Consider the following 70202-nt stretch of genomic DNA (forward strand, 5'->3'; position numbering starts at 1 on the left):
TAATACACATAATCATTTTCTAGAATACACAGAACGTTTGCCTAGAATACACAGAATGTTTGCCCATAATACATAAAATATTGACACAATACACAGAACTCATCCTCCTAACATTCGAATGCACAAACACATCACAACCTGTGTTAATAACATGAATACACAGAATATTGACACAAAATACACAGAACTCATCCTCCTAAACATTCGAATGCACAAACACATCACAACATGTGTTACTAACATGAATACGCAGAACGGTTGCCTAGAATACACAAAATAATTGCCTGGAATACACAGAACGATTACCTAGAATACACAGAATATTAACATAAATACACAGACCGACCGAAATGAGAAATCTGATTTCCAAAAAAATGGACGGTTAGTTTACAATGCTCAAAATGACGTTGTTTACGTACGTGGTGCACATTGCTATGTGCACTGTGGTGCACGGTATAATTTGCCGCTCAAATGGAGACCAACCAAAGCCCAGTAATGGTTCGTCAAACTCTAAACGCAGCGGAAGTGAGATTTTGGCATTTTTTTTTTATGTAACATAGTTGACACAGTTGGATGAATTATAAATAAAATGTACATTTTCAATATATTAAAGGTATATTATTATGTATTGAATACACATTATTTGACAGTATACAAAATAATATACTTTCAATACTTAAAAATGAACATTGATTTACTAAATATTAGATTTCTAAGCAAATGGGCGAGTGTGTTGAATAAGTCCAACTATGTTCTACAAATAGTGAACTTCCATTAACAGGAATGGGTCTAGAATTTATATGCCTAAATCATCAACCTTCAATTAGTTTGTACATGCTCAAATAATGAACATTATGCACATAAATAATGAACCTTATGCATATAATAATGAACTCTCAAGTTGTTTTCATACTATTTTGTACATATTCAAATAATGAACATTACGTATAAAAATAATGTACCTTATGCATAGAAAATAATGTATTTTATGCTTAGAAATAATGTATCTTATGCATGATTCACCTAATAAGCATTGGAGCGAAAGTGAAAGACTAGAAAAGACATGGCCTCATGTTAATCGGCAAATTAAACTATGGACCCTGATCCGCATACAATGTGCGCCACACATATAATGTTCATTTTTAGTATGTTGAATGTTCATTTTAATGCATTGAAAGTTTAACACTTGCCACCTCATTATTAAGTGAACTCTACAGTGTTATTACTTTTCATTTCAAAGTTTGAATTATTTACAAAAATGTCACCATACTTTTTAAAAAATTATTTTTTATCCGTATCTTTTTAGATAAAGGGCTCCACCCGTGTGTGTGTGTGTTTAAAGGGTGTTTTTTGGTATTATCTATACTATATATAAAAACATTATCCTCCTTCCAAACTTTCCCGCCCAAAGTTAGTGGCATTTTGGTAAAATCAGTTATTTTATTTATTATTTATTTATTTATTAATTATTGATCAATTTGAGCTTTTATATGAATTTAAAGTTTGTTTGCTGTATCAAATCACACCTACCACAGATCGAATCATTTTAACGATAATAGAGTAAGCATATGGATATGATGAACATAACTTACTTTATATTTGGAGGTGTCATTTTCTATATCCTATTCCTACTTTTCGGTGATTATAAGAATGGGTACGCGATTGTAACATCTTTTGCTCGATGTTTCTTTTTCCTGTTGTCCCATAGAATTAAATGCTCGTCAGTGCTCCTACCTTCTACTCATATCGGTCTGGTCCCATGTTTGGTCTGCTCTGCTCTTTCCCGCCCAAAGTTAGTGGCATTTTGGTAAAATCAATTATTTTATTTATTATTTATTTATTTATTAATTAATTAATTTATTAATTTATTAATTATCCACCCATGCCCCTGCCTATTATGGTTAAATGTTGGTGATTGAATAATTGGATTTATTAATTATCCATATATATATATATTCACCTATAATACTATTATGGTTAGATGTTAAATTAAAATGTTAAATAGGTAATATAATATGGTAATATTAATTGGTGATTGAATAATTGATGATATAATTGGTATGATATAATTGGTGTCATATATTTGATGATATATTTGTAATATATGTAATAGTATAAATAGAATTAATATTATTTTACATTTCTTATAGCCGTATTGAATATTTCCTAATCTTAGCCTGGAGGATTTTGGCTAACAGTAGCCTAGGAAATTATAACATATTAATATATTAATTTTATGGTAATAAATTATAACAGTAGCATAATTATGTTTTTCCTTTTTTTTTTTCCTCCTACTAATCAGCCAAATTTCCTAAACTACTCCCCCATCTCCACCACTCTTAATTTCTTACCTTTTTTTTTACCTTTATCTCTTTCTCTTCCTTATTTTCTATATAAACTAGTGCTTATAATCATAATTCGTATTTCCTGTGATGAATTCTGAGAGTAATTCACGGAGCTAACAAGAGTCCACCGTGAAAGATTCAAGAATTTCCATGGATGTAGGCGCGTGATGAGGAAATCGTTCACCTTTAGTTGCTGGGGCGAGGATGATGCCGCCGATGGAAAATAAGAGACTCCAGCCAAGACAAAGGATGTCGGCTCTGCAATGGCGGACAGTGCTGAATCATCCCGTGCAAATCAAAGTTCAGATACTTCAACAACATAGAAACTTATTGCATACCTTATCTTCATCATAACTGGTTTTTCTATGAACTTTGTTTCTCCGTATTACTATATTTTAATTTGTTTCTTCTTTCTTTGGATTGTACGTGTTGAATTGGTCCATTCCCTCCAATGTAAAAATGTGTGTGTCTTTTTTTTTTTTTCGGATTAACCCCATAAATTACATAGAGTATATCACACGTTTTATTTTTATTTTTTCACCCAATAAAATCTGTACAAGTGACCAAATTCATACTCAATGGATATGAAAGTTCAGTTATCATTTTTCTTGAAATATTCGTATGTGTAAGTATAAATAAATTAAGATAATATAGGAGAGCGGGGTGATATATATAGGAGAAAATAAATACTTTTTATATATATTTTTAATCGAATGAATTTTAATGGGCAACCAATTTCTGCCAATTTAAGACTCCCTAGCTCATTGTGGTTTAGTCAAACAGGTAGTGGAATTTTATTATTGAGTTTATGGACGACTCACTATTTCAATACCAATGAAGTGATGTTAAGCTATAGGTGGAGCTCCTTGAGCATATAATATAAAATTATAAATGTGCTGTTTAATTATCAATTTAAATTTTTAGTTGAGATAAAGCATATATTGTAATTCACACGTCTTATTAATTTTATGGGATGCTCAGTCAAACATGTATAGTAGTCTCAATTTTATTTATTTTTTTAACTTGAATAAGTAAACAAGAGGTTTAATAATAACCTTGAAAATAACGAAAAGTAAATAAATGACTTAATAATAAACTTGAAAATAACGGAAAGTAAATAAATGACGAAATTAGATTACGGTTGTATAGTCAATGATTCACATAATTGATTGACCAAATTAAATTAAAAATTAATTCAAAGTGGTACAATAATTTGAGTGTTAACTGGACCAACGGACCACATGTGTTGTAGCCTCAAATTCATTCTTTTGTCCTAACAAGATAACAATTTATAATAATTTGGGAGAAGAAAAGATAACAAATTATTATTAACATAAGTTATTAGTCCACATTAATGGCACTTAATACCTTTTTTTACTCACCCTTTTATTGGGAGCCATTATAGTCCTGAATACTGATTCCATTTTATCGATGCAAAATCACTCCAATTACGAATATGTTGCCTTAATTATAATTGGCAATATACAATTTCCTATTATTATTCGCACAAATGAGCTGTTAATTAGAAATGAGTTCATTTTAAAAAGGCAATAAAATGCATCCAATATAATCAATAAAATTAGGATATTAAATAATTTTAATATCACGTGGCCATTATTAGAAATTAGATCTAAATATTTACAAAATTATATTTAGATGGTAAATAGTATATTTACAAAATTGTGCATCCAAAATATATATATATATATATATATATATATATATATATATATATATATATATATATATATATATATATATATATATATATATATATATATATATAATGCATCTGAACATAATTTTGTAAATATTTATTCCATATTTTAAGGTTTATTCCATATAATTTTGTAAATATTTATTCCATATTTTAAGAACTTATCCTAAGGTTTATTCCATATTTTAAATTCAAAAGAATGAAATTCTCTGCAAGAAATGAAATTGGCATATTATTAATTATTAATTATTAATTGGCTAAAACAAATGAAATTTTCACAAATCAATGAAATTGAATGAAATTGGCTTTATTCAAATTGGTTGTCAATCAATAATTATAATTATTATTAATCATTTACCATTTATTTTTAAACTTTTCTAAATAAATTTCTTATCTAATAAATTCTCATATCACTATATAAATCATACAATCCTTCAACCAATTCCACATCTTTCATTACATCTTAGCACTTTAGCATCATACAAAGAAAAAATAAATCTACCTATAATGGCCCCTCTTTTTGTTGCACTTAATAAGATAAACGCCTACAATACTGCATGGGCAATAAAAGTACGAAAGATAAACGCCTACAATACTGCATGGGCAATAAAAGTACGATTAATTCGTCTTTATGAAGTCAAGAACAAAATAAAAGTACGATTAATTCGTCTTTATGAAGTCAAGAACAACCGAGGAGCAACCTTAGAATCTGTGCTCGAAGATGTGGAGGTATATGTTATTCACTAATGGAGCCTGTTTTTGTCTTCGATTGATTCGTTGTTATTTGTCCCGGGAATATCAACATTCCGCAGTCAACCAACAGACAGTGGAGTGCCTACTCCATGACTCCCAGGTAATGTTTCCAAACAGTTTGATTTTATAATACCATTCCTGCAAAAGAAAAAGCAGCATAGAATGATAACTATACTTATTAACAATTTTAGTATTAGGTATTACAAATTATTAATATATAATTTACATAATAATTAAATATAGAGTTATATATTCATGTTCACTTAAGTGAGCTTATATTAATAAATTACTTATCAATTTTTTTTCTCTCTAGTGTATCTAGGGTTTTGCTTCTCCTACTAGGGTTTTCCTAGGGTTTTTCTTCCTTGGCTTTCTTCCCAATCATTGTTATCGGATTCTCTCACCGGTTTCTGGTGTATCTCTTGCTGATTCTGCGTACGTGATCTCTGCATGGCGACGAACGCACCGGATAGTACTGTTGGGAGACTAACGACGAGGTGGGCGGACATGGCCCTCGACGATGAGGAAGGTTTTGAGCCGGTCGGGGAGGGCGTCGGCGTCGTTCAGGTAGGCGGTCAGGAGAGTTGGGTTGTTGTTGGCCGTTTCCTCACGGTCAAGTTGATAAAAGTGGAGTTCATGCGGCAAGTATTGGCCTCTGTTTGGCAGCCGGTCAAGGGGGTTCAGGTTACTGAATTACAACCGAATCTCTTCTTGTTTGTCTTTTATCATGAGTTTGATATGGTTCGGGTGTTGGAGGAAGGGCCGTGGTCGTTTGAGAATCATACTCTAGTTTGTAAGCAAGTAATTGACGGTGTTCTCCCGGCGGCCGTGGTGTTGGACTCCATTGACATGTGGGTGCAGATTCATGAATTACCCCTCGGCTACACGTCTGACTTGGTCCTTGAGCAAATCGGAAACTTCATAGGTTCCTTTGTGCGTTGCGACGACCGATTTGCGGGTGTGCCGTGGAGGACGTTTTACCGTGTGCGAGTTTCAATTCCGGTAGGACGGCCGCTTAGGCGAGGTATGAAGTTAATTAAGAGAGATAAATCAACCTGCTGGGTCTCTTTCAAATACGAACGGCTGCACACGTATTGCTTCTTTTGTGGAATGTTAGGGCATTCGTATAAGTTCTGTATTCATGCCCGAGAATCTACCCTTCCGGTTCAGCAATACCAGTTCGGAGCAGAGCTTCGAGCGGGTGGAAGTCGAGGGCCTAGGGCGGTCGGGGAGCCGTGGCTTGTTCCGGCGGAGGGTCCACCGCGTGCAGCCGAAACGGAACCTGCTCCGGTTGTGGCTGTTAGCGAGTCGATAGGGGCGGCAGTGGCTGCTGATGCTCGGGTGTCTGAGGTGGCGGTCACGGCAGTCTCTAAAAGGCGCCGGGAGGGGTCTTGAAGCAGTGGTGGCAGACGTAATGGTAGTTGCGCGAACGATGTTATGATGACCGATGTTCAAAAAAACTTGTCTGTGGTGGGTTCTGGTTCCCAGACCCGCCCGTCATCATGAGTACTATTAGCTGGAACTGTCGTGGCTTGGGCGATCCACGTACAGTTCGAGAGATCGTGGACCTTGTGTCCTGTAAGAAGCCTGAGTTCTTGTATCTTATGGAAACCAAGGTGGGACGGGTGCAGGCGGAGCGGCTCCGTGTCAAACTTGGTTTCGATGGTTTATTTTATGTTGATTCAGTAGGGTTGAGTGGCGGCTTGGCTTTGTTCTGGAGAAGGAATTGTTCGGTGAGGTTGTTGAGTTACTCATGAAACCATATCGATGTTCAAGTAACGCAGGTGGGGTCCATGTGCTGGCGTATGACGTGTTTCTATGGATTCCCTGAGCGTGGGAGGAGGAAGGATTCTTGGGATCTCCTCAGGTCTCTCAGGGGCAGGTCATCACTACCATGGGTGATTTTGGGGGATTTTAATGACCTCTTGTACCAGACAGAAAAGAGATGAGGAAATCCCCATCCCCATAACCTACTACAGGGGTTTGAGGAGGTTGTGGAAGATTGTAGACTAGCCCAGCTGCCAATGCGAGGCTACCAATTTACTTGGGAAAGGGGAAAGGGTACTGCACGTTGGATGGAGGAGAGACTTGATAAGGTGTTAGCCACCGACGAGTGGTCTACTATGCTTGCTTCGGCTTATGTGGAGAATAATCTCACTCGTACTTCTGACCATTCCGCTATTTTCCTATGTGTAAACCCAGCAAGGTCCCGGATTAATGGGGTCTCGAAAAGCTTTAAGTTTGAGATGGCCTCGGTGCATGATGAGGGCTGTAGAGGAGTGGTTGAAAATGCATGGAATGATGGGAGATCGAATGGGCTCATGAACTGTTTACACCTCTGTGGCGAGAGGTTGAGGAGATGGGGTGGGGATCATTATCACAAATTTGGTGAACATATCAAAGTCCTACGCAAGAGTCAACAGTCTTTGCGAGGGCTTAGGGATCCGGCTTCATTGGCTGAGTTCCAACGTATAGAGTGCCAATTGTCCCGCCTTGAAGCAACGAGCCAAGCAGCATTGGTTGCGGGGTGCGGATGCTAACACTCGCTTTTATCACAGGTATGCTTCTGTACGTAGAAAGAAAAATACTTTGTCTAGGCTCAAGAATGATGTTGGGGATTGGGTTGAGGGTGAGGCCATGAAGCCTGTTGTGCATGCATACTTTAATAATATTTTTCAGTCTGGTGGTTCCTCTCCTGCGGATTCCTTTTACGAATCTATTATCCCACGGGTCTCCCAAGCTGATAATGACCAGTTGTTACGCCCCTTTGATTCTGGTGAGGTTAAAGCAGCCCTTTTCTCAATGTTCCCTGACAAGGCCCCTGGCCCCCGATGGGATGAACCTAGGATTCTATCAGCATTATTGGGATGTAGTGGGAGAGGATGTGTCTGCTTTTGTTCTGAATTGCCTTCATACCTGTTCTTTCCCTGCTGACCTAAATGACACGAATGTTGTGTTGATCCCTAAGAAGAATATTCCGGAAAGTGTGGCTGATCTCAAGCCTATAGCACTGTGTAATGTTGTCTATAAGGTTATTGCTAAGATGCTGGCAAATAGGATGAAGCATCTTCTGAGTGGCATAATCTCAGAATCTCAGAGTGCTTTCATTCCGGGAAGGTTGATTACTGATAATATCCTGGTGGCTGCTGAAGTAGGCCATTTTCTGAATAGAAAACAGTGTGGTGTAGTTGGGTGGGGGGCTTTGAAGCTGGACATGGCAAAGGCATATGATCGAATGGAATGGTCTTTTTTAAAGTGTATGCTGGAATGTTTAGGCTTTGCTCCGGGATGGGTCAATCTAATTATGTTATGTGTTACTACTGTCTCGTATAACTTCTTGGTTAATGGGGTCAGTAGTGGACAAGTGGTGCCCACCCGTGGTTTGCGGCAGAGGGCCTTTCACTACTGCTCCAAAAAGCTCAAATAGATAGGTCTATACATGGTTGCAGGGTGGCTAGAGGAGCACCCCCTGTTTCACATCTATTCTTTGCAGATAATAGTCTGCTCTTCTTTAAAGCAAATATTCAGGAAGCTGGGGCGATCAGGCAATGTTTGGACCTTTATGAAGGGATGTCTGGGCAGGTGGTCAATTATCATAAGTCAAGTATTTGTTTCAGCATAAATACACAAGAGGAGACTAGGGGGAGGTGGCTGGGGTGCTGGGTGTTGCACAAGCCCCCAATTTCGGAAAATATTTGGGCCTTCCTGCCTTTATTGGGAGGAATAAACGTGTTGCATTTTCGTATATTGAGGACAAAATTAAACAGAGAATTTGTTCGTGGAACAAGAAGCTTTTATCGCAGGCTGGTAAAGAAATCTTGTTGAAGAGTGTGGCACAGTCAATGCCCACCTTCTCAATGAGTGTTTTTTACTCCCTGACTCAGTTTGTCTGTCTGTGCAGAGATGTATGAACAAGTATTGGTGGGGTTCTGGCACGGAGAGAGGAATTCACTGGAAGGCCTGGGATCCATTATGTGTGCCAAAAAAGTTTGGTGGTTTGGGGTTCAAAGACCTTCGTGCCTTCAACTTGGCAATGCTGGGAAAACATGCCTGGCGTTTCTTAACAATGCCCAATTCTCTGGTGGCTAAGATTTATAAGGCAAGGTACTTTCCTAAATCCTCCTTTATTGATGCCTCATTGGGTAATTGCCCAAGTTTCTGTTGGAGAAGCATTATGGCAGCCCACGGTTTTGTATGTGGAGGTGTAAGGCGCAAAATTGGTAATGGTAAGTCTACTCTGGTTTGGGGCCATCCCTGGTTGCCAGATTCTGAGAACCCATTAATCAACACGCCTATGCCACCCTATTTGAGTGGTGCTCTAGTCTCTGGTTTGATGAATGAAGAGGCTAATGCCTGGGATCACACTATTCTATCTGATATTTTTCTACCTATTGATGTGGACCGCATTAAGAAAATTCCTATCTCCCCCAACTATGAGGACACATGGTACTGGTACGGTGACCCAACGGGTTGTTACTCAGTTAAACATGGCTATAGAGCTATCGTTGGGGATTATGTGACTCCACAAGCCAATTTTGATGGATGGATTTCTCTTTGGAAATTAAAAGTTCCCCCCAAGTGCAAAGTTTTCCTTTGGAGGGCCCTAAATGATATACTCCCGGTCACTACAAACTTGGCTTTAAAGAAAGTGGAGGTAGAACTTGCATGTCCAATGTGTGGCCTTAGTCATGAAGATAGTATGCATGCTTTAATTTTGTGTGATTTTTCACAACTTGTGTGGCATGAATCACATTTAACTATCACCAATGTTGGAGGGATTGATTTTGCTGAGTGGTACACGAATCACATGAGTTCTCTTTCTGATGATGATTTTTGCATGGCAGTGGCTATTTTGTATCACATTTGGCAGGCACGAAACAATGCCGTGTGGAATTCCTTTCTCCCATCCCAGCGAAAAGTGGCGACAGTGGCAGCATCCTCTCTTCACGCTTGGCGTGCTGCCAACGTTGTTTCAAGCCTCTCGCTGCTGTCGACGTCGGAAGGGGGTTTGCCGCCTCATCAGCCCACCGGCCAGAATGTTGTTACGGACCGTAGGAGGTGCTTTTTTGATGCAGGTTTTGATCCAATAAATTTAAAGACAACATTTGGAGCAGTTTTGTTGGAGTTGAATGGAGAGTTTGTAGCGGCCTGTGCTGGTCCTCTGCTTCATTGTTTTTCGCCACTTATGGCCGAGACCGTTGCATGTAAGGAGGTGTTATCCTGGCTTACAGATAGGGGAGTGTTATCTGTGGATGTCTTCACTGATTGTGCCCAGCTGTGCAGTGGATTGAATTCGCCCAGTTCGCCCTATTACTCTTACGTGGGGCTGTTCATGGACGCATGCAGATTGATTACCGCATCTTTCAATTATTGTCAATTTATTTCCATTCCTTGAACACAAAATGTGATTGCTCATACATTAGCTTCAGCGACCTATTCTCAGGCTAGCTCTGTGTATTGAGATTTTTTCCCACCTGACTCTATCGTTTCTCTTCTTTAATATCATAACTCTTCAAGGTTGTTTTCAAAAAAAAAATATAGAGTTATATTATAAACTCAATAATTTTTTAAAAGATGTAGTGTTATTACTTTATTTGATGGTATAATTAGTGCAATGAAAAGGACATGTGATATACCAAACATATGTTGGTACAGGATCATTTGAAAACATCTATACTATATATAAAAGTAATATCCTCCTATTTCATTTTTCCGCTGAAATTTTTGTAGTCAATTAATTAAATATTTTATTGGTCAAATAATTAATAACATCCATTAATTGTTAATATTGTTTCTATATTCACGTATCAAGACTATAAATAAAAGTAAAACCCTCTCATTCAAATTTCCTGCACAAAACAATATTATTAATTAATTGGTAAAAAATTAATAACATTTTATTGGTAACAAAATTTTATTTACCAAATTCTCATAATAATTAAACCATTATAATTGTGAGAATAATGAAAACAAAATCTGCGTAACTTTATAAGAAAAAAATAATTTATTAATTATTATTTACATCAATTATAATAATTCAACTAATTATCTATACTACTATCAATAAAAATAAAATCATTCTCTGTGAAATCCCCGCCCAAACAATAGTAATAGTAAAGATAAAATGGAAAAGAAAATTGATTTTACTAATTGTTTAAAATATAAAAAGATCCTAATAGAAAAGGAAACATAAATTAGACAAATTGAAAAAGGGAAAGGATATTACTAATTGACTGAAAATTATTTAAAAAACATTAAAAAAATTAATTACACTTTTCTTTTGAAAACTTTAAATTGTTTAAACTTTTAAAAAATTAACTAAAAATGGGTTGTTAGATTTTTTATAATAATTAAAATTAGTTCATTCACATAAGGAGGAAGAAAAAACTAAATGCGATATGGTGAAAATGAATATACTTAAGGTATAAAAGTATAATTGCACATATATTAGTATAATATCTGTTCATAATTACTTTCTCAACCTACTGAAGCACAAAAAGTCAACATTGCCTCCACTGAGACTCAAACCCACCCCTTTCACTTTTCATATGGAAGTGCGACTGGGTGCCATTAAACTACAAGGTTTTGACATTATGGTAATTAAGGTAAACATTGATCGCTGAATTTATTTTTATAATAAATATAATTAAATTATTTCTCATTTTCCCATATTTATTTTAGTAATAATATAATTACATAAGTCATTTTACATATCGATCTTTTTAAGATAATTGTTGACAAACAAGTCATATATTATTCAATTAATTGAGTATTACTTTTGCACTAATCTTATAATCAAATAAATGTATACGTTCAATATTAGTATTATTTTATAATTGCATCTTTATTTTTATTTATCTAAATATATAAAAATTTATCCATGCATCGCATTGGGTAATTGGACAATTATTTGTTCTAATTCAAGCAAAAAAAACATAATTGATCCAACCAATTTCATCAATTGCGCTATATAATATTCGATGTTATAATTTATATAATTGTATATCGATCTAAATATTCTTAAAATATTATAACAAATCCAATCCGTGTAACGCACGGGCGAAAATACTAGTAATAATAATAATAATAATAATCTATACTATATATAAAAACAATATCCTCCAACAAAGTTTTTCCGCCCAAATGTAAGGATATTTTAGTAATAAGGTAATTATTAATTATTAATATTTATTAATATAGAATAATAATATTAATGGCAATCATAATCATAATGGTAATAAATCGTAATTATAATAAATTGTTATTGATCATAATGGTAATAAATCGTAATTATAATAAATTGTTATTGATCATAATGGTAATAAATCGTAATTATAATAAATTGTTATTGATCATAATCGTAATAAATCGTAATTATAATAAATTGTTATTGATCATAATCGTAATGGTACGTAATTATAATAAATTGTTATTGATCATAATCGTAATGGTAATTATTAATTATTAATATAGAATAATAATATTAATGGTAATTGTTATTGTTATTAGCAATTGGCTAGAAATAGAAATTAAGATAGAATTATGATTGGTAATTGGTAATCTATATCTATACTATATATAAAAGCATTATTCTCCTCCAAAATTTCCCGCCCAAATGTAAGGGCATTTTAGTAATATGGTAATTATTATTCTAATTATAATTAATTAATATTATTCTATCATAATATTAGTAATTATGGTAATCATAATATATTATATATAGTATAGATTGGTAATTAGTTATTAGTAATTATGGTAATTCCTTATTAGTAATTATGTTAATTATTATGATAGTATATTTGTATTTTATAGATTAATACATATACGTGCATTAATGTAATACCACTGAAAATTGTTTATAGTAATTAATTATTATGATAGTATATTTATATTTTATAGATTAATACATATACGTGCATTAATTTAATACCACTGAAAATTGTTTATAGTAATTAATTATTATGATAGTATATTTATATTTTATAGATTAATACATATACGTGCATCAATGTAATACCACTGAAAATTGTTTATGGGAATTAATTATTATGATAGTATATTTATATTTTATAGATTAATACAGATACGTGCATCAATGTAATACCACTGAAAATTGTTTATGGGAATTAATTATTATGATAGTATATTTATATTTTATAGATTAATACAGATACGTGCATCAATGTAATACCACTGAAAATTGTTTATGGGAATTAATTATTATGATAGTATATTTATATTTTATAGATTAATACAGATACGTGCATCAATGTAATACCACTGAAAATTGTTTATGGGAATTAATTATTATGATAGTATATTTGTAGTTTATAGATTAATACATATACGTGCATCAATGTAATACCACTGAAAATTGTTTATGGTAATTAATTATTATGATAGTATATTTGTATTTTATAGATTAATACATATACGTGCATCAATGTAATACCACTGAAAATTTTTTATGGTAATTAATTATTATGATAGTATATTTGTATTTTATAGATTAATACATATACATGCATTAATGTAATACCACTGAAAATTGTTTATGGTAATTAATTATTATGATAGTATATTTGTATTTTATAGATTAATACATATACATGCATTAATGTAATACCACTGACAAATGTTTATGGTATAGATTTATTTATTTATTTATTATGGTAGAAAATAATAACCTATATCTATATCTATATCTATATAATAATATATAAAAATATATTAGTTATAATTGTATGGAATTCTATTAATTATAATTGAATTCCATATATATTATATTCTAATACCTATTTGTTTACAATTCCATTTATTTATTACCAATTACCAATTATTACCAAAAGATATGTTATTATTACGTTAATGGTGAAAACATATGAATGGCAATCAAATGAATTACCAATTACCAATTACCAATAATAACTCTGCCTCTCTCTCTTTATGGCTATAAATACAAGAAGAAATCCAGTCAACCACCATCACCAATTTTAACCTCTCTTAGTTCTATTGTTTTTCGTTTGTGAAAGCATCAATGTACATAGGAAGAACCACCATTTTCCAAAAAAAAAAAGTGTGACACGTTTTCTNTCTCTTTATGGCTATAAATACAAGAAGAAATCCAGTCAACCACCATCACCAATTTTAACCTCTCTTAGTTCTATTGTTTTTCGTTTGTGAAAGCATCAATGTACATAGGAAGAACCACCATTTTCCAAAAAAAAAAAGTGTGACACGTTTTCTGTTTTTTTTTATTGTTCTTATCTTATCTTTTTTTTTTTTTTGATTAAATTCATTGCAGGTTCTTATATTTTACAATCACAAGCGCGGGAGTTAATTGTTGGTAGCTTCAATTGTCGAAAGGTAAGCTAATTTGTCAAATAACTACAACTTTTATTCTAAATATTAACTATTCTTTTTTAATTGATTTTTTTTTAACTATTCGTTCATATTTGAAATCTTATATTTCCAGCTCTCTTGATTCTTTAATTACAAATGTAGATATTTGGAGCCTAATAAGCAATGTGATGCAAAGGATAATGGATCTGTTAAGAGATGTGAAAGTTGAGAAGCAATTAATAGAATATTTTCCTGTTGAAATCATTGTCATTTTATGTTTTTGGGCATTAAAGATTTCAAATTTTAAATTTGTGTAATTTGTTTAAATATTAACATTTCATGGTTTTACATTACTTTGAATATGTAGTTGTTTTATTCGTTTATTCATACCATGTTCAGAGGTGAAATTATAGTTCAAAAAAAGAATATTAAAAAATAATTAACTGAAAATTAAACGGCACGGAATTTAGGCCATTTGAAAAAGTAAATTAATATTAATATTTGATTGAAAATTGAACAAAAAAGGAATTGAATTTATTTTGACAATTAAATTATTAAAATTATATTAATAATATTAATATTTATGAAGGAAAAAAGAAAATGAATATATTAATATTTCATTGGAAATATAATTGGCAATTATATTTTTATAATTATATTACTTATTAATTATATGGAAATGAATATTAAAATATTTTTATGAATGAAAAATAAAATCTGTTATTAATATTATGTTACTAATTGGCACAGGAATCGGGCCAAATGAAAAAAAAGATTAATAATAAAAATTCGCTATAAATATAACATACCTTTCCCTATGCAAAAATTAGTAACCACCAAATGAAATATTAGTAAAAAAATATGAAGGAAAAAGAAATGGAAATGAATATATGAAGAAAAAATGAAATGAATATATTCATATTTCACTGGAAATATAATCCAAAATTATATTATAATTATAATTATATTAATTATTTAGAATGAGAAAAAAATAAATTTATTAATATTTCACTAAAAATATATTCAAAAATTATATTTTTATAATTATATTACTTTTTAATCATATGGAAATTAAAAATAAATTTTTATGAACGAAAAGAAAATAAATATTACTAATTGGCAAGGAATCTATTATTAATATTTTCTTACTAATTGGCAAGGAATCAGGCCAATGAAAAAGGAATGGATGGAAAGCAATATTAATTCTTTTGATGAAGGAAAAAAGGAAATGAATATACTAAAATGAAAATGGAATATTATGAAAAATAAAATGAATATATTAATATTTCACTGGAAATATAACACAACTTTTCGCTACGAAAAAATTAGTAACCACCAAATGAATGATTAGGAAAAAATTATAAAGGAAAAATGAATGTAAAATAATATTAATTCTTTTTATGAAGGAAAAAGGAAATAAATATATTCAAAAGGAAATGAAATATTAGGAAAAATGAAATCAACATATTAATATTTCATTAGAAATATAACACAGCTTTCTCTACAAACATATTAGTAACCACCAAATAAAATATTAGGAAAATATTATGAAGGAAAAAAGAATGGAAATGAATATTAATTTTTTTTATAAAGGAAAATGGAAATGAATATACTTATAAGGAAATGAAATATTATGAAAAACGAAAGGACTATATTAATATTTCACTGGAAATATAACACAACTTTTCATATGAAAAAATTAGTAACCAACAAATGAAATAATAGGAAAAAATTATGAAGGAAAAAGGAATGAAGATCAATATTAATTCTTTTTATGAAGGAAAAATGAAATGAAATATTAGGAAAAACGAAATGAATATATTGATATTTCACTGGAAATATAGCATAGCTTTCCTACAAAAGAATTAGTAACCAACAAATGAAATATTACGAAAAAATTATGAAGGAAAAATGAATGACAATCAATAATTCTTTTTATAAAGGAAAAAGGAAATGAATATATTCAAAAGGAAATTAAAACATTAAGAAAAATAAAATGAATGTATTAATATTTCAATGGAAATATAATATGCAATTATATTATTATAATTATATAAATTAAATATTAATTAATTATATTATATTATTTATTAATTATATTAATAAATAGTACTCCATAATAATTAATATTTATTAACTAGAAGGTTGAGCAATCCTCTCACCAACTTTAGATGTCATTGATCAAATTAATTAGTACACGTGTGACATGAACACTGTAGAAGGTCAAACATATTTAATATATAATAATAATAATAATAATAATAATAATAATAATAATTTTTGTATATACGAATTGATATTCCTATTAATGAAAAATAATTAATTCACTGTAATTGACTAATAATAATTGCCTAATAATTATTATGGTAATTAAGCTAAATATTGGTCGTTGAATTTATTTTTATACTCCGTAATAATTAAAGTTAAATTATTTCTCATTTTTCCATATTTATTTTTGTAATAATATAATTACTTAAGTTATATTAAATATAGATCTTTTAAGATAATTGTAAGCAAACACGTCATATATTATTCAATTAATTGAGTGATACTTTTGCACTAATCTTATAATCAAATAAATGTACATATTCAATATTATATTTTAAAAAAAATAATTTTATCTTTAATTTTATTATCTAAATAAATAATACAAAAATTTATCCGTGAATCAAATTTTCTCTCATTCAAGCAAAGAAAACATCAGAAAACATAATCAATCCAACTAATTTCATCAATTGCACTGTACTATATAATATTCGATGTTATAATTTATATAATGGTATATCGATCCAAATATTCTTAAAATATTATAACAAATTCATTTCGTGCAACGCACGGGCGAAAATACTAGTTATAATAAAAAAGATTCCCAAAAACTTGAAAATAGCTCATGTCAATGGCTCCTTGGGAATCACTATTCTCCCCTGCAAATAAAACATCAAAACAAATAATGAAACGTGTTGTAACAGAATTAGAATTGAATTGATTCTTGTCATTCAACTTTGATTTTAACTGACGGTAAGAATGTTACCGGAAAGTCATAAAGTGATTATGAAAAGAGTGACAAGTAAATAGATAGAGACAAGTAGTAGTATTGCTTGATGGTTTTTAAGTATAAGTTTTAGTGTACCCCTTGTTGTCATAGGAGCTCAATATTTATACTAGTCTAGTCTAATAGGTGCAACGACTCCCCTTAATAAGTGCAATGCTCCTTAGTAATTGATGTGCTCCCTAATAAGTGCATTGGCTCTGCATTAAGTGCACTACATTAAGTGCACTATTCTACCTGCTCTCTGCTAAACTCTTAATCATTACTATATGAGAGAGTTAATTGCTTTGACTGCTACAAAGAGTGTTCCCGGTCATGTACACATGACAAGGTATGAAGCAACTACGGTGATGATCAGGGTAGATGACGCGATCATGTGCAGGGCATTTCTATCCATTTTGGATGGGATAGTCCAAGATATGTTCAACACAATCCCATATGGATCAATACGAAGTATAATATTCAGCACAAGAAGTAATTTTCTTTTTTGTACATTGTCAAACTAACCAAAGAGACGGTTTAAGGGATTTCATAGTTAAATGGAAGAAAGAAGTGAACAATGTCTATGATTTCAATGAGAAAACAATCGTTTTTAATTTTCACTCAAACATTGAAAATTTGAAATTAGGAGAATTCTACAAACGCTTAAACACCAACCCCTATCTCCTGAGTTAGGAGCATACCAGAGTCATCTAGAGAGTAATAATAGTGATATACTCATCCAATTATCCCGTCATTAACAATCATAAATCAAGTCGAATTGTGACCACCCAAATAGCGTTTGACTAAGCATTACCTATTCGAACTTTGTCTTCAAGGAAAAGGAAGCTACAAATCTTGTAAAACTCTTTCTGGTTTTGTCCGTCAAACACGGCAACTAAATTTTGTATTTATTTGGTTGCTTGGCTTCTATAAAAAAAATTCGCTTTTCATGTCATAGTGAATGCTGAAAACTCTACACTAAATACAAATTAAATGGGATAAACAGCCTTCTTGAAAGCAACGCAAACCGTCTCAACAAGTCAAAAACACGCGATTAGTCCTAATCACTTTCTAACTACAAGAAGCCACTAAATTCTCATCATTTTTACTCTCACTCGTCTTCGAATTAACCCAAAACATTGCTAATAAGCCATCATCAACATGAACAAGCACCATCATTTCATGATCATCTCCCTTCCGGCTCAAGGCCACATCAACCCCACGCTTCAACTAGCAAAGAACCTCGCACGCGCCGGCGCGCGTGTCACCTTTGCCACCACCACCGTAGGCCTTAGCCGCATGCGCAACCGCCCAACCGTCGACCGCTTATTCTTTGAATCCTTTACCGACGGCAACGACGGCGGCGGCGACACGTCATCAAAAACCACCACCCCGGATGACTACATGGCTAAATTTAAGCAAGCCGGGCCCGGAAATCTCGCAAGGCTATTGGACACGTGTTCTAGCCAGGGCCACCCTGTCACCTTCTTGGTTTACACTATTATGCTCCCTTGGGCTGCTGACGTGGCTCACGCGGTCCACGTGCCATCGGCTTTCCTAGTCATTCAGTGCACTGCTGCTTTGGCTATTTATCACCATTTCTTTAACGCCAACAATGGTGTTCATAAAGATGGTGTCATTGACATTAATGACCCCTCATTTTCACTGAAATTACCAGGACTACCCTTGTTATCTCATAAAGAGATTCCAAGCTTTCTCATACCAAGTGATCATCTCAATTCACTCATGACAGGTACCTTGAGGGATCACATGGAGGTCTTGGAAAAGGATCCCAACCCTTTGGTGCTCATCAACACTTTTGAAGCTTTGGAAGAAAAGCAACTGAAAATCTTCCCCAATATGAATATCATCCCCATTGGCCCTTTGGTCCCGTCGGCTTTCTCTGATGGGAATGATGCCACGGACACATCTTTCGGTTGTGATATGTTCGGGAAATCCAAGGACTATCTATCGTGGTTAGACTCAAAGGCAGAGCGTTCTGTGGTTTACGTCTCGTTTGGGAGCTTGGCAGAGATAAGCCGCGAGCAAAAGGAAGAAGTTTTGGAAGCATTGATGGAAAGCTCGCGCCCATTCTTGTGGGTCATCAGGTCATGGGAGAGTGAAAGCGAAGAAGCAAAGGCCATGAAGGATAAGGGGGTAGAGGAACGAGGACTAGTCGTGCCATGGTGTACCCAAACGGAAGTGCTTTTTCACAAGTCCATAGGGTGTTTTCTGACACACTGTGGGTGGAACTCGACACTAGAAAGTCTGGTGGCTAGTATGCCAATCGTGGCATGTCCACATTTCTCCGACCAGTTCACGAATGCTAAGCTAGTGGAGGAAGTATGGGGAACAGGACTGTGGGCACGGGCGAATGAGAAAAAGGTTGTGGAAAGGGAAGAGATTAAAAGATGTTTGGAGATTGTAATGGGAGGAGGAGAGAGAGGGGAGGAGATAAGAAAGAATGCCAATAAGTGGGCGAGTTTAGCTGTTGAAGCTATGAAGGAAGGTGGTTCTTCAAACCGCAATCTAAAAAAGTTTTTGGAAGATATATAATGACAGTTCAAATGTTTTCCATTAGAGAACACAGGTCTATAGCAATATGATATGATGAAATAGCAATGAATCCTAAAATGTTTTGGCCTTTGGTAGGTGTTCATCAATAAGAAATAACGAAATTAAGAATCCAAAATAGTTCTCTTGCATTTTGTATTGGAATCTTAATCTATCAAATGAACTGTGTTGCAAAGAAATCTTACATGCTCAAGCCTGCATATGCCATCAAGACATCAAAATGAAGCATATCCAGTAAAGGAAAAATAATAGTATGATGATGATATATATATACCTTAAGCATGAGAAAATGATTGATAAATGGCCTATGGTGCTAAGGAATTTGGGTAAGAGTCCTAAAATGCATAATCAAAATTGAGGAATTACCAAAAGTCGTTACATGAACATCTCCCATCTTTGAAGTGGTGGAATCTGGTGGCATCTCTCACGACAATCCTACGATTTGTAATGCCTGAAATCAATTTCAGAACAGTGTGGCAATCCCCACAAACACGAAGGTTTTTTACAACCCTTATAACTGCCCCTGGCACGGACTTCAGAAGGCCGTAAGCCACTGCCAATCTCTCGCTATGCCAAAATAGCTGCCTTTCTTTCTCGTTTCGATCCATATCATGCAAAACCCATGTGGTATCCGGTGTATAGCCTCTTCTTCTCATCTCTGAGTCTAACTCCCTTAGAAGTGAAAATATCTCATCCTTCAATGGAAATGATGACTCACCAGCATAGAACACAGGGCTTTCTTTCCCCAAATCAATACAACTATAAGCTGGCTCTTTCTTAACCTCCATAGTTGCCATCAATTTCCTCAATTTAGACACATTCTCCCACATACCAGCACCAGCATAAATATTAGATAGTAAAATACAGGTAGAAGGATCAGTCGGCCCTAAATTTAGAATACGGTTAGCAACTCTTACCCCCATCTCGGTATTTCCATGCCTCTTGCAAGCACTCAATAGTGCAGCCCAAGCAGCTTCATCAGGCTCAAACGGCATCGTGTTAAGGAGGTTTTCAGCCTCATCAAGAAGTCCTGATCGACTCAATAGATCTAACAAGCATGTATAATGCTGTAGGGATGGATTCAAACCATAATCCCCGGTCATCGAATTGAAAAGGCTACGGCCTCTCTCCACCAAGCCAACATGACTACAAGCATAAATTAGTCCCATGAAAGTCACTTCATTTGGCTTCATACCAGCCAAAATCATCTCATCATACAGAGATAAAGCATCATAAGCTTTACCATGCTGTGCCATGCCAACAATTATCGAGGTCCAAGAGACAACATCTCTCTTCACCATGCCATCAAAAATGGTTTTTGCTGCTAATATATCAGTACACTTGGAATACATGTCCACAAGGGCATTACTAACGAACAAGCTACATTCATAACCATAACCTATAACCAAGCCATGAACCTGCTTCCCGAGATCCAACGCTACTAGACTAGCAGAAGCTCCAATCATACTTGAAAAGATATATGGATCCTCAATTTCAACACCCTCTTTTCTCATCTCAATAAAAAGATTAAATGCATCAAACAAATGCCCACTTTGCACCATTCCAGATATTAAAGCTGTCCACATAAATAAAGTCCTGGCCGGAGACTCGCGAAAAAGCTTCATAGCCTCACACTGCCTCCCATGCCGTGCATACCCAGAAATCATTGCAGCTGAAGAAATTGAATTCCTAAACAAACTTGAGTCAAAAACAGCCCGAGCAAGATCAAGCACTCCACATTTGGCGTACATATCAACAAGGGAAGACTTCACAACATCATCACCCGAAAAGTGTGACAAAATAAACTGTGCGTGCACTTGTTTCCCTATTCTCAAATCACTGAGGTTAGCACAGGCCTTAACGAGGCTAGCGAAAACAAAATGGTCCGGATCAAAGCCGTCAAGACGTGACATGTTCGGAAAGATGGAAAGAGTGCAGCGAGGAAGGCTGGCTATGTTGTGGGCGGTGAAAATAGAAGCCCAGGAAGCTAAGTCTCTGTGGGTCATTTCATCGAACACCTGGAGGGCGTCTCCCGGTAAGCGACATTTGCCATACATATCTATGAGACCATTGCTGAGAAAGGGGGCAGCACACTGGTCTAGGCCGGTTTTTAGTATGAGGGCATGGAGTTTCTTGCCTTGCAATGGAGCTTGGCGTCTCGCACATTGCTGAAGTTGGTGAATTAGACAGGAACGAGGCATTCATGACCTGTTGCTTTGCGTATTCGCTACAGATTCTGATGGCTTCAGAGTCTGTTCCAAATATTTTCCGTGAAGCTTGATACGCTAAAACTAATTAAATATATAAATAATATTTTTGGAACGGAAAATGCTCCTCACGTGGCTATTTTATTTTTCAAATAACAATTTATTAAAGAAAATTTGTAATTTATGCCCTTTCTATAATATTTCAATTATTAATGTGATTCCTGAATTATTAGGAAAAAATCTGTTAACTCCTAGCCAAATAATGGTGAACTTGCAAACTATATTGTGAAAATAGAATAGACATGAAAATGATAAAATTGAGAACAGAGAAAATAGAGACATGGCCAAAGACCTTATGGTCTAGTGGCAACCGGTGTCCCGGTTTACATTCCAACATGGATGACGGGAGTAGGTTCGAGCCTCATTGTCTTTGTGCTTCAGTAGGTTTACAAAACATCGCCTTAAATACTCATAATATTAATAACAATGTCCACATTAAAAATCTTTATAAGAGTATATTTTTACTTGTTTTATCTTCTATCAAAATCCATAATTCTTTAATGTATGAATGTTTAATTTGGTGGGAGCAACCAATCGACATTTTGTGAAAGAAAATACTGATAGAAGTACTAAAGAACATGTAGGAAAGTAGTTGGGGGTTACACTAAATTAATATTAATATTATGATAATAATATCATCAAATTATATGATAAATTTTGGATATAATCGCAACAAAACGCAAATATTAGAGGGTTTTTTTTTTCAGCAATAAGCGTTACCCATAGCTTATTAACTTAAACTAAAAATATCAAAGAGTTGAATTTAGAACCTTATAATTACTAAGTTAACCAACCGACCAACTCAACTAAGGATATGTTTGGAAACGAGGAAAATGACTTCTAAAAAATATTTTCTGGAAAATGAGTCATTTTTCAAAAAAATGAATAAAATTGTATAATTAAACATTTTAATCATTTAGAATATAAAAATATTTATTATAATATCAAAAATAATATTATTTATTAAAATAAAATAAAAACAAAAAAAAAACAAACAAACAAACAAACCCTCTAGTTTCCTGCGGAAATCAGACCTTGGTTTCCCGCTATAGTGTTGTCCATGATATTGTGGTGCTATGGAAGTTTCTGTGGGTATTTCCATGGTGTTGTGATGCTGCGGCTTTCGCCAAATTTTGGCAGAAGCCATTTTCCTTCAAATCAAGCATATTTTTCTAAGTCAACAGGAGATTTGTGTTAACTTGATTTTCTAGGAACATTCAAACACTAAAAACTTAGAAAATGATTATAGAAATTATTTTTTGAGTTTTCAAACGCACCCTAGATTGCTACATACATATATTGCACTTTATATTATGTGTATTGGTGGGTTTGGCACGAAACATATTTAAGAACAAAATAAATTGTTTATATTTGTGCAACGGCAAAGAGGGTTAGAGGGGTAAAAAGTTGGAAAATAGCATTTGACATTTCAATTATTGAAATTTTGTTGCTATGCAAAATGGGTCCCACACTCCCACCACATGTTTATACTCCACTAAATATGTTTATTATTTTAATTTTTGGAATGGTTTGTGCTTATGGTAATGATACTTTATGTCTCTATGTAATGAGATGCAATTTTGTCTGTTGAATAGGGCAAAATTGGACTTTCACACACACAGAGAATTCAAAATGATATCTACTATTTGAAACCGTGTGCTAGATAAATTGGATATGACAAACGAAAAAGATTCCACTTTATAATAATCACTATTTTTTTTAGCACTATTGACCATATTATAAAATAGTATTTATTACCTTCAAAAAAATAAAATAGTACTCCCTCTGTCCCATTTTACATGTCCTACAAACCAACTCTTCCTTTTTTGCATATTTTCTTTAGTAATTTTTTATTATTTTTAAATTTAATTTTTTGTGTTGAATAGTACTTTTAATGTAGTTTCTAAATATATAAATTTTATATATGCTAAACTTAATAATATGAAAAATTGGATTAAAAATTACTTCAGTCAAACCTCGTTAAACGAACCAGACATCCATTTTGGGACGGAGGTAGTATTTATTTTTATATTTTCTCTATTTATTACAGCCTAAAAAGTCACTACCTATCAAGGGGTTCGATCCTCAAGAAAAGTCATAGAGGTGCCACATAAGCACAATGTGCTTGGCAATTATTACTTCTTTTTAGAGCATTCACATCTGTGGATATTATTTAGTTTTTACAGATAAAAAAAACTATAAATGTGTTTTTAACTGGTGTGGGAAGGGGTTCTTTTCAAGTTTTTAACTTCTGCAAATAAAGTTTATTTGTGGGCCCTCTTCTGATGCTTAGAAGATAAAGAAATAAGAAATTAAAGTCACAGGTGTGCGTTTCGTGCACCTAGCTGGCGCGTGAATCATTCATGTTCATTGATTTTCTTTCTCTCTCCTCCCCCACTCTCTTTCCTACATGGCCTGATAAAAACTACATAAAAACCAATACTGATAAGGATGCTCTTAGTTACACTCGGATTTTAAAAAAATATTTATTTGCATATATATATATATATATAATAAAGTTCAAATGACAACTAAGCTTCTAGTGAGGACTACAAACTAAGCTCATCCATCCACTTAGGATGATAAAGAGCTAAAAAAAATTAAGGAAAAATGATTTGACATTTTCGTAATTATTACAATGCATTAAAAAAAAAAAAAAAAAAACCTTGATAGCACATCCACGAATGATTAAGTGTGCACTCAAGATCTATAATAGTTCACTTGAATGTGTGCACTATTAGTTATTTGCAATGCACTATAAAGTGTTTTTTAGTGTACTGTAATAATTACGAAACTATCACCACATTTTTTCTTAATTTCCAACTATTGATGATCATTCTAGATGGATGAATGTGGTTAGTACCCTGATTCTCAAGGAAAGTCTAGTTCTCATGAGAGTTATATACACACACCCACACTCACATTAGAATGAACAATCTAACAAATCTGGTGCAATTTAATAAAAAGAATATTTTGATAATTTGGTAACTTTTTTCAATTTTAAAAGTACAATTTTTGACACTATAGAATACAATTATTAACAATATAATGTGCATTTTTTGATAAATCCTAAACCTAAAAAAAATGAAGCTAATTAAGTAAAATTCATGCTAGAATGCATTGTGATTTTATTAATAAAAGAGAAATAGGGCAACAAAAATTATAGTACTAATTTTTCGTAATGAACAAATAGTTAAATTACATTGAAAAAAGTGTCAACTAGGTTATTGAGCTTATACATTTTGCGCCATCAAATATGTAAAATATGTGTAGTTGAGATTTATTTTTTTTAGTTCTTTTAAATACAATCTAGTCACATTGCTTAATTATATGTATTACGGGTTTTCCTTTCTTTTGTCGTGCTAGTTGGAAGGAAATAGTGATATATTGAAATGTTATCACTTCAAATTATTCCGTAATACATTGAAAGAAATAAAAAAAATTATCCTAATCACACATATTTTACTTATTAAATAATTTTTTTTGTTAGACCACAAAGTGTCGTGAGTAGACCCTAACTATAGAAAATACCTTTAAACACGTATCATACTCAAACTAATCCCCGTTCACCCTACGCCGATCCAATTAATAAGGGATAGAGTGCTGACCCCATTAATTTTTCCATTCGAAAGATGCTTTGAACTCCCGACTTCATTTAAAAGATGATTGTGCACAACCACTTACATCAATCAAACTAGTTACTTATTAAATAATTTGATTATAAATATTTTAAATTCAATAACTTATTTAACACTTTGTTTTTTTCAATGAAACTAAAGTTAGTCTTCTCCAAACCCACCTTTTCTTCGGCGTGACAATGCTCAATCATATGGTGGGTGAAGTGCGGTCCCTATGCTCCTACTCTGACTTCCACTACCATCATACAAAAACATTCAACCCCATATGCGCGCTGTCTATATAATTTTTCTCACACACAAACCCTACACAAAAACATTGAAGAAAAATGAGATCCACCGCTAGAAACCTCCTCCTCCTCCTAATCCATTCTCTCTTACTCCTCCCGGCCACGGCGGTCTCGCCCGGCGAAGGATCGCGATGCAACGGCTCGATCGCGGAGTGCAGCGCCGACGAGATAGAGATGCTGATGGAGTCGGAAGTGAGCCGGAGGTTTCTGGAAGAGAGGAAGCACATCTCGACCGGAGCCTTGAAGCGGGACGAGCCGGTGTGCAACAGCGGCGGCCCCGGTAAGCCGTATACTCGGAGCTGTGTTCCGGAGCCTTCTAACCCTCATGATAGAGGGTGTTCAAGTTACTACCGCTGTAGAGATGATCAATGAAAATCCTTAAATATTTTTTTTTCTTTTACTTTTACCTTTATGAAATTATTGCTAATAACTATGTGAGATATATAGGCATGTTTGCTAATATAATTAGTTTTATCAGTTAATTTTGGTTTGTTTGATCACTGATAATTGTTTGATTTGGTTAAACAATCAGAGTGTTTAGTAATAGACTTTTTGTAACGGCTTACTATTCCAAAAAATTACAATTCAAAAGTTGATGATCAAAATAGCTTTTTCGATCAACTTTTTGAGAAAATAAATTATACTTTTAAAAGTCATTTTGCATTTAATTAGTTATCAACTAATTTAGCAAATATATTTTTACAACCACTAATATTATCAATTAGTTAACTCATTAACTCAATTCGTTAATAACTATCAGCTAAAATCATTTGCCAAACACTACTGTTTATTTGTTGTGGTGGACTAATCTTAAAGGGGTTTTCTTCAAAAAAAAAAAAATCTTAATGGGTTTAACCATCTTATTTTATTTATTTTTATATAATAGAATTATTTTTTGAGTACTACCTATTGACTCTATTACAATATATCCAAACATACTTTATCAATTTATTGAAGCACAAAGAATTAATGTTTCGATTGAATTCGAACGACCTCTTATTTTAGAGAGTCACATAAATGTTATTGAGTTACAAGCAACTTGGCATATAATAGAATTGTTTAATTATTTACTTTATATGGTAATTGAAGAAAAAATATAAAGATTTTAGATAGTTTAAATAGCCTAATCTGTCGGACTGCATGAACGCGTGCAATAACTTAAACTGCCAGTTGGATGATCGTTCTTATGCAGGTATTATCGCAAAAGAATGTAAGTCTATCATGGCATCGCTTAACCATGTGTCCATAAGATACATAACAAGGACTATGAACACTCAGGTCTCAGGCCCATGATTTGGCCAAATCCACTTTGATGTATAGAGACTCTAGGTATTGACGTTTTGAGCCTCTCATTTGTACCTTTGAGTTCCCTATTACGTAATGAAAGAAAGTTTTTGCCTTCAAAAAAAAAAAAAAAAAAAAAGCCTAATCTATTTATAATAGAATAAAATAAAGTAGAATTCATTTTTTTTCTTTGAAAACTACCGACTCGATTGCCTCGACTGAGGCTCAAACCTACTCCCATCATCCATGTGGGAGTGTTAATCGGGACACCGAGTGCCACTAGACCACAAGGTTTTTAGTTATATATATATATATATATATATAACGGTTTTAGTTTATTAGTTATGTAAAAATAGTTAACTCAATCTCTCATGCTTTAGTAATTTTCTCTTCATATATGCTAATCCCACTACAAAATGTGAAAACTTTATAATTGAAGAGTTTAGTTTAGTGTACTCTTATAATTTAAATATCAAAATTAGTTTGATATTTTCTAATTTTATTACTCAAACAATATATGAATTTCTATTGATATAAAAATATAAGATACAAAGATAAATAGCCATGTTTTTCCCATTCAACAGAAAATATTTTGTTTTGACTAGATTTTTCAGGCACTTCTAAACATTGGAAACTAAAAAAGACATTTTTCAAGTTTCCAAACACACCCTAAATTGCGCCATCCTAATTTTAATTCCCATTAATTAAACTATACAATTGATTCCTATAATTATTATATAATGGGAAAATGACACTTTTTCTCATGAATTATTATGCTTATAGAACGTTTTCTCCTTGAGTTATTTATGCATCTACATTAGCCCCTCAATTATTTTTAAAGTGGTAGTTTTTCCTCTTTTGATGTTAAATGGACATTATTACCCTTATAAAAATTATTTAATTTATTTTTTTTCTTACAAATTATTACTTATATATAGGGATGACTACGGTTCAATTTGAACCGAAACTATAACAACCAAACTGAAACAATTGGGAAGGTTCTTATTACGATTCAGAATTGGGAAGAAATAAATAAAAGAAAATAATTGTTAAATTTAAAATATTTTAAAAAATAGAAAATAGAATTTACAAAAATAAATAAATAAATTTTGAACTAGTGGTTCAAATCGAAACTGAAATCATAATAAATGCGAAGTGGAACTGAACAGATTTGTAAACACCCTTTGTAAATGATACACAAATTGAAGGAACATCACATGGTAATTACAGATACAAACTGTTAATATATAAGACTATCATTTAACCCCGCAGATTTCTCTCACTTTCTAAAATAGATCGCGCTTCCATATCATTAAATTTACAAATTGTCTACTATTTATTTTATATCCCTGCAAAATTGTCTTACATTCAAAAATGGGTTCCACTTCATTTTATATTATATCACTGTTGCAAAAATCTCCGCCTAGGCACCTGCCTAGGTGCTAGGCGCTCCTGGACCGAGGCGAATAGCTCCCTAAGCGTTCGCCTAGGAGGCCGCCTAGCGCCTAACTCGGCCAACTGGGCCGAGTTGGCGGCCAACTAGGCCGAATTTGGCCGAGTTAACTCGGCAGAGTTAGTCGAGTTAACTCGAACGAGTCGGCCTTGTTAATTTTATTATTACATTTATATATTTTTAAATTTATTTATTTATATAAGTAAGAGAAGTAAGATATATATATATATATATATATATATATATATATATATATATATATATATATATATATATATATATATATTATATTGTTAATATAATATATGACATACACCCACGCACATGAATTAATTTTTTTGATTTTTATAAGTTGCCGCCTAGGTACCGCTTAAGCGCCGCCTAGACCACTTAGGCGCTAGGCACTAGTCTACCGACTAGCGCCTACTGCAACCATGATTATATAATAATAATAAAATAATAAAAAAGAAAAAAAAAGATTTTACCTACCAGTTAAGTACACAAAGACTATCGAATGACAGTCTTTTATGTACTTAGCAAGTTTGCTAGAATAGAAAGTTTGCTAGAATAGAAAGTTTGCTAAATATATAGAATAATAAAAAAAAAAAAAGAAATTCACGTGGCATTTCAAATCAACTTGCAAATGAGTACAATTGTTAGGATAATGTTAACCTAATATGTTAACTATAGATACAATATGTAACAACCTAATGTGATAATTAAGTGGCAAGTGAGCAGATTCGATTCCCATGGGCTAGCCAGAGCAACAGCTCTTGACGATCAATTGTATTTTCACGCATAGCTCGGCAAATTATTGTGTGGACCATAATAAAATGTGTATTTTTAATGTACTAAATGTACATTATTTTTGTACTGAATGTACATTATTTTTATAATATAAAAATAATGTACATCCTCTAAATATAATATACATTATTTTTATATTGAATATGCATTATTTGATAGTAGCTGTGTGGACCAACACAGTAATGATTTGGCATAGCTCATAGGCTAAATTTGAAGCGTGGTCAGGCCAGCCAGCGCAACAGCTTTTGTATTGGCCTCCCTGTTCTGTAGCCAAACTGTTTGCTGAACGCCTGAACTCCATAAGCTCCAATGGATACGAACCCTTCAGCTTCTCCTGCGGGCACGTTTTTCCTCTTTGATGAAAAACCTCAATCGGGTTTAGGCTTAGGATTTCTTGATTCCCCTGAAAACCCTACCCTTCCTCCACCTCCATGCCTAGAAGTCCTTCCCTCACAGGTATTGCTTTCATTTTTCGGTCTATACACTTACTCCTTGCCATATTATCTCTTGTTTTCGTTTTGGACTGTGGATAAAATCAATGTTTTGTATGTAAATCAGGCTTCATCAAATGCGGACCTTACCGTTGAGCCAGTGAATGTGGATGGACATACTTTGCTCAAGGTAAATAAACTTTGTGCTCTTGGTTTTACTCGAAATTTTGTATAGTCTTTACTGGAATTGAAAGAAGCATAAAATTCTAGAGCTGAGAAATGAACTCTTACTTTTGGATTTTAAAATTGTTTGTGTTATGTACTTCATTGGAAGAGGTTTAACCAATGCTTGCTTCTTTTTTTCTAGGGAAGAGTTAGTACAAAGGAGGTTTTCGGGTTGTCCAATTCGGATTTAGTCCCGGGGAAATACGAAGGTCTGTGAGAGTTGCATTGACTTTGTACATATTAGAAATAATATCATTACATTTTCATTTCAATGAGCATGCTGCTTTGTAGATAAAATTTGGAATTATAATTGTTTGTAAATCATTATTGTTTACATTAGTGTTAATCAAATCTCTTGAAGGATCTGGTTATTTTTTCTGTTTTTGTGTGGCTTATTCATGGCAAAAATGTGCCAGTTAACATAGCAATCCTATCGGAAGTGTGTGCACATTCTCTTTTGTTTTTTGATAACTGTCTCAGTGAAATCTGATTAAGTTGAGATGTGGGATGGGAACCACTGAACTACTTGCTGGTAAACATTTTTTAAAGTGGGTACTGGATCTCAAACTTATTATCAATTGTTTTTGATGGATTGGAATTGCATTTTCTTAGATGGTGGTTACTGAATAAAAAAAAGTCTATATAAATATCATGTGTTAAAACCCAGTTAGACATTATTGATTGAAAAAGAGATAACAGGAAAATTAGTATAGTGGCTTACTTTTATTATGACATAATTTTTATGCATTACACAATGTTTTATATCAGGAGGGCTCAAACTCTGGGAAGGTTCACTAGATCTAATTAAAACTCTCAACTCCGAAATGAAAGAGAAAAAGCTGTCATTCACTGGAAAGAGAGTTTTAGAGGTGGGCTCCTAATTCTGAGGTGATTTTCCATCTTCTCCTCTGAGGCCAAAACTGAACTTGCAAGTCATAACTTAAATTTTGTATGTGTGTCTGTGTTTAAAAACAAATGAAGGATCGTGAATGCTGAAATCTTGCTCCCTTTGACTTCTTCTCAAGCTATTAAAAAAAGTTGTGTAACATATAGTCTATGCATTTCTTGTCTTTATTCTTTCTATTCCGGGATGTAGGCAATGAGGAAATTTTTAACAGTCTGGTGTGTACTAATAGTGCTCTCATTTTGTCAACAGTCTAAATTGGCTTGTGTTAGAACTGTTGTTATCTTTCTAGACGGAAGCAGCTATAGACACTGTCACTGCTATAAAGTTGGATGATGCCATGATGGAATTGGGATTTACTGTATTGTAGCTTTTTATTCTCTTCAATAATCAATGCTAATGATGCTTTTCTTTTTAAAATAAATATTTCAGCTTGGCTGTGGTCATGGACTTCCTGGGATATTTGCATTCTCTCAGGTGTACTTAAACGTGATTTCTTTAATTACAAGCTTGCCTGTTTCTCTGGTGTTTAACACATCTCTCTATTTGGTGCATTAGGGTGCTGCTGCTGTGCACTTTCAGGATTTTAATGCTGAAGTCCTGCAGTGCCTCACCATTCCAAATGTAAATGCCAATACTCAGCAGATATCAGTATCCTCCACAGAAAAATGCAATTCTGAGGCCGAACTGCGTTACTTTGCAGGGGACTGGAGTGAAGTTCATCGCATTCTTCCCCAAATACTTTCTGATGAAAATGGTATAAACGAATGTCAAACTGTGAACACTGCTGGTTATGATATAGTTCTCATGGCTGAAACAGTGTATTCAATTTCTGCACTCCCCAGTCTCTATAAACTTATTAAAAAGGTGCTCTATATTTAGCTTTAGATTTGTCTTTTTTGAAGGATTTCTTTATTCTTGATCCTTCTGCTTCTTTTCATATTTACAGTGCATATGTAGTCCTCATGGAGTTGTCTATGTAGCTGCTAAAAAGCATTACTTTGGAGTTGGTGGAGGATCAAGACGATTTATTTCCATGGTGGAGAAAGATGGTAAGCATTGCTTTAGCATAGTTATAAGTTCGTATATGCAGACATGCAAAGTTTAATGCATGGGCTGATGGGCATACTTTCTTAAGTTATTTGACCATTATATTGTATTTTGTAGATAGAAAGGTAAATGAGTTTGACTCTACTACTATTTTTGTTTTCAATCAGGCACTGCATTATAGGTTGAGATAATTATAAAAGATTCTTCCTTAGCTCACTAGCTTGAGATTTTCTTAAGGTGCCGTATATTTTTATTTGGGTGCACTATTTATGTAAGAAGAATGGAGCTAACTTTTGATGGAAATTCTCTAATTTTAAACGATCAATATTGCAACCATCCCACCTGTAAGGCTCTAGTGCTGATTCATGTATTTACATCTTGTCAAATGTATACACACTTTGTCTTTCAAACAATAGACACATGGCAACACAGTACATGTACAATTTGCCAGTTTGCACACATTTTTGGATTATGGGTCAAGATTAGATTATGATATTCCTAACTGAATGGAAAGTAATTCTTGGCTTTCTGCAGTGAAACTCGAGTGTTAAAACTAGTGAAACTTTAGGGAGGGGTTAGTCTTCCATCTTTGGAAACAAGAGAGGGTTTGCATGGTTTCTGAACACTGCGTACAACTGATAGGTTCAATGGATTTCTTGCCTGCATTCTGTTCTTTTCTGAATACAACGTCAGTTGCTATCCCAACATGCTGGAAACTCGTATAAAGTTGAGTTGTGGCAAGGACAAGTTCTTCTAGCCTTATTCCCTGGTTATTTTGAAGTCACCACCATTTTGCACCTGTGCTTTCCTTGTAAAAGAAAAGATACAATAAAATAAAATACGGAGTATAAAGTATAGATGAGCTTGGCTAGATTAATCTACAAAAACTTGATTGTTCAGTGAGCACAAGGACAAGCCTGTGAATGTGCCCTTTTTAGTATTGTTGACACTTTCGACAACTGATATTTGAACTCCTACTTCATCAGGTGTTTTTGCAGCTGTTCTCGTGGCTGAGTTTGCAGATGGTTCCTCTAATGTCCGAGAGGTGTGGAAACTTCATTTCAGGTAGAAGGTGACCGTGAATTTTAGTTGTTAGTCGAATGTTGAAGAGAAATATACCTAATTTGGCATTTTATTCCAGAGATGGAAGAATGAAGTCAGTGTTTTTCCTTTTCTCAAATTATCACATCATTTCTATTACTAGTATGTGCACTAATATTCACTTCATATTTTCAGACCTAAAATGTCTTATTTTGCTGTTTTGTTCCGTAGAGCTATTCACAGGGATAAAGCTCTTATAAAATTATCTTTTTGCTCATGTAAAACCAATGTAGTAGAATACTGTATTTTAACTAGGGATGCCAACAGGGGATTAGGGATTCTTCATTTGCCACTCGACCCACCTCTTCCTTCACCTTTGGCATGAAAGACAAAGACAGTTCTTAGGTAGATTGTGGGCAAGAACACAAGATCGAACCATGACAACCGCAGTGTGGAGTTTTACCCTCTTTTAGGAGTGACTCTTTGTAAGCACGAGACACTGGTCCTCTTACCAAATGGGTTGACCGAGTCACTGTGATTTACCCTTTTACAATCTTGTAAGGCCAAGGTGTGGGGGCCTTGAGGCGGGAGATTTTGTCTTTTGTGGGCATTCTAATGACAAACACATTAATACAAGGAAAATGATACATGTACTCCTGTGGAGTAAAACTTCTGTCATGTGTCATGATTTGATTTATAGAAGAGAAAGTAAATAACAAAAATGTGGCCCATCAATTTTTCTAGATGAATTAGAATATGACACGTAAGCTGGGAGTAAAAATGAGAATGTGTAGTATTACTCTTAATACAATTCATCGATAGTGAATTAGCTAGTTACACTAGTGTCCACACTTCCATCAGCCAGGTGTGGACTGAGGAGGTTGTCTTGCATGTTGTAGGCGTGAACTATGAATTGTGTAATCAATGATGATGCATTAATACAGTGGTACCTAAACTAATGAGGCAATGAACTTTTACAAAATCTTTAAGAATTGGCCTTAAAACTTAATTTAATATGGATATTTTTTCCTCAGTAGGAAAACTTGACTTTAAAAACTAACAAATTAGTCCTTTAACTATGATTTTTTAAAACAAATTTGGTCCTGGCCAAATTTGGCCGGAAAATTGTAATGGACAAAATCTTGAGGGCAATTTGCTCTCTTTTCTTTTTCTCTTTTCTTCTCATGTGCGGTGGAAGCCATGGAAGAGTGCTTCAAATTAGAACATACTGGATAATATCCTCAGTGCTCCTCCTCGCAACCAAATCCAAGGTCGTGGTCGTCCAATCAACACCTTCTCCATCCACCGGAGCCGAAACATCCACCGTCTCGAAAGACGATTTCTGCGTCCTACCACGAAAACTATTCCACAACCTCCGGCCAACCGAGAACGCAAACAGAGCAATGAATGCGAACTAGAGGTGGCGAGTCCACAAGTGTTACTAATATTAATAGTATTAATATTTTTTTTTGATAATTAGTATTAATATTATTATTAGTTTATTGTTATATTAATATCTGATTTTTGTTTTTTATATTACATATTTTCTTATTAGTCATTTTCTTATAATTATTAGCATCATATTTGGTTTTGTTTAATTTCTTTGCAATTTAATTTATTTGTGTTACTCAAATTGTCGTTTTTATTTTTATTACAATAAAAGTGTTTAATATCCATGTTATTGTAAAATATAAAATACAATGTTATATATTACGGAGTATATAATTTCAGAACATATTTAATAAATGTTTTATCTTTGATAGAAAATGATACTTCAACATTGGCAGGGAACAGTAGAGCTCCTAATAGGAAAAATAAACGCTTTGATGCAACGTAGGAAAGGAAATAGAGAAATAAGAGAGCCTTAAGGGTCGTTTACTTCATTTCTCTATAACACGGAAGGTGTGAGTCCTACTAAAACTAGTTCAAAATCTCTTTTTTACTAATAATAATGTTGAGAGCTTTTGCCATTACAATGTTTTGAAACCTCCCAAATACGGAGTATCAATTTTGGTTGATTGACCAATTTGGTCAAATAAGCTATACCCAAACACCCCCTCCCTCTTAAGCAAATTTGAGTAGACAAATTGGGCATGGGTAAATCTTTGAAACCAAAAGTTTCATAAATGATCTTTAACCATGAAATCTAAGAATAACATTAGAAATGGATAATCCAAAATTTTGAAAATTGCAACTTTGTTTATAAAGTTAGAAAAACATGTTTGTTTTCATCATATATATAAAACATGAAAACAGAACATACTAAACAAGCCAGTCCCTAATGTCCTAATCCAACTGCAATAATTTTGTATGATAAACATTAGCCAAACAGGCGTTGCATAAAAAATTTGGTTCAAATGAAGGTATTTTGATCACTGATAAACAAAGAAGCAATGAAGTACAAGGTCATTGGGTGATTTTCATCAGATGAAGAAGAAAGACGATACCACAGCAAACATGAATTATAATAAGAAACCAAGAAGATTTCAAGCACATTTATCTATGACCTGAGGCAGGCAACTTACTGATGCATTTCAAAATGGGGTAAAGCATGAACGAACAGGTGACGACCTCACGATTCTTCTTCAGTAGACAATGAACTAATAATGTAAAAAAAAAGACTGCAATTCTCACCTAATCTCTGCCTCATTTGCAATAGCTAGCTCCCATCTTGTCCTTCTCTCAAGTAGCACACAATAGGTTTCTTGCTTGATCACTGAAAGTGTATAAACAGATAACCCATACCCGTAATCCTAGCATGCATCTCTCCATCAAAATGTTCAGTGGGAATTCCAAGGTTACAAATTTGGAGTTGCCAATTCTCCAAAACACTTCTTTGCAACACTTTTGGTCCATCAAGATTATAATTTAATTGCTACTAATGCCACCAAAAGCTATGAAGGGTAGCAAATGACAGCAGTACATGACATATCACTATCCACAATCCAAAGACCTAATTGTACAAGCTGTTGCTGAATCAAATTTGTGCTCGTCTCTGAAGACCAAAGTACAAATTTTCCTCTATCCAGTATAAACGGCGTTTGGCTAGCATCTAAGGAACTGATATTTAAACTAGATTTGTTTTCATCAAAGGTATTGAATTTAACACCCTTCTGCTCAAATAACTTTTTAACCACATACACGAAATTCTTTCCTGTTGGATCTGAATCGCTTGATGCGGCTGTGATCAATTCAGCACGTAATTGGGTCAAGATACTGTCACCCCAAGTCTTCGCAGCAGAATATGAGCTCCTGGCAAAAACTAGTTCTAAGTTCTTCCCCACAAAGAAGTCATTAACTGCATCAGTATCAATGAAATCGAGAAAGGATTCACTGTTCAGAGGAACCCTGTTGCAATCAGCCACCATAATACCATATCCAAGTTCCAAGGTTTTCTTAACCACATAGGCCTTGACAAAAATATCCTTAGTCAGTTCCACAGTAGATTCATTGAAGTTAGATTTGTCATAGACTCTTATATTATCATAAAGTCTGTCAGTATCAATCACAGGGTGCCCTCTTATTGCAAGATCAAGTAGGAGATCCGATTTTGGGCCCATTAAGATGTAATTCCGAATATACAACCTCTCAAAATGGCAGAGCAAGTTCCTAACAACTGACTCTGACTCCTGATGTAGGGCCACAAGTATAACATTACTCATTTTCTGCACAGAATGGATAACAGTCCCAAGTTCATTGAAATTCTGTACAATTCTATCTGGAAAAACTTCTTTGAAGCAGAAATCATACCACTTCATGCTATGCAAAGGGTGAAATTCCAAGTGGTTGATATCAATAGAATTCTCACTAACTAAATTTGAATCTGGTCCAACTGACTTCCCATAGTTAACGCCAACATCACGATGTGAGATACTAAGCGCTCTTTCATACAGAAGGTTGGTATAGATATTGAAGTAACCACGAGCATGAATAAATTTAATAAACCAAGGAGTCCAAATTCTTTCGCCCATTTTTTTGTACCATCCTGTTGTAACCTGCAAAAGTACAGAGTTGTGATGCCAAAGTGCATTGACGTCCACTTAAGACCAGAGAAAGAAGGAAGAGGGTGCAGCATACATTACCATCCCGTCAAGAACAGGCTTCATGCCCTTAGACTTGTGTGTGTCATACCACAAACGGAATTCTTTCCAAGGTCTTGGAAACAGAAGTTGACCCCAAGTGCCAACTAACTGGTACAAAAAGACTCGAGTTCTACTATCTATTTCCATTTTGTTTCCATGCTTACCTGTTGGTCACATCCAATTCAGACCACTAAATATAAGCAAAAAATCAAATGCAGTGGCAACTGCTAGAAGTGTCGTTTAAAAAAAGTCCCAATAGCCAAGCATAAAATGCAAAAGAAGTTTATTTTCCGACTAAGCGACTCATGCACAGCCTGGTATCATCTTAATATGCACATAAATAAAACCCCCAAAATACTACCATGAATTTTGTTTATGTGATTAAGGTTGTAAAAAATGTCACATTTTTTTCACCAGGCAATGGCATACAGAAAAAAAAAGATAGAACTATGTAACAGCCAAGAATCAGTAAATGAAGGTAGACAGTAGATACCATACTAAAGTCACATGAACTTGTTTGCACATACACTAATTTTAAGGTGAAGTCCATATTCAAAGGTGTTAATACACTAATGTTCACATGAAGATCATTGATAAGGTGCAACCCATGCAAGCAACTATGTGTCCCAAAGTGCATGCAAGTCCAGTTGCATTAAAGTTATATACTGAATCACATCTTTAATTTCACTTTCATAATACAAGTTCCATTATATCAAATATTACCCGTGCTAGTCTATATTTCTACAACATGCCCCTCAGAAGTCTATACTTCCTCCTTTTTATGATGATTTTCAAGTTGTTATCACACATAAAGATTGCAACAAGTGTTAAACTTAAAACACAACAATGTTGATCAATAATGGCCCAGCTCATAATTTCATGACAATAAATGAATTCATCAGTACATATCATTATATGATAAATTATTGCACTTGTTTATTTTATTATCCTTAATCTATCGAAATCCTAGATCAACAGATGAAAAACACAAGCCAGGATTCAAAGAAAAAACAAAACCCCCCAAATTGGCATGTTTCTGATCTTTACAAATAGCTGGTTATACGGCACTCAAGACAATCTGAGAAAAGCATAGTACCTGGCACAAACCTTGGACGCTGGAGGGATGCCCCGTAGATCATCGGACTGAAATTGGAAGCATTGTAGTAATAATGCACAATCAGATTCTTGAGAAACCGAAAGTACAAAGGCGAAACCTCGAGATCATCCTCGACGACGAATGCGAACTCGTCGTCGGAGCTAGGCCACCAGGCCTCCAGCCACTGCGCCTGCAGGCCAGCGTTGGAAGTGCGGTAGTGCACGACCTTAGCGCCGAATTTCCAGCCAAAGCCATCAACGAAATCGAGAATGTGCCTGGACGAATTGAGGTTCCGATCGACATCGAGGGAGGCTTTGGCAGGGACGGGGAAGTGGTCGATGAAGATGTGGAGGTGGACGGCGTGGTCATCGTAGTGGGCGGCGGCGAGAGAGTTGAGGCAGCGGGAGAGGGAGGAGAGGCGGTTGTAGGCGAGGACTTTGATGATGAAGGTGAAGCTCTTGTTGTCGGCAGCGGTGGTGATTGGGGTTTGGAGATGCGAGGGCTGGGGCTGGGAGGTGGGGTGAGTGGGAACGGTGGCGGGGATTGGGGTGGCGGGGGAGAAGGAGAACAGGAAGAGGGCGGAGAGAGAGAGGAGGATGAAGAGTGGGATCAAATTCTTGAGGTTCTTCTTAGGTTGCGCCATGCCATAGATCTTGAAGTTTGAATGTTGTTATGGACATACCTATGCACCATACATATCTTTCAGATGAACCTTTACAATCTGCATTTCCATAAAATAGAAAAACCAAAAAATAATGTCAATAAAAGACAAACTGGAAGATCAATTTAAGTAAATTTAAGACAAACAAAATTGGATCATACTCCATATATTCTAAGTCAAATTATTAAAAAATCAATATAGAAGGGACATACCTAAGTACCACATTTATGTTAAACTAGAGCCACAAACAAAATTGGATTATACTCCATATAATTATAGCACACTGTATCATCCCGGAAGATGCATTATTCAATGATACTTCTGTTATAAAAATATGGGAATTAATTTACAGTTTTGTGTTTTAAAAAAATTTCAAAATCTCAAAGTTTTGTATGCAGTATTACTTAAAATTACATTATAAACTTACAACTATACACTCTTATATATAAAATTTTCAGAAAATAATCACTACTAAGCACCATAAAGCAAAGTTTTTAAAAATGATGGAGTGGTTTGAATACATCAAATACATAATTAGAGCATAACTTCAATCAGTTTTGGATGATTTGTTAATTGAAAGGCATGCTTGTGTGAAGGATGTAGAAACACCATTCTACTTCCAGTAGAATAAAGAATTTAGAGAAGTCTATTACTATAGGTGCCAAGAGAAAACAAAAAGTTGAAGATAAAGGTATTTTTCCAGTTTATGTCTTCAGAGATAAATACCTTTATCTTGGCATTAGTAAACAAAGTTCTATACAGTTTACTTTATATCTGTGTTTTACACAGTTGTAATGCCAAAGCTTTACACAGTTTTGGCATTACAACTGTGTTCTTCATCACAGTTTATGAGCAAAAAACAAGAGAAAAATACCTTTATCTTGGCTCATAATCAAAGAACACAGTTGTAATGCCAAAGTTTTACACAGTTTTATTTCTTCAGAGAAAGCTTATTTCTTCAGAAAAATACCTTTATTTGAAAACAAAAAGAGAAAACAGTTTAATATGTTCTCTGTTCATACATGGCATTAGTAAACTAAATTGTATCTATCACAAATGTTATTACAAATGTGTTCTTCATCACAGTTTATGAGCAAAAAAAAAGTTATGTAATCACTGTCAAAATTACATAAAAAAATCTAGCAAATATATAACAGATACTAATTAAAAATTGTACTACACTTCCGTTTAGGGGTGAGCAAACAACCGACCGTGATTTTTTACTCTCGTAACCGACCGAAAGTGGTTCTATGACCGACTGAAACGGTTTAGGTCGGTTATCAAAAAACAGACCAAAAGTCAACATTCCAAAGTCAAATAAAAAAAAATTAGATATACATGCATCCTATTTAAATGTTTAGTCCAAAATAAACGTTACTGTCAAATGCTAGTCACTGCCCAAAGTACAAAGAGCAAATTCACAACTCACAAACATTACAAAAAGTCCTCAGTGCTCAGTCCATGTCCAACACCAACAATCAACACATATTAATTTATATTAAACCAAAGTGACAAACAAACTACAAAAACAATCCCTGAAAAATTGAAGAGCATTCTGCCAAAGTGCCAAGCTTCAAAAAATACATTCTGCCAAAGTAACATATTTACTATTAAAAATAAAATGATTTATTCATAAAAAATACACTTAATAAAATATTGCCAATTAAAAAAATTAAAAACAATAATTAAAAAATTTACCTGAGGGGAGAGGTCCGGAGGTGGAACGACTCAGCGTCGTAAACTGGGCGGAGAGGGGCCACCGGCGTCTTGGCCGACTGGGCGGAAAGGTGTAGGCGTTGGCGACTCGGCGTGATGGCGTCTGAGGACGACGCGAGGGGCTGAGGCAGTGAGGCCTTGAGGACTGAAGCTGAGGGCGTAGACTTAGGAGTGGGCTAGAGAAGACTCGTAGAGCAACAATGGAGGTCGGAGAAGACGGGTGGGGGGAGAGCGTCGAGCCCGACGAGCCGTCGACGGAGTGGGGAAGTCTGACGATTTGGGAATTGCGAATTTGCGATTAGAATTTTCCTTTACGATTTAGGTTATCGGTCACCGATTTTGGTTAGACTTAGGCACTTAGCATTCTTGGCAAATTATTGTGTGGACCATAATCTACATCATGAATACAGATACTAAAAGTACATTATCTTTATACTAATGATACATTATTTCATAATATATATAAATTAATGTACTTTCAGTACTTAAATAATGTACTTTAAAACAATGTACTTTATGTATAAAAATAATATATTTTTAATATATTAAAAATATACTTTTTATTTATGATCCACACAACTGTGTGGACCATAGTCCATACAATAATGATTGAACCGTCTTAGCGTGGGCTAGTGGAGTAATGGGTATGGGGCTCTGGGCTATCAAGTATGGGTTGAATGGCTTACTTAATTGTAATATACTAAAATATATATATATATATATATATATATATATATATATATATATATCTAATATTATATATCGGACCCTAATAATTGTGAAATAACTGAAAAATCGAAATTTTTTTAAGATTAAAAATCGAAATCGACCGATAACCGATTTTTTCGGTCGGTTCGATTATCGATTAACAGGCGGTTAACGGCAAATTTTGCTCACCCCTAGATACAGCCTAACTGAATTTTGGGCGGATAGAGAGTGTACAGAGAGATGGGATGACAGTTTGAGGGAGGGAGAAACTTAACTGGATTATCACAGGGAAGTGAGTTCGTGGTCTTCCATGGCTTTCGGCGCACAGGAGAAGAAAAGAGAGCAAATGACTAAATTGCCCTCAAGATTTTGTCCATTACAATTTTCGGTCAAATTTGGCTGGGATGACCAAATCTGTTAAAAAATCATAGTCAAGAGACTAATTTGTTAGTTTTTAAAGTCAAGTATTGCAATTAACAAAGTCCTATAGTCATAGGACTAAATGTGCAATTTTCTCTAAATAAAATTATCTTTAAAAACTTTTTCAAAAAAAAAAAAAGAAAATTATCTTAAGAACATATAAACACTGAAATTAAAATTTTTAACTCTTGAGATCGCCGGTCTAGCCTTCTCAATGTAAAATATAAAACAACATTGATAGGAAATATAACATAGGGAGTAATTAAATTAATACTCCGTACCTTTTTTTTTTATGCATGATCTGTGAAGATTGTAATCATAAAGTGTGAAATTATTTTATAGAAATAATAATAATAAAGTTTTCAAAAAGAAAATTAATAATAATAATAATAAGAAATGTATAATAATAATAAGAAATGGTGTTGGTTGAGCCTTGCTGGCCTCCACCAATTAATTAAACAAGAAAAACACTGAACCCATTAAGCTAAGTAGACAACAATCAAACACTTTCACATGAACAAGCATGATTTCAGAGTGCATTGATTTTGATTGTCCAACCACTACATTTTTTATTTTATTTTTTATTTTTTGCGAAACCGACCACTACATTTATAAAATGCTCCCTCAACTATATGGTTGTTACCATTTTGGTCCTTAATTTTTAGTTTTACGTAATAAAGGTCATGTTTAGCAGCATAGTTAGCTTATCAGTCAATTTTGATATATTTGACTATTATTAGTTGTTTGACTTAATAAACAATCAATATAAGTGTTTGATTAATTAGCTTTTTGTAACAATTTATTGTTCCATAATGTTAAAATTCAAAAAACTGCTTAAAGCAGCTTTTTCGATCAATTTTTTTAGAAAGTCATTATGTAATCAACTAATAGCTAAAAACTAATTTACCAAACATCTTTCTACAATCAGCTAATGTTATCAACAATTCAAACTCACTAACACAATTAGCTAACAACTATTTACCAAACATCCCAAAATCTTTATTTATTTATTGCCAATAACTCCATTAAGGGGTGTGTTTAGTAACCCGGAAAATGATTTTCGGAAATCATTTTCCTGACTGTTGGTGTTTGGCAACGTCCGGAAAATGTGGTCAATGGAAAATGATTTATGTTGACCACGGAAATAACTCAAGTCTTCCCTCTCCAGTCCGACGGACTGGTCGACTGGTTTCCGCCAGAAACCAGTATGCCAACTCTGGTTTCTGCCGGAAATCAGAGCAACAAGGTTGTTTTTTTTTTTTAAATTTATTTATAATAAATATTATTAGCTTATATATTTTTATATTTTAAATAAAAAAATAAAAATATATAATTATACATTTATACTTGATATAGTAAAATACGGATGTACGATTAGAATACTCTGTATTGATACTGAAGCAGATACAAGTAGGAATACCCTATACGAAACCGGTCTACGTGATAGTGGGTCAGAGGTTCCCGGTCTCTTTGACTATTCAAGAGATCAAACAGCCAAAAGTCCTTCTGCCTGCAATAAATGCGCATTTTATAGGTGGTATCGGGAGGGGCTCCAGCCTAGTGGCATGTGCTACGCGTGTCGAACATGCACTAGTCCGTGTGACGGCCCAATCGCTCGGTAGCCAGGTGTTAGCCTCGGATAAGCTAAGGTTCCAACCCAAAATAGGGAACTAACTTAGGTCGGGACGATAGTCCGACCGATCTTTAGAGACCGGGATAACGATGGGTTCTAGAGAACCGAAAATACACCCCCGGGCGGAATGTAGACCAGGATGTCGGTACAAATAGAACGGGAGTTTATCCCTATCAATACTCATTTTTCGGAAAATGAACCAAACACGCAAAGACAGTTTTCCAGAATACATGCAAACACCAAAAATGAAATCATTTTTTGAAAAATAACTCATTTTCTGAAAAATAATTCATTTTATATAAGTTATTTTCCTGCTCTTCAAACACACCCTAAATGGTAATTGAATTTGATGGTAATTAGGTAATTTTTAGACTTTTCCAACATTGAAAACTTGTTAGCAACCTTAATTACTAAAAAAGATTGTCTTCTTTCTTCTTTTTTTTGTTTTTTGGAAAGAAAGAAATATTATATTTTATTTTTGTAATTAAAGCAACGAACTATGACAACCATGACGAAAGGAGTACCCTTTCATCCAAATTTGATCAAAGTAATTTTTTTTATAGTTAAATTTGTCATGGTACCCTTAAGGAGGATTTGAGTAAAAATCCATTAGTGTTCGCCCAACTCATTAATGGTCCTTGAAATATCAAAGAAGGCATGAGAGCATGGAAATTGCTTTTGTTGCCCTCAATTTCGACGATTGTTTAATGTAAGACCAAAATTTAAGTTAATAATTTTGTTGGATGAAATTAAAAATTAAAGACTAAAATCATAAAATCAGTATAATCTAGGGACTATTTTATTAAAGAACTCAATATCCAACTCATTACTTGTGCATGACTCTGTGCATATAGCAGCACAGCCCATCCCAGACTAAGTCAAATTGCTTTGTAGAAAGAAGGACAATGGCACACTTTTGGTTGTTGAAAAGGGTGCAATCCCACCAAAATTGGAGGGTAGTGGTGGGCCACCCTCATGCACATATATGTTACCTCCATTACTCCTTGTAGCAATGTATATGAAGCAGTAGGGTAATCCCACCGTGTAGTAGGTGTATGGTATACATTTAAATAAATAATTTATATTGCACTTTTAGACTTGTTAATAACTTTTCTTTCTTTTATTATTATGTAAATATATGACACACACATAGGGATGACAAAGGAGTGTTGAATATACTTTTATTTCTGTCTACTGACCGGAGGACGGGATTTCTCGTCCTACATTATATAATGTTTTGTCAAATTAAAATATAATGTTCAACATTTTAAATTAAATGTACAAATTTATTAATACTACAAAAAATATAAACATAAACTAGAGATATTATATGGGTTCACACATATAGTGCTCTTAGATAATTATATATTTTGTATGAAATAAACAATAGTTTTAAATAATATAAACAATTAATTTTAAAATATACAGTAACAAATTTAAATATTAAAAATGTTAAAAATTATATTTAAAAAAAACATTTTCTGTAACAAAACGCTTTACGTGCCTGGTGCCCATGTTTTACATTTTATATTTTCTACTTTATTGGCAGTATCCAGTACTCAACACTGGATACAAGTTTATTCTTTCTGTGTGTTTTTCTTTTGACTCTCTGTCACTATTATCTGTGAGTGTGTAAACTGATAAACCTTGTATCCATGTCAACATAGAATTACAAGGAGATAAATCAACCTAAGTTGGTAATAGTTGACTGATTCAAATTAAAAAGCTCATTAGATTGCTTTCCTCTTTTAACTTTGTGATATCAAATTAATACTAACTTTGTTTTGAGTGTTTTTTTTAAATAATAATAAATGTATGATGATGACAAACTTGGTGCATTACTCCAACTCGTGCAAGGATCAAATCATGTTGTTTCCTTGGGGCCACTCACAACAGTCACACTCCTCCCTCCTTTTGCCAGAATTCTCATTCTTGAAGCCCATTTCTGATTTCACTCTCTGGAATCTCACATTCAAGATCGCTACAAGTACAGGCTACCAGGAAAATTTTTTGATCACAAGATGCTAAAAACCAAACATTGTACCATCTTCTTAGCCCTTCTTTTGTTGAATGCCCATTTGGGAATCTGTGGTGGGTCTTCAGTTTTTGACCCGAATTCAGTGGAATCGAGGAGGTTTTGCGGTGGGAAAATGAGGGATTGCGGTGGCATGGGTATGGAGGAAGAGATGGAGTCTGAGATGAGCAGAAGGGTTTTGGTGATGCAGAAGAGGTACATAAGCTATGACACTTTGAAGAGGGATTTGGTGCCGTGTGATACCCCAGGTGATTCATACTACAACTGCAAGGGCCCTGCCGCTTCTCACCCTTACAGCAGAGGGTGTGAGATTATCACCAGGTGTGCTAGAGGAGAGGTCAGTGATATCAATTCCTGATCGATCTCATACCACTGCAAAATAAAATGAAATTGGCTAATTGTTCTTGATTGGGATTTTACACTAATCTTTTAGGAAGCTTTTTGCTTGAAGATGCATGTATCCACTTTTTTATTTTTTTTTTATGACGAGAGAAACTATAGTTGTGGCAAAGAAGTACAAGAAAGTAAATTAGATTATTCATAGTTGATCAGCTCAAACAGACAAGAATTCGAACTTGTGACTTTGTGGTTACAGTTGTGAATTTCTTATCATCTTGGCTAGGGTTAATCCCATCCACATATCCACTTTATATGTATATGTATAAGCAATTCCACTTTGATGCCAATGGCATTATACTAAGAACTTATTAATCATTCAAAGATTATGTGAGATTATTCTTGTCAAATGTCATTTTAAATGTTTTGCCTCTGGAAAATCTTGTATATATATGAACTAGAAAGCGAGCTCAAATGAAACACATAAAAGTCTCTCTGCTCAGAGTTCATCAATTTAGAGTTTGTTTGTTTTGGAAGTTTGCTAATTGTATGATATATTCTTCTTTCTGTATGCATTTTCAAGAATTTCCTAATATGGACGGTTTGGTTCACGAAAAATATTTAAGGGGAATAGAATTGAAGTTCTATGAAAAAATGATTTTGAGAAGATGGGAAGATGAATATTATTGTTTGGTTGGTGGAAAGTAAATTACTGAAAATAATAATAATAAATTAAAGAATAACAAGGATAAAATAGTCAGGAATGGAAAATAAATTTCATGAACCAAACAAACACCAAAAAACAACGCCTTGGGTAAGTTCATCCACTAAACACACCCTAAGAATGCTAACTATTACGGAGTATATATAAATTATTAAAAGAAATTGACTATTTATAAATTATTGAAAGAAACTACGGAGTATAAATTATACCAAATGGTAAAATTTTTTTAAAATTTTTTTTCAAAGCTTTTTTATTTTTTGTAAATTTGATAATAATTTTACTGAGTAAAATGATGAGAGCAATTTATTTTGCATGATGCCTCCTCAGAGAGTCAGAGACACTGTCAAAGCTAACTAGTGTTAATTCAAAACGCCTATACCGTAAGTCCAAAGATGAGTGCTGTTGACTAGGATTTAAGGTTTAATAGTTGAAATTTTCAAATTAAACTTAAATGGCAAAAAAAAAACAAACCGAAGATTTTTCATATGTTAATTATTTGATTGACATCTATACTTAATTAATTGACTGGTTAAATTTCTTTATACTTAAATGCGCGGAAGCAATGTATTAGTTTGGTTGTCAACGCCAGATTTGATGTTAACGCCAGATCTTAACCAAATCATTAAAAGACAAAAAATGAAGATCCTAAGGAATACCATCTTACCTTAAACAAATCGAAAATCAAGAAAAATGATCTCAATATATTTCTGACGAAAATTCATAAACAGAAAGGAGATAATCTAAACTACGTACTGCAGCCGCTAAAAGTCTAAAACAAAGGCATAGACACACCACACCACCCCTCCATCTCAACCTTATTCAAGCCAAAGACTTTCGCTTCAAAACATCCCATCCAAAATGCCCACACCAAACAATACTTCTACTCCGTTGATTTAATACCTGTAGTGAGCAGGCTTGTAAGGCCCCTCAACAGGAATACTAATATACGCAGCCTGGTCCGGCGTAAGCTTAGTGAGCTTAGCCCCAAGCTTCCCAAGATGCAAGGCCGCAACCTTCTCATCTAAGTGTTTGGGCAAAATATAAACCTTCTTCCCGTATTTCCCGGAGCTCTTCTCCTTCCAGAGCTCCAACTGGGCAATCACCTGGTTAGTAAAGGAACACGACATCACAAAACTAGGATGTCCCGTGGCGCACCCCAAGTTCATGAGCCGACCCTCGGCGAGGATAATGACGCCGGTTTTTGTCTCGGGGAACACGAACCGGTCGGTCTGGGGCTTGATGGTGATCCGCTTCACGCCCGGGTATGTTTCGAGCCCGTGCATGTCGATTTCGTTGTCGAAGTGGCCGATGTTGCACACGATGGCGTTGTCCTTCATCTTGCGCATGTGGCTTACCATGATGATGTCCTTGTTGCCGGTGGTGGTGACGAAGATGTCGGCGTCGCTCACCACGTCGTCCAGGGTGAGGACCTGCAGGCCTTCCATGAGGGCCTGGAGAGCGCAGATTGGGTCGATCTCTGTCACGATCACGCGCGCGCCGGCTTGCTTTAGAGCTGCGGCGCAGCCCTTTCCGACGTCCCCGTACCCGCACACCACTGCTACCTTTCCGGCGATCATCACGTCTGTGGCCCTCATTAGACCGTCGGGTAGGGAGTGGCGGCATCCGTACAAGTTGTCAAACTAGCAGTCAATAGCACATAGCATAATTCATCATACAATATGGGTGTTTCATATGAAAATAATATTAGACACTAATCCTCCCACTTAATGAGTAGGCAGAGTACACTATGACTGTTTCACCATCTTGTGTGAGTATGACTGTTTGGCACCTGATATGGGTCCTTTTACTTAATGGGTAAGTGTAGTGTGAGTGCTTTACCCTCTTTTGTGAATATGACTGTTTGGCACCAGACATGGATCCTCTTACTTAATGAGTGTGAGGGTGCCACCTCTTCTCACTTAATGGCTAGGTGCATTGTGAGTGTTTCACCGTCTTGTATGGATGTGTGGCACTGGTCCCCTCCCACCTAATGGATAGGTGTAGATTGAGTGTTTCACACTCTAGTGGGGGTAGTACTGACATTAAACCGGATAGTGACAATGTGCGTGTTTTACCCTATTGTGGGGATGAGTGTTTTACCCTATTGTGGGATGAGGACACCAAACACAGATCCTCCCAATTAATAGGAAGTACTATGATTGTTTCACCCTCTAGTGAAGTTGACACTAGACCAAATATTGATCCCCATATTCTAATAAGATCGAACCCCGGGGAAATTTCACATTTTATGGTCAACAAACAAAATCCAATATATAAGTGAAATGATGATACCTTGCTCTTGGTGACAGAGTCATTGACATTGATGGCAGGGAAGAGGAGGGTGCCATTATCCTGCATCTGGTAAAGCCTCTTGACACCAGTGGTAGTCTCCTCAGAAACTCCAACAAGCCTCTGCTTCATCTTGGTATACTTCTGGGGATCCCCCTTAAGCCCATCCCTAATGATAGTCAACACAATCTGAAACTCCGCATTATCAGTAGAACTCGGATCGGGAAGAGCCCCATTCTTAGCAAACGCCTCCTCAGCCTTCACCCCCTCATGGATCAACAACGTAGCGTCACCACCATCATCCACAATGAGATCCGGCCCCCCACCGGGGCCCCAGTCCAGCGCCCTCTCCGTGCACCACCAGTACTCCTGGAGGGTCTCGCCCTTCCACGCGAACACGGCGGCGCTGTCACGCGCAATCGCCGCGGCCGCGTGGTCCTGCGTGGAGAAGATGTTGCACGAGCACCATCTCACCTCCGCGCCCAAGGCCGTGAAGGTCTCGATCAGAACGGCCGTCTGAATCGTCATATGCAGACTCCCAGTAATCCTGGCGCCCTTGAACGGCTGGGATGGCCCAAATTCGGTCCTACTAGCCATCAGCCCCGGCATTTCAACCTCGGCGAGATCGATTTCCAGGCGGCCGAAATCGGCCTGAGACATGTCCTTCACCTTGTACTCGCGGCCGGAGCTGGTTTTCTCGACGGACAAAGCCATGGGGTTAGAGAGTACGGCAATGGGATTGTTATATCTGAGAGATTTTAGCCTCCCTTCTGTGGGGTTCGGAACTAGCTTTGAAAGAAGAGAGTGTACGAGGAAAGAAGGTCAGAGGCCAGTGGTTTAAATAGGTTTAAGCAAAGAAAATGAACGGCCAGGATTGGCTCCCAGGATGCGTAAAGATCTGAGAATAATGATGATTGACTGCGATATACGGTTTGGTAGATCTCAGATCTGGTAACGATTACACGGGTGATTTTTTTAAAATGTGAATGTAATGTCATTTTATCCAAAAATAAGTTCTAAATTAGCTCCCTTAGTATATAAGGAATAATACAATTAAGTCTCAATATGGTATATTTGACAAGTTTTTGTTGATGATCACTTGTAACAAACATACTATGACTAAATTTCATATAGTCTTTTTTTCTTTGAAAGGCAAGTTTTATATAGTGTTAATAACTAAAATTGTCCCTTAACTATGATATAATTCACAAATTAGTCTAGAATTATAAATTTTATTAAATTAAAGTTTCCAATTATAAATTCTTACGTAATACAGTACTCAACTATTCAATACGATTATCAAGTATTTTAATTTTTACTCGATAAAAAACTTAATAGATAACTTTATTGAGTAAAAATTAAATAGTTGAGACATAATAAAATTTGATATATATAAGTCGTAAAAATCAAGAGATCAATGGCTAAAATTAAACCTGTTGGCAAAATTAAATCCCACGTAATAAGGAGTATAATTGCACTAAAACTGTCAACTAAAGAACAAATTAGTTCATTGTTGTGCACTTGCATGTGGCCGAGGCAAGGCTAAACGTGGCATTGGGCCTCGACCTAGTTCCAATTTTTTTTTTGTTTGGCGTTTTGCGTGCGAGCTCACTTCGACCAGCCGTAGGCTCGACCAAAGGTCCGCTCTCCCGTCAGATAGTTAGCGAGATCGGATCTCGTGCCGGCCCTAAGGGAATAGAGTGTGTGGTTTTCGAAACCAAGCCTTCCGCTTAACCCATAAAACAATCTCCCGTCAGATAGCTAGCGAGATCGGATCTCGTGCCGCCCCTAAGGGAATAAAGTATGATGTTTTCGTAACAAAGCCTTAAGCTTTACCCAAAAACACTCTTCTGTTAGGTAGCTAGCGAGATCGGATCTCGTGCCGGCCCTAATGGAATAGAGTGTGGCATTTTCTTAACAAAGCCTTGAGTTTTACTCAGAAAACACCCTCCCATCAGGTAGCTAGCGAGATCGGATATAGTGCCGGCCCTAAGGGATAAGAAATTTTTTTTTTCGGAATTAGCCATGGCGGACCATGACCAATAGGTACATTGCTTGAGGAGGAGGATGCCCTGGATGAGGAGGCGGACGCCACTTGGGGAGACGGACGCCATGGACGAGGCGGACGCCACTTGAGGAGGCGACGCACTTGAGGAGGCAGACGCCCTGGATGAGGAGGTGGACGCCACTTGATGAGGAGGCAGACGCCACCTTAGGTCGCCGGGTGGTCGATTTTTGATCGGAAATGATGCTTGAACCCTAGTGACCTGCTATCACAGGTCACTAACATGCTTTTGAGCTTCATTGCAGAAAAATAAAATGTTAAAAGGATTTAATTGCAACTTTAAAAAGTTTAAGTACCTAATTGACTTTTCATGTAAAGTTTGAGGTTCTATTTGACCATTTCCCCTTAATATTTTTATTTAATATTTGTAAAACCTATAAATTTTGAGATTTTATTTTTATTTATTTCTAAACTTTATTTTCAAATAATTATAAATATATAATATAATTCATTAATTCATGCATTACACAGGGTAAGATACTAGTTATACCTTACTAATTACGGGTGTAGTATACATTGGGAAAAGAGTTAATTCTAGAAATCACTACTACAAAAAACACATTTAACGTTGGTTTTTTAGCACTTGTAACGTCGGTTAAAAATCGACGTCAATCTAGCAGACGTTGTATATAAATGATACAACGTCGGTTGTAAAAACCGACGCCGTATGTATTTTTTTATTTTTTAAAATAAATAAACGACATCGGTTATTAAGAACAACCGACGTCGTTTACTTTTAAAAAATAAAAAAAAAAATGATACGACGTCGGTTTTTAGGGAAAACCGACGTCGTATCATATATTAATAAATAAATAAATGACGTCGGTTTTTAAGCAAAACCCGACGTCGTTTAGTTTTTTTTTTTTTTTTTAAATTACATATATATGGCGTTGGNAAAACCCGACGTCGTTTAGTTTTTTTTTTTTTTTTTAAATTACATATATATGGCGTTGGTTATACGAAATAACCGACGCCATATGTAATTTATTTATTTATTTAAAAGGTTAACAGGGACTCTTACATTCCTTTACTGTCTCGTAAAGCCAGCATAGAACCTCGTCTGCAAATGCAAGACATACTCCGCCCTGTCAAAATCGAAAGCCACGTAAAAACTCAGTGCTGCAGCAAACAAGAAGATCAACCGCATGAAGAGAAATGTGATTTACAGAACGATACTAGTCCGACAATTTCCTGAAAAAGCCATCTTGAGTTGTACATAGACCATGCACTCATGCAGTGCCATGCCATTCAAATTAACCAAACTTTGTGTATAAATGTATTGAAGTAGAGAGTGGTTACCTGCCAGTAACTTTTCATTTTTACCCGTTGTGTGATCTCATTAGTTCTCAATCTCTCAGTGCGGACAAGTCGACCATTATCATCCCTGCAGGCATGTCAAATTTAACATATTTGAAATTGCACTCCGGTTATTAACTATGAGTCTATGAGAACTCAATAGCAGCCATAAACCAACACTTATCAATGTCACGAAAGGCAACAGAGGTCAAAGAATCACATGTATTTACACTCAACCAAAAAAAAAACTATGATCAAAGGAAACACAAGATGATGTCATGAAATTAAAACCGACCTAAAACCACCAACAATGTAAGGTACTCCAGCAAGGAATGACTGGATCTGCACATGAGAAAAGACATGGTAAAGAACTTAAGATATCATATCATAGAGTTTACTATGTAAGAGCAAAAAAGAAGTTTTGTCAATCCAATGAATTCTCTTGAGAAGTTTCAGATCTGTGTGGCGGTGACGGTGGCGGAGCGGTTCGTGGTTGTGCTGCGGCAAAAGAAGAAAAGAAGAAGAAGAAGAATGGTGCAAAACCTACCGATCTAAATTTTAAGAAGGATCCCGCACGCTCAGTATATTGATACTCTACAACGTCGGTTATTGGCACAATCGACGCCGTAGGGTTTCTAATGGTTTTTTTTTAATGCAAAACGTCGACGAATTTTATATAAAAATTAATATTAATTATACGACATCGGTTCGCAAGAGAACCGAGAACCGACGTCGTATAGTATTTATTTTTATTTTTAAATTTTTTAAAATCACATACGACGTCGGTTCGGGCTTGAACCGATGTCGTATCTTTTTCGTAATTTATTTAAAAATATTTGGCGTCGGTTTTTTAAGAAAACCGACGTCGTATCCCTTTTAAAAAAATTATAAATATAAATAATTTTTGACGTCGGTTTTTTGAAAAACCGACGTTATTTAGGCGACGTTAAATGTGTTTTCTGTAGTAGTGAATGGTTATTCGACTATTGACTTTTACCAATTTTTATCCTCGACTTTTAATTTTATCAAAGTTGGTCCCTTAACTATTGATTTTGTACAAATTTTGGTCATTCTGTTAAATCTATGTTAAATAGGTGTTAAAATTGAGGGTAAAAATGTAAAACCAAATATTTTAACACCTATTTAACATAATGACTAAAATTGGTACAAAATTAATAGTTAAGGGACCAACTTTGATAAAATTAAAAATTAAGAATAAAAATTAATAAAAGTCAATAATCGAAGGACTATTTCTGGAATTAACCCTTAGGAAAACAACTCAAAAAGAGTATTTCACTAGTACAAATGTACAATGATCGGTTGGATTTGAACCGGGCGCTTCAGAATATATCCGGTTCCGCGTAGTAGTAACCTTATTTCCATTTTCCCCTCTTCTTCCTTAAACCCAAAAAAAAAAAAAAAAAAAAACAGCTATAATAATAAAAGAAAAAAAAAAGTATCTATTACGTCAGCCACGGCGAGAGACGGACTTCAGAAGCGAGGCGTTGGGTTTTTGTTTTGAACAAAGGTATTCTTCTGCATTAAAGTTTTGTATTGTAGTTGTTTGATCAAATGGGCACAGCATGTTTGGGTTGCATTCCACATGTTTGATAGAAAGACTCTTAGAAGTGTTGACATTGGAAAATGTTGAAATCCAAATCTTAGAGGCTTTGAAAGTAGAAAACTTGATATTAGTATAATTTTGATTAGAAGTAGAAAAATGGAACTTGCTTCTCTTTGAAGTGGATGCGACGGAATTACCATGTGTTCCTTTTGGGACTTTTTGTCGTGCACTACAATAGTTGATACAGAATCAGAATGTTTTTGGTCTGTCTAGATGGTTCAACTGTATTTTTGACAAGTGCTACTTCATTTGTTTTATTGCAATGGTTGCTATTGATTTCAATTACATTGTTTATTACAGAGTAGTATATAAGCAATTACTTTGTTGTTGATCACCATGTTGAATACAATCACTTGTATAATGTATTTGATTTTACAGAATTATATAGCTTATTGGATGCGTGGTAATATATTTCCTTTAGTGAATATGTGCTGCTATGTTTCCTTTAGTAGTCTTTCAGAGATATGCAACTACAAATGCACATTTGGGTTGGGAAATTACATTGATTTACTTGTATACATCTTAAAGTGTAGTACTCTGTATATTTATATATGCTGATAATTATTTTTATCGAATGAGATTTTGAGATTTTCTACATTCTATTTTGACTTTTAGATGCAATAATATGGTTCAGAGGAAACATAATTACAATTTTTTAAATTAAACTTTTGGCTATGAATGCACTTCAAAGTGTCTTCTTTCATATAAGCTGATTGAGGCTACTGTAAATGACCAGAAAAATGAAAATGTTGACACTCAGAAGCATCTTGAAGGCTTGCTATAGAGTCACTGGTTTTGGCACATTATACCATTTACATGGCATTCAAAATGCGTTCATTTATTTGTACAATACACATTTTCTAACTCCACCACTAAGGGCACCTAAATGTGCTTCATTGATTTCCTAACGAGGGCAGTTAAGCTGATAGAACTACATAGTTGCCCTAATAGCCAAAGCACTCTAACAAAGTGTTTTAATGATGCTTTGCCGTGCCACTAGTGGGCTTATTTGATGTTGTGTTTATCAGTTAATTATGCTTTCTGGGATTTATTGGGAAGAAAATTGAAATATGGTGCTCCTTTTTAATGATTTCAGGCTTTATAAAAAGTCAAAAACAGCTTTAAATTTTGTCACAATTTAGTTTAAGATAATTTTTTTTTTTTTTTAAATTTTTTGTTAGATGCAGTAAAGACAATAGTTAAAAAATAAAATCTTACTAATTGCCACTGTTCCAACAGTTCACTTGTTCTAGGTTATGTAATCAATAATATTGGTTTTCAAATTGGATATATAATACAGCCCGTGACTTTTGTTTGCATAGGGCTTGATGGAGCCATCACTAAGTGTTAATGTACTCTTACCATTTTGCTATAAGGGAAAGGGAGTTGAATTATCTGAAGGACTTAGATTTTTTTTGTTTGTTTGTTTGTTTGTTGTTGTTGTTGATGTGATTTATTTTCTTTTTCTTTTCCTTTTTTGTATAGGCCTTTTTTTTTTCCAGAGATGTTGGCACGACTATGAATTTGTTCGGTAATGATTTCTGGACAAGATGGAGATACTGGCATTATGGTGACAACCTTTTATTTGGAGGTAAATGAAAATCTAATGATATTGCTTGAACTGTTCTAAAATAACTACATAAAATATAAATTGCTACATGTATTCTGTATCTATATTAATGGGAGCATAGATGTCCACATTACTTCACTAATTAATGTGTTCCTAATTTACGACTTCAAACTTTTGGTGGACGCCTGCAATGGTTTTGGTAAATTATGGCTATGAGGCCATCACAATAAGCTCTCCTCTAGGATTGGTAGTTTCGGGTTTGTCATCTTTGTCATGAATGTCTTTAGCACTGAATCTCCCATTCTTCTAAAGCTGATAAATGTATATGGCATGAACCTAGATACATATGACAAAGTAGCGCACCTGAAAATGATCCCAAACTTTTAGAGGATTTTAGAAAATTCACTACCTTGCTTTCCCATTAAACCATATCCAAATGGGTGGCTTGTCTCTTAATTGCTTCTTATTATATTGATTACTGATGTAATGTCGACTCTTTTAATTTCTTCTTAATATCAAGAGCATATGTGAGAAAATGTGGAGAATGCGAGATTTGGTGAAAATGGTGTTGGAGGTTGCAGATCGAAATTGGAGGTTTGATTCTAGAGCTCTTAATGTTGTGAAGAAGGTCAGTTCTTAGTCTAAAGACAGCAATGAGGTCTGATAATTTTAATCTGCATAAACTATGATAGGTTGCATACCTTCAGTGAGAGTTTCAGTTCTTTACCTCTTGAACTTTTGTTTGCAATTTCAAATGTAGTTATAATGCATACTCTACAAAATCCTTCTGCAGTAAAATATAATTTTAGATCGATTTGCGTGTAATTATGTATATGCAGTATAGAGACTGCACTGTTTTATTTTTGTCGGTTGAGTTTCCTTTGTTTCTTCTATGTGTGTCAATCTGTTTATGCTTATAAGTGCTTTGTTAGTCAGTCTCTTTAATTTTAATCTTCTATGAAGTTTTAAAATTCTAATGTTTGCATAATTTTTAAGATTTAGATGGTAAAATATCTTATTTGTTCAAGTGGTAATAACCAGCAGGTATAGTTACCTTAGCATACCTCCCTAGATGAGAACCTTATTCACATGAAACTAAATCCTCCAGCCCATTATTGTGGGCACGTTTGAAGGAAGTGAAAATGGAGCATGAAACTAATAGGTACTATTTGGGGTGTGTGTGTGTGCGTGTGTTTATGATTACAGTAAATTATGAAGCTTTTTTAGATATCAATTGAAGCAATTGACATCAAAGAAACCTGTAGGTAGAGTTGCATATCTCTAAAGCTAACAGACTTTTGGGCCAGAGTAGTAGGTGTTTATGGAAAGCAAGTTTATGTTTTCTTTATATTCAGTTTATCAATGGAAGTTACTTCTCAAGTGCTACATATATGTTATTTCCATGTTTCCATCACTTCTAGTGTTTGTTTTATTATTATTCAATAAAGTTAAGGTTTTGTGTCTCTCTGATCTAATAGTGTATTGCTAATTTCTAATACAGGATTGTATTAACACCATCCCAGTCAGAATCTTCCCCATTTGGCCATTCTGCACCATCCTTCGTAGTTCAGCCTGTTTTTCTACATCAATAGCAACTCAAGCATCTCCTTCTGAATTAAGTGGCAGGATTTTGAATGAAATAATTTCTAAAATAGTGGAATCGCCATCTTCTGGATATGAAATTTGTTATACATACACTCATAAACTATGCAGCAGTGGAAATCTTCAAGGTGCAGCTATGCTAATGCAGTCTTTGCACGATAAAAACATTTTCCTTGGCCAATCTGCATACAATTGCCTTATTAAAGCAGCTGGTGAGCAGAATGATATTGACCTTCTTTGTCAAATTTTCAAACATTTTTTGGTATGTCGTAAATCCATGGATTCAACTTCCTTTACTACCCTTGCCAAGGTATTTACAATGAAGAATGATGATGCCTACTTACTGAGATTTGTTAGAGAAGTCTCCGAGTTAATATTTCCCAGAAATGCAACAGTTATGAACAGGATAATCTATGCCTTTGCTCAGTTTAGACAGGTGAACAAGGCTATGTTGATTTTTGGTCAGATGAAAAGTTTACAATGTAAACCAGATTTGGTTACTTATAATACTGTTTTAGGTATTCTAGGTCAGACGGGTAGAATAGGTGAAATGCTCCATGTATTTGCATCCATGAAGGAGGAGAATCTAGTTCCAGATATTATTTCTTTCAATACCTTAGTAAATGGCTTTCGGAAGGTGGGTAGGTTGGAATTGTGCGAAACATATTTCAAAGAAATGCTTGAGAAAGGGATTGAACCAGATTTGCAGACTTACACTGCATTGATCGACAGCTTCATCAGATCAGGGAATACTGAGGAATCATTGAGACTTTTTAATGAGATGAAGCACAAAGGGATCTGCCCATCCGTTCAAATTTACCAATTGCTTATTAGTAATCTAAAGAAGATGGGAAAGCTAAAGTTGGCTGAAGCTTTCTCACAGGAGATGAAAGCATCACTTTCGAGTCTTGTTGATCCAAAGGATTTTAAAAGGAAAAAGAGATAGTTTCTGCTAGCACTTTGAACGTGGTTTCTACATTCCAGTTTCTGTCCATCTGCTACTGCTGCTGCTCTGTTTCCTGGAATGCAGTTAATAGTGGTATGTTAGCATGACTGAGTACCCTGTCATCTCTTCCATTTACATATTTTTCAACTGCAGCTTGGTGTTCAATTTTATATATGTAAATGATTAGAGGATAGGATAATATACTAGCTACATCTGTTAAATATTTAGGTAAATTGCGGCTTGGATATCTGAAAGCTTGATAGTAATTGAAACTCACACTGGCTGTTTGCATTTCTCTAGTAGGCAGTAGGCACCTCTCAATATGCAACAACCGGTTTAATCGATTGCATGCTTACACCACAGGAGTTATATCATTGTTTTTTGTTTTGACAGGTCAATGTGGAAGATGAGAACCCACGAGTCGGCTGTTGCATTAGCTCTGTAGCCTATATTCAATACGAAAATCTTAAAAGTTGGACAGGTTCATGGCTAAGGTTAGCGTATTTTCCCTTCTCAATGTTCATTTTTCGAGAAGTGAAAAGTGTTAATTTTTGCTTGAAAGGTTTACATTGATTTGTAAAGTCAATGTATATTGTATATTGTAATACAAATCTTTGAGGTAAATTGTTGCGCTGTTTTTGCTCTTATGTGTATTTAGTTATTTACTATTTATGCTTGTAGCGATGGAACATTATTTTTGTTTCAAACAATTTTCATGTTATTCATTTATCTCTTATGTGTATTTTCTATTTAGCTTATAGCATTCGAACATTGTTTTCGTGTCAAACAATTTTAATGTAATTCAGATTGCAGCTTCTTGGAACTTGTTCACTAATAATCTGAATGACATTGTATCTGCCTGAAAATCTAACGGGTAAAAAGATCTTTGTTTTGTAATTTATTACGGAGTAGTAATTAAAAATATTAATCAAACTTAAAATATTCACAATTTGAAAAATATTTGTATTCTATGTAACTAATCTAAGATTAAATCATCCTTCGGTAGCATTTATGTTAATACAAGATTTGTCTCCGAGACATTTATTCATTATCTTTTCTATCAAATCATCTTTCGGTAGCATACTAGCATTCCTATTATTATCGGGTTTATTAATTTGGACAACCCCAAGTTAATTAAATCCATCAACAAGTGTTCCAAAAGATATCTCAACCAAAAGAAATAGGTGGATTAAAATTAAAACAGACATTCTCTAGAAGACTAGCATAATCATAATAATAATCTATTTAGAAGGCATTGTATGCATCATATGAGATAAATAATCATAAGATTCTCTTAATCAAAAGAGAATCAAATAGGAGCTAGCTAAGACTTATGCGACCATAAGAATAATACGGTTAGAAAACTGGAATATATATGAGTTCACGTGCGGTACACAAACTATGCACTTTAAGCATATAAATAAAGTACCTTAATCACACAAATGTATTCTCAATTTTAGCCATTTCCACTTGTAATGAAACGGCTTAAAAATGAAATTAAAGTTTGACAAATATTAGGAAAAGTATAGTCTAATACTTCTAATGAGAGTTATTCTTGATCCAAAGTTGAAATTACAATTTGTGTAATATGTTTATAAAATGCTTGATCTAACTTACCACGTGAAAATTGATTGGATAAGAAAGTGCATGTGCTTTCTGATGAAATATAAGAGGATGAGTGTGTGCACCTTCTAGAGTTTCTTCTCGTCAAGTACAAGCTAAAGAATTTTGTTAACAATTACACTTGGAATAAGAAGAGGATGATTAGGAGGTAAAGAAGAAAAAGGAAAAGGAAAATTGGATCAAGCTGTCCTTAATGTAAGTTAATTCTTTTTATTTTATATTTTCACATTTTTTGGATGCTACTGAAATTTTACTTATTTTTTTTAAGGCTGCGATGTCATTATTTAATTATCTAAATCATAATTTTTCTTTTTGAAAGTAAAACGAGCAAAATAAATTACTATAGGAGAACTGAAACAAATCAGGAGGGACAAAGTCCCATTACAGTCTGAGAATAGGCTTTAGTAACTAAAGTATGAGCTATGGTATTAGCACTTCTAGGAACTAAACTAACAGTAAAATTAGAAAACGAGTGAATATAGTTCCTAGAATGACTTGCAGCAAAACCAACATAAGACCGGAGATCGACCATGGGAGTGGTTAAAATACGGGGTAGAGCAGAGCAATCAGTCTTCAAGTAGACATAAGTTACCATACGATCCTTCAACCAGGATAGAACCTCCTTGCAGGCGAGGGTCACGGCCATGAGCGGACTCGTACAAGCTGGAAGGACACCATTAATGACAGCCGTGAAACCTCCAGCAGAAGAGAACAAAACTGCACCAAATGCCTTGCTTAGGGAACCTGCATCAAAGTGACATGTGGGCTGATGTGCATTACTTGCCTCCGGAAACCGCGACTAGGGGATTTGCGACACAAGACAGATGGGAGCTGCACTTGCTGGACTGCCAAATTGCCTCCAAGAATTTGCAGCTGCTTTTGCCGCTATCCAGACGCTCCTTGGCCTCGATAATTTCCTCTCCCAGACAGCTATATTTCTTGCTCTCCAGAGTTCATGCAAGACAGCATGCGATATGGTGCCTGTGATGTTAGAAATGGGTAGAGAGATGAGTCATGCCAAACCCGTTGAGAATAGTCACACTAAAGAATGAATACATTGTATCCTCATGAAGACCACCACACATTAGACATGAAGGGTCAACTTCTACCCTATTTACTAATAAATTGGAGGTGGTGGGCAGGACTTCATTCACAGCTCTCCAAAGAAAGGTCCTCCATTTTGGGAGACCTTGATCTTCCATACCCTTGTCCAATTGTTGAAATGTCCAGTGAAAATTTTACTTATTTAACTTATTGCTAATCCTAAACTTCACCCAACTTCAATTCGGTGGAATTCCTACTCTAAACTTTTTCAATCTTTATTAAATATTGCATCAAGTAGTCACATTTCTACTATCTTAATTTGTAAAGTAATCCTTAACTTTCAATCAATTAATATTAATATTGCAGCGATATGTGATATCATCCTTAAGTATTCACCTATAAGAGATCTGTATTACTACAATCCTAAAGTGCATCAAAATATATATAACTCACTCTAATACCTCTATTTTTTTCTAATCAGAAACAATCTACAGGTTCAATCACTTAATTGACCACTACAAATGAAGAACTTAAGCTGAAACTTATGAGGTTTGAAAAAATAATCTCTACCTATCAACTCTATACTCAAAATTCAAGTAGAATACTACAATACAACATGCCAATCGATTAAAGCACTCTAAAGATACCATATGTACATTGTAACTTTCTTCAACTTAAACCATGAGATTAAGTCCAATTCAGTCTCAAATCGCATATTAAAGTAACACTTTAAGGCATCCAAGTAATAAAAAAGCTTTACAGTAAAATAAACAACACTGAAAGAATTATATCTGCTAACTCTGGTCATAAAGCAACATAATATTCTGCGTCATTCATCAATAATATTTGACAAGGAAAATTCATTTAGTCTTCTAACAAGAAAGAATCTTGTAAAGCTTTGACAAACTTTTTCTCAGGAACCCTAAAATAGTATATAATACATAAGGAACATTTTTTTTTTTTTTTTTGTAATTTAACAAAGTAAATCATCAAGGCAAGAACCAATATTGCAGAAATGTGACATTAATTTAGGCTGAGGTGACTCAATTGGGCTATAATGTACATGGACCAAACCACACTAAAATATTGAATCCAGTAAATTAGCTAGTCTAACCCATGGCCTTATAAACCTATATGTGTTTCTCTTCTTTTTCAATGTGGACTCTTTAACACTCCCCCAAGTGAAAAACCAAGCCATTTTGAACAGAGAAAATCATAGTGGAAATGAAAAAAATAAATAAATAACTACTGACTATCACCTTTTTTTTTTTAAATTACTGACTGTCACCTTAAGTTTAGAGAAACAAGAACATACACTTTCAGGGCACCTCCAGGGGCTAGGAAAAGGGGCTTTCAAGGGTTGAAGTATACACTTTGGATGATATGCATAAGTACAAGTATCACAGTTCAAGAGATTCTCATCTCCATCACAAGCTTGACCAGAATCAACTTTCTATCAATAGGAAAACAAAAAAATAAAAATCACAGTATAAAAACTGATCATTTCAGCAAAATAAAGAGAATGTACCAGGAGTCAAGGACAATACATATAACCCTAAAATCACAATTAAGAAGGAAGTCATCTCTAAAGGATGCTTTAACATTTATGCCAAATCCTTAGGATTTTTTTTCTTTTAAGAAGAAAACAAATATGACAGACATCTAAATGGTTAAAATTAAATATACATCTGCCAACCAGGTTCCTTAAAGTTCAGTTGCAGAAACAGATACACAAGTTCAAGAGGGCAGCAGAGTATTTCTTTTACCGCCACATCAGGAAAATAGAAATCTTGAAAAAGAAACATCGAAGCTCCCTAGCTCCCTGGAAATTTTTAAAACCAATCCTATCATCCCATCAACAATAGTTTTTTTGTACTCACTATTGAAATATGCAATAGTACAAATGTATTCCAATTTGAATTTAATGTGCTGCCAAAGAGCAGTCTATATATAAACATGGGCATTAGTAGGCTCTAATGCATCGGAAGGTTGTGATGAGTCACAACATTGATGCTATACTAGTACTCTAGAGTGTCAATAACTAAAGTTTGTTGATGTATACACACACACACAATTTAAAGTTGGGAAACTTTAGTGAGATATCAATTACAAACTTGGTTGCTATGGAGCCATAATTGGTAATAGTTCTGTTTGCTATATTGTAGTTTACAAAATTTTGTGGAACAAAATTGAGAGCTTGTATCATAAAGCTTTTGTTAATTTCAAAAAAAAAAAATCAACAAAAAAAGGGAATGATTTTTAAAAGAAAAGGGCTTTAGGGCATTTCAAAAAAAGTATGAAGTTCATGAATCATATCCTATCGCAAATCATTCATACCCACACTCTATCCACCCACCAACACTAGTCAACTAATCTTTTACCGATTCCACAACACCCCCAAAAGCATCTTCTGTGAAAATTCTTACCGGCTACACTACCGCTCTTGACACTTGACCTATCTCACGACCTACTCTACCCAATATATGTCTCCTTGATGCCATCATTAAGCCCACCAACCACTCCATTCCATCTTCAATAGCCCAACAGCCCCTTTAACCCACTTCCCCTATTCCCCTTTACAAAGTAATTGTTAAATCAAGCATACATTTCACTCCAACTTCACTTATAATTAATACAAATTTCAGATCTTCAAAGGTTCATTTCTAACTATTGTCATCCAATTAATGCAGACTTAAACATGGAAGTGTTTACCATTATAATCTATTTGGCAATTTAAAGATCAACTAAATAAAATACAACCTAAAACAAGCCCAAAGCTACTTTAAACTAAATTTTGACATATTACATTTAACTACATCAAAGAAAAACAAGCATGTCTTTGCTTTTGTGTGCTTGTTTGAATCCCAACAAAATGATTAATGTGGCAATACAATTTATATGAAGAATATGAAATCATACCTCAGCATATCAGATTCAAAAACTGAACCCAAACCACTTCTCTTCAAAGTCAGATCATCTTGTTTGACTCAAAACCCTGATTTGACAATATATAGTGGTAGATTGTAATTGCAAGGAAACGGAGCAAGGAGAATGGGATAGTGGTCTCCAACACAACCAAAAAGTGAACATTAGTTGGGTAGCATCAGAAACATGTCAAACTAAGAAAAACAAACTTCTTTAAAAATATATATATTATGGTCTAAAACTGGAAAATTAATTAGTCGACAAGTTATATCCTTTATAGTGGTTTGTCATATTTTTGTTAAACTGTTGGATCCCATGCACATAGGAATATAGGATTCACTTTCATAAACTAAATAATTACATGAAAAAGTAATTTTTAGCGAATTACTTTCATGGTATTGATTCTACTTGGAAATATTAATGATCCATCAAATGCAGCGTAGGACAAAGGAAGAAGAAGGCTAACAAATCAAGCACGGTTGCAAGAGCTCTTGGTCCAATGTAGATATAACCTGAAGAAAAAAGACCAGTGCAGTCTACATATAATCAATCTTTAAGAGTAAAGAAGCATTTCTTTCAGTGACCTTTTTCCTTGTTTAGGGGTAAGGGTGAGAGGATGTAGGATCAAATCTTTTGGCAGCAACAGACCATCAATAAGCATTTGGAAATGAATAAAGGGGTTCAAAGAAGAAGGAAAATAAAGATGGGTTGCTGTATACTGAGCCATTAACAAGTGCCAAAATTGGTGGTGGCGAGTGCAAAATTTACAACAAATCTGTGTGTATCTCTATCTTTTCAAGGGTTCCAGTTGAACTTCCATTCTTTCAGAAGCTTGCAAGTCTTTGTCTACAGCCCTGCTTGGACTCAGTAGATCAACATCGTCCTCCTCACCATTACCCAACACCCAATTGCTTCTTCCAAATTCTCTATCTTGCCTTCTCTTCCTTTGACGATACTCCAAATATATCATTGTCAAAGCACCAATTAGAAACCAAACAATTAAGGCCCAGATGAGTGCATGGACATCTTCATCATCATACCTGTCTCCTAAATGCTTCATTCCACTTATAAGAGCAGCAATCCCAACAATGATGGCACATCTGCCAGTGACAACATGGACATACTCCCAAAGAACTCTTTTTGATGAAACCTCCTCACCCGGAGAAGGCTTCTTAGGTCTCAAATATGCATTCAGTGGTTGTGCAATGACAAGCATTATGGCAAGAAGTCCAAACTTAACATGAAGTGAGTTGAATGCAAAGCCCCGGAGTTCAGCTACAGCAAAAAGAAAGCCAAGGAAAACAATTGCTAATCCTGAATACTGCAAATAAACATGAATCTGGAACCAACCATCTCCCTTAACATGTTTTAAGTATCTAGCAGCCAGAATCCCACCCGGAAGCAAGATACCCCAGGCTAGAAACATCATGAATCCATGTACAGCTAATACTGGACGTAAATCCTCCTCTGCCTCTGCAGAACCACGCATAAGCAGCACCAGAACAGGCCTACTGCTTGTTATAGAGTGCATATTTCTCACACTTAAGTGGCCCTCTGACCATTGAGCACCCATTGCCCATACAACTCTGAGTGGGGTTGTAGGCTCAATAATGTTTTTGCATTCTGGCCTATCATCTTTAATGCATGATGGAAGAAATGGACGGGTAAACTCCATAGTTATGATGCCATTTTCTGACTTGCATCTAACATTTGTCAAGTTCTCATTTGTTGGATGAATACTAGAGGAATCTCTTCCATCTATCCAATATGTGCTTACCCTTCCTTTTCCGTCATCATCAACCCAACCCACATAAGCATAGCTATTCACCATTCCACGACCAAACCCAATTGCAAGATAACCACTCTTTTTCTCACCCCGAGCAGCCATAGATATTGAATTTTCTGACAATGTCCAGAAGAGGGTAACTTGTTCGTCATCCAAAATAACACTGCTGTTGTACATATCTGGTAAACCACCATCAACTACTTCAACTTTCCAACCCATTTTCTGTGTATAAACAGACTGATAGTAAACCAGGTTTGGTGTGTTACGGTTAGGTGCCCAAGTCATTTCTGTAGGACTGGCTTGAACTCCTTCTGCTTCTGGACCCCCAAAATATATTGTCTCAGATGCATTCCTCAATGTTGCATTTCCACCAATTGGGTCAGAAGTAATATAGAATGCCACATCATGCCCAGCTTGTAGTGAAAATATTATTGGAACTCCCCTCTCAACCCTGAGAATAGGTGCCTCTTTCTTGTTGATGTAGAGAACTCGTGAAGGATTTGGTGGATTGGGGTAATATAATGCTGGACCTGCTGTAACAATAAGTGGTTCCTTTTTATCAGCAATTACAAGATCTTGATCTTGTTTATCATCCGCATCAAGAGGTCCGAGGCAATCATTTACATGTTCTGAAATGTTAAGGGTCAAGTGCCCATATGTACCCCCATGGTTTTGTGGAAGATAGAAAGGGCGGAGACTATCTGGAGGGCTTATCAATCCTAATGCCCATATAACTGTCATTTTATCCTTTGGATACAATCGAATATCATACTTCTTATCAACAGAATTAAGGGGCCTATTATACCTAATAAACGACACACCATCCCTTCTGTGACCATAAACCAACCTTGTATTATTTACTAATACTTGATCAGATGGTTCATATACAGTATCTGGACAAACACCCTCAGCACTTCTATCCTTTTTAATCATGCATTCACTGTACTTTGAAATGAAAAAATCATCAGCAAATGGCATGCCATCCTCCCTGAAACCTGTGATTGTCACATCACTGCCAGACATAAACTTAGATGAAGCATTAGGATTTGCCCACCCAAATGCCATATAATTAACAAATGGAATTGCAGCCTCTAATCCAATATCAATTGTATCTTCATCTTTATTTAAAGTCCACCTAATCCTATAATTCTCAGACAAGATTCTGCAATTCTCCAACATTGTGGGTTGCCCTTTTGCCTGAACTTCAGACCCATTCACATACACACTTGACGGAGCCAAATAATTAGTTGAGTTTGTCGAATTTCCCAGTACAACATGCCCAAAACCCGAGGTTGTAGGCAGATCCCAAACGGAAACAACCTTGATATGATCCCATGTCATGTTCTTCATCAAACTCACAACAAAACTCTCATTTTTATAGGTCTTGTTCAAAATCTGATCAGAAATCACAAAACCCTTGGTGAGATTCTCGAATTCTTCTCCAACAGCACCCCACCAACGCACATCAGAACCCTCCAGCATATCAAATTGGCTAACCCTAAAGGAGCAACCATCCACTAAATTCAGTACACCTCGCAATTGATGCTGTGCCATGGAGAATTGATATGTGTAGTTCAAAAGAGAGCTGTTCCAAGTCTTGGGGCAGCTCCGTCCGGGATCACAACAAGAAAGTGGAATGAAACAGAAAAATAATCCAAGAATGAGCAGTATACATGACATTTGACGATGGAAGTTGTTCACTTCAGTCTTCAAACAAGGAAGAGTCTTGTAAGCTTTGACAAACTCTTTCTCAGGCACACTGAAATAGTATACAGCACATGAGAAACTGTTGCCTTGTGTAATTTAGCAAAGTAAATAGTGAAGGCAAATGATCTTTGAGAATCAACATTGCAGAAATGGTATGAAAATTAAGCTAATGGCAGAAATGTGACATTAATATTAGACCATGAAAAACCATCAAACTATAGATTTCATATAGAGAGGGGGGAAAATCAGATCAAAGAAAGCTAAGCACTGTCAGAATGGAGAAATACCAAGCACAGCGATGATAAGAGAATCCTTTCCACTTAACATCATACTGTTTCACAAATATTTGCTTTGATCCAAGTTTTGAAGCATCACTATCATCACCAATAGTTGGTTGTGTTTCACAATCCAATATTTTGTCAATATCATTGAGAGGGCTCACCTATGAACAGAGAAATCATAGTGGGAAGGAAAAAAAATATTAAATAACTACTGACTACCACCTTAATTTTAGAAAAACAATTGTTAGGGAAACAAGAGCATACACTTTCAGGGCACCTACAGCTACTAGGAAAAGTCGCTTCCAAGGGTTGAAGTAAACACTTTGGATGATACACGTACATACAAGCTTCACAGTTCAAGAGATTCTCATCTCCACCACAAGCTTGACAAGAATCAACTTTCTATCAATAGGAAAACAAAAAATAAGAATGACAGTACATATAAAAACTGATCATTTCAGCAAAATATGTAGAATGTACAGGGACAAAACATATAATCATAAAATCAAAATTAACGAAAACTTTGGACGCCACCAATACCACTGATAACCGGGTGAACTCAAAGTGGACCAAACAAGCTTGGGATTGGACCCTCCCCTGAAACTGGGTGAACACAAAGTGGACCGAACAAGCTCTAATACCGTGTTAGAATCTAAGATTGGGCCGAGGCCACTCGACTGGGTTGTAATGCACATGAGCCAAACCACACTAAAAGATTGAATCCAATCAATTAGCTAGTCTAACCCATGGCCTTATAACTCATATGTTTCTCTCTTATTTTTCAATGAAGGACTCTTAACAAGAAGGAAGTAATCTCTAGAGGATGTTTTAATATTTATGCCAAATATTTAGGTGTTTTTTTTTTCTTTTGCAAAGAAAACAAATTTGGTGAACATTTAAATGGTTAAAATTCCAAATACATCTATCAACCAGGTTTCTGAAAGTTCAATTGCAGAAATAGATACACATGCATATACCACACAAGATTAAGCGAGCAGCAGAGTATTTCTTTTACTGCCACATCAGGAAAATAGTAATATTATGTCCCAGTCCATTTCTGTGTATAAGTTTACAGTTCTCATTCTAGGGTTGATTTTAAACTTTAATCCAATAGGTGTTTCATCACCTAATTATTAAAACCTTCTCAAGTAAGCCGATAATTAAACCTGACAATTTGTTTGGCATCATTTCTTCCTAAGTAAGTTCCATCCTAATTCTTCTTTTTCCTACTAATGCCATTTGGTCAACATGTTTTTTCACTCCCAATCCCCCCAACCCCACTCAGCTCTTTGGGATTAAAAGTGTTTGTTTCATGAATGAGAAATTGCCCTCCGGCCTCCCTACTACCCTATCTGAGAGTGAACTAATGTGTTCCACTTATTTATTGTATTTCTATGGTCTTGACCACAAGACGAGACGTTTAAGGCATCATTGGGGTGGTCATTTTATAATTCCTGCAAGCTAGAAATGATAAGATCAAGCAATGGATTATCTTTCCTTCAAACTTCGCCTTATTTTACTCAAAGGGTTGAGGGGTGTAACACATCAAGTAGCCCAGTCAAACTGATATTCTTTCCCATACATCTCAAACAAGGGAACACTAGCAGCAACACCAGCTCTACGCCTCTACATACCATCCATGATATAACAAAGATAAATTTACAGATTAAATTATTTAAATCAAACCTAATACACAAGTACCTCATCAGAATGTCATGCTCAAATATGTTTTTTAAAGAAACATTCTATTTTCCATATAATTATCAAGCTAACTTTAAGTGGTTTATAAAAAGGCACTCCAAATTTGCATGCCTAATGATCAAAGATTCTTACTATAGGGAGTAAAATGTCCAAGATAATGCTAGAATAAAAGTAGAGAGTAGTTGGAATTACAAAGTGCCATATTGGAAGGTTGCCTAAATTAAATTCCAACAAGTAGTAACCACACTTAGGTAAAGTGCATATACAATTACATCATAATACAGTTTCAATTTCAAACACAGACCACGCATTTCTTGCTTCAGCTCTATCAAATTATATGCTTCAGAAAAAGAAAAAAAAAAGTTGTGTTCAACAAACAAAAAGATGGTAATGCTGTAATCTTTTGTGATCCAAGAGTGATATAGTAATGCCATATTTAATTACAGAGAAACTACTCTTCCATTTAAATGAGCAGTTTATTCTAGTTCTTTTAAAAGGGACACTCTATGAAGCATGGACCAAAGCAAACTTTCTTACTGCCAATTCTACATTGATGTCAATTTCACGTGGAAAAAAAAAAACAAAACAAAACAAAACAAAAAAAAAAAAACAAAAACAAAAAAAAAAAAAAAAAAAAAACAAAACAAAACAAAACAAAAAAAAAAAAAAAAAAAAAACAAAACAAAACAAAACAAAAAAAAAAAAAAAAAAAAAACAAAACAAAACAAAACAAAAAAAAAAAAAAAAAAAAAACAAAACAAAACAAAACAAAAAAAAAAAAAAAAAAAAAACAAAACAAAACAAAACAAAAAAAAAAAAAAAAAAAAAACAAAACAAAACAAAACAAAAAAAAAAAAAAAAAAAAAACAAAACAAAACAAAACAAAAAAAAAAAAAAAAAAAAAACAAAACAAAACAAAACAAAAAAAAAAAAAAAAAAAAAACAAAACAAAACAAAACAAAAAAAAAAAAAAAAAAAAAACAAAACAAAACAAAACAAAAAAAAAAAAAAAAAAAAAACAAAACAAAACAAAACAAAAAAAAAAAAAAAAAAAAAACAAAACAAAACAAAACAAAAAAAAAAAAAAAAAAAAAACAAAACAAAACAAAACAAAAAAAAAAAAAAAAAAAAAACAAAACAAAACAAAACAAAAAAAAAAAAAAAAAAAAAACAAAACAAAACA

General features: G+C 34.6%; 10 protein-coding genes across 15 annotated transcripts in view; 6 read left to right on the plus strand and 4 right to left on the minus strand.

The window, feature by feature from the left end:
- Nucleotides 1-7561: 7561 nt before the first annotated feature.
- Nucleotides 7562-10210, plus strand: LOC116001379. The gene is made up of 3 exons (XM_031241261.1): nucleotides 7562-8058; nucleotides 8265-8397; nucleotides 8717-10210. The coding sequence occupies exons 1-3, from the start codon at nucleotides 7562-7564 to the stop codon at nucleotides 10208-10210; spliced, it is 2124 nt and encodes a 707-aa protein (XP_031097121.1).
- Nucleotides 10211-16907: 6697 nt separating this feature from the next.
- On the minus strand, nucleotides 16908-22020 carry LOC116002623 (pentatricopeptide repeat-containing protein At4g14050, mitochondrial). 2 transcript variants are annotated; one of them, XM_031242790.1, is made up of 2 exons: nucleotides 20129-22020; nucleotides 16908-17081 (listed from the first exon to the last, which is right to left on the minus strand). In XM_031242790.1, the coding sequence occupies exons 1-2, from the start codon at nucleotides 21961-21963 to the stop codon at nucleotides 17072-17074; spliced, it is 1845 nt and encodes a 614-aa protein (XP_031098650.1). In that variant the 5' UTR covers nucleotides 21964-22020; the 3' UTR covers nucleotides 16908-17071. The 2 variants fall into 2 exon arrangements, with proteins under 2 accessions (XP_031098650.1, XP_031098651.1); XM_031242791.1 differs by lacking the exon at nucleotides 16908-17081 and having other exon boundaries at nucleotides 18119-22020.
- LOC116002625 (crocetin glucosyltransferase, chloroplastic-like) lies at nucleotides 18314-19893 on the plus strand. The gene has a single exon (XM_031242792.1). The coding sequence runs from the start codon at nucleotides 18350-18352 to the stop codon at nucleotides 19742-19744; it is 1395 nt and encodes a 464-aa protein (XP_031098652.1). The 5' UTR covers nucleotides 18314-18349; the 3' UTR covers nucleotides 19745-19893.
- A 3973-nt stretch (nucleotides 22021-25993) lies between the features above and the next one.
- LOC116001380 (protein RALF-like 32) lies at nucleotides 25994-26326 on the plus strand. Its single transcript, XM_031241262.1, has one exon. The coding sequence runs from the start codon at nucleotides 25994-25996 to the stop codon at nucleotides 26324-26326; it is 333 nt and encodes a 110-aa protein (XP_031097122.1).
- Nucleotides 26327-29727: 3401 nt separating this feature from the next.
- LOC116001509 (histidine protein methyltransferase 1 homolog) lies at nucleotides 29728-33375 on the plus strand. Of its 2 annotated transcripts, none has more exons than XM_031241382.1 (8): nucleotides 29728-29954; nucleotides 30045-30119; nucleotides 30297-30363; nucleotides 30923-31023; nucleotides 31491-31535; nucleotides 31617-31925; nucleotides 32008-32110; nucleotides 33095-33375. In XM_031241382.1, exons 1-8 carry the CDS (start codon nucleotides 29808-29810, stop codon nucleotides 33175-33177), a joined length of 930 nt encoding a protein of 309 aa, XP_031097242.1. In that variant the 5' UTR covers nucleotides 29728-29807; the 3' UTR covers nucleotides 33178-33375. The 2 variants fall into 2 exon arrangements, with proteins under 2 accessions (XP_031097242.1, XP_031097243.1); XM_031241383.1 differs by having other exon boundaries at nucleotides 29729-29954; nucleotides 30057-30119.
- A 2121-nt stretch (nucleotides 33376-35496) lies between these two features.
- LOC116002428 lies at nucleotides 35497-41046 on the minus strand. The gene is made up of 4 exons (XM_031242569.1): nucleotides 40687-41046; nucleotides 38328-39048; nucleotides 37232-37395; nucleotides 35497-37144 (listed from the first exon to the last, which is right to left on the minus strand). Exons 2-4 carry the CDS (start codon nucleotides 38968-38970, stop codon nucleotides 36044-36046), a joined length of 1908 nt encoding a protein of 635 aa, XP_031098429.1. The 5' UTR covers nucleotides 38971-39048; nucleotides 40687-41046; the 3' UTR covers nucleotides 35497-36043.
- A 4240-nt stretch (nucleotides 41047-45286) lies between these two features.
- LOC116001381 lies at nucleotides 45287-45858 on the plus strand. Its single transcript, XM_031241263.1, has 2 exons — nucleotides 45287-45452; nucleotides 45569-45858. Exons 1-2 carry the CDS (start codon nucleotides 45287-45289, stop codon nucleotides 45856-45858), a joined length of 456 nt encoding a protein of 151 aa, XP_031097123.1.
- A 1380-nt stretch (nucleotides 45859-47238) lies between these two features.
- On the minus strand, nucleotides 47239-49639 carry LOC116002948 (adenosylhomocysteinase-like). Its single transcript, XM_031243139.1, has 2 exons — nucleotides 48853-49639; nucleotides 47239-48200 (listed from the first exon to the last, which is right to left on the minus strand). The coding sequence occupies exons 1-2, from the start codon at nucleotides 49561-49563 to the stop codon at nucleotides 47454-47456; spliced, it is 1458 nt and encodes a 485-aa protein (XP_031098999.1). The 5' UTR covers nucleotides 49564-49639; the 3' UTR covers nucleotides 47239-47453.
- A 3961-nt stretch (nucleotides 49640-53600) lies between these two features.
- LOC116001698 (pentatricopeptide repeat-containing protein At1g11900) lies at nucleotides 53601-58681 on the plus strand. Of its 2 annotated transcripts, none has more exons than XM_031241602.1 (5): nucleotides 53601-53738; nucleotides 55320-55425; nucleotides 55925-56032; nucleotides 56906-58045; nucleotides 58346-58681. In XM_031241602.1, exons 2-4 carry the CDS (start codon nucleotides 55369-55371, stop codon nucleotides 57950-57952), a joined length of 1212 nt encoding a protein of 403 aa, XP_031097462.1. In that variant the 5' UTR covers nucleotides 53601-53738; nucleotides 55320-55368; the 3' UTR covers nucleotides 57953-58045; nucleotides 58346-58681. The 2 variants fall into 2 exon arrangements, with proteins under 2 accessions (XP_031097462.1, XP_031097463.1); XM_031241603.1 differs by lacking the exon at nucleotides 58346-58681 and having other exon boundaries at nucleotides 56906-57218; nucleotides 57317-57440.
- A 1833-nt stretch (nucleotides 58682-60514) lies between these two features.
- Nucleotides 60515-70202, minus strand: part of LOC116001907 (cytochrome b561, DM13 and DOMON domain-containing protein At5g54830-like) — an 11092-nt gene continuing 1404 nt past the window's right edge. The window contains exons 3-8 of one of the 3 annotated variants that reach the window (XM_031241861.1): nucleotides 67583-67720; nucleotides 67325-67479; nucleotides 63933-67089; nucleotides 63539-63614; nucleotides 61935-62072; nucleotides 60515-60556 (exon numbers count right to left, since the gene is read on the minus strand). In XM_031241861.1, coding sequence (XP_031097721.1) covers nucleotides 64332-67089; nucleotides 67325-67479; nucleotides 67583-67720 — 3051 coding nt within the window. In that variant the 3' untranslated portion in view covers nucleotides 60515-60556; nucleotides 61935-62072; nucleotides 63539-63614; nucleotides 63933-64331. Of the gene's footprint in view, nucleotides 60557-61934; nucleotides 62073-63538; nucleotides 67090-67324; nucleotides 67480-67582; nucleotides 67721-70202 lie in introns of all 3 variants that reach the window. The other 2 variants (XM_031241860.1, XM_031241862.1) reach the window with 2 other exon arrangements.

This window comes from Ipomoea triloba, chromosome 13 (genome assembly GCF_003576645.1).
Source record: "Ipomoea triloba cultivar NCNSP0323 chromosome 13, ASM357664v1".
NCBI lineage: Eukaryota > Viridiplantae > Streptophyta > Magnoliopsida > Solanales > Convolvulaceae > Ipomoea > Ipomoea triloba.

Excerpts from the sequence above, each read along its gene's own strand:
- LOC116001380 (XM_031241262.1), top strand. The coding sequence starts at position 25,994 with ATGAGATCCACCGCTAGAAACCTCCTCCTCCTCCTAATCCATTCTCTC.
- LOC116002623 (XM_031242790.1), bottom strand. The coding sequence starts at position 21,963 with ATGCCTCGTTCCTGTCTAATTCACCAACTTCAGCAATGTGCGAGACGC.
- LOC116001698 (XM_031241602.1), top strand. The coding sequence starts at position 55,369 with ATGATTTCTGGACAAGATGGAGATACTGGCATTATGGTGACAACCTTT. Across the intron at positions 55,426-55,924 it reads TGACAACCTTTTATTTGGAG|AGCATATGTGAGAAAATGTG; the intron begins GTAAATGAAAAT and ends CTTAATATCAAG. Across the intron at positions 56,033-56,905 it reads CTCTTAATGTTGTGAAGAAG|GATTGTATTAACACCATCCC; the intron begins GTCAGTTCTTAG and ends TTTCTAATACAG.
- LOC116002428 (XM_031242569.1), bottom strand. The coding sequence starts at position 38,970 with ATGGCGCAACCTAAGAAGAACCTCAAGAATTTGATCCCACTCTTCATC. Across the intron at positions 37,396-38,327 it reads GCGTCCAAGGTTTGTGCCAG|GTAAGCATGGAAACAAAATG; the intron begins GTACTATGCTTT and ends TGTGACCAACAG. Across the intron at positions 37,145-37,231 it reads AGCCTGTTCTTGACGGGATG|GTTACAACAGGATGGTACAA; the intron begins GTAATGTATGCT and ends GTACTTTTGCAG.
- LOC116001379 (XM_031241261.1), top strand. The coding sequence starts at position 7,562 with ATGACCAGTTGTTACGCCCCTTTGATTCTGGTGAGGTTAAAGCAGCCC. Across the intron at positions 8,059-8,264 it reads GCATATGATCGAATGGAATG|GGTGGCTAGAGGAGCACCCC; the intron begins GTCTTTTTTAAA and ends ACATGGTTGCAG. Across the intron at positions 8,398-8,716 it reads ATGAAGGGATGTCTGGGCAG|AGATGTATGAACAAGTATTG; the intron begins GTGGTCAATTAT and ends CTGTCTGTGCAG.
- LOC116001509 (XM_031241382.1), top strand. The coding sequence starts at position 29,808 with ATGGATACGAACCCTTCAGCTTCTCCTGCGGGCACGTTTTTCCTCTTT. Across the intron at positions 30,120-30,296 it reads ATGGACATACTTTGCTCAAG|GGAAGAGTTAGTACAAAGGA; the intron begins GTAAATAAACTT and ends CTTTTTTTCTAG. Across the intron at positions 30,364-30,922 it reads AGTCCCGGGGAAATACGAAG|GAGGGCTCAAACTCTGGGAA; the intron begins GTCTGTGAGAGT and ends GTTTTATATCAG.
- LOC116002625 (XM_031242792.1), top strand. The coding sequence starts at position 18,350 with ATGAACAAGCACCATCATTTCATGATCATCTCCCTTCCGGCTCAAGGC.
- LOC116001381 (XM_031241263.1), top strand. The coding sequence starts at position 45,287 with ATGACAAACTTGGTGCATTACTCCAACTCGTGCAAGGATCAAATCATG. Across the intron at positions 45,453-45,568 it reads CACATTCAAGATCGCTACAA|TTTTTGACCCGAATTCAGTG; the intron begins GTACAGGCTACC and ends GTGGGTCTTCAG.
- LOC116002948 (XM_031243139.1), bottom strand. The coding sequence starts at position 49,563 with ATGGCTTTGTCCGTCGAGAAAACCAGCTCCGGCCGCGAGTACAAGGTG. Across the intron at positions 48,201-48,852 it reads ACTCTGTCACCAAGAGCAAG|TTTGACAACTTGTACGGATG; the intron begins GTATCATCATTT and ends ATTGACTGCTAG.